The sequence below is a fragment of the Poromitra crassiceps genome (assembly GCF_964638095.1).
Source record: "Poromitra crassiceps genome assembly, chromosome: 4".
NCBI classification, from domain to species: domain Eukaryota; kingdom Metazoa; phylum Chordata; class Actinopteri; order Beryciformes; family Melamphaidae; genus Poromitra; species Poromitra crassiceps.
Genome location: NC_139626.1, coordinates 22985113 through 23056911, shown reverse-complemented (window position 1 = coordinate 23056911; position 71799 = coordinate 22985113). Strand labels below are relative to the sequence as shown.

Genomic DNA, 71799 nt, shown 5'->3' with positions numbered 1-71799 from the left:
GCACATTTACCTGGCCCCTATGAATATCAGTCAGACCAAGCTGGTCCCATACTCCTGTCTGCTGCTGCTGTAGCCCCCTGGCCCCAGGGCAAGGCCCAGCAGAATACCTCTGCATAAGGCCTGGCCCCGGTCCGTCCCCACAGATGCCTCGTGGGCTAAACCCATAATGATGGGTTTCAGGCTCGCAGGGTCATCCCTCCAAAGGCAAGGTTAGCTCATAATTGAAGGACCCCGTGTTTTAGACCTGGATTATTTTAATCCTGTTTCTCTAAACAGGCCTATAGATCAACCGTCTCCTCAACAAGGCATCAGAGTGGGGAGAGTCAGTACTGTCAGGGACAGGCAGTCCCTGAAATCGTCCGGTTCACTGCAATGGCTTTCACTGAGAGATACTGAGCAAGAAGCAAAACAAGTTCAGTAACTGTTACCCTACAAAATATTATTTCGGTACTGTACAATCAAAGTTAAGCCAAAGAAACACTTGTCAACCTGTTTTTGAGTCAGTACGAGGACTTGGGAAGTGAATGCAGAGGAGCTGTCTGCACAGCAGGGCCTTGCAGCTTCATGAGGCCTGGAGGCTGGGCAGTGTGGGGAGAAGTGCAGTTTCAGTCAGTGTGAGTGACAGGAGCTGGAGTGATGAATCACTGCCATAGACTATCTATCACTGCTGGATAAAGTTGCACTCAGCAAGGTGAGAAACGTTGCTTCCATTAGCCATTAAGGAAGATCTCCTCAACTGATAACCGGTAAGCAACTAGAACGAAGCCTGTACCCCTCCCCCACGCCTAGGTGCTTTTAAAATGTTCTATGGAGGTACACCATTCTTTTATACATATATCTGCTGTTCTAGTGACATTTATTTATTTTTTCATTTTAAAGCATACTGTATGTTTACATGGCACTTTGTTGGTTTGTACACTACCAATGTCAAATGAAAAGATGTGTCCAGAACCTAATCATTTTCCCATATAACACTACACAGACAAATATGAGGGGTTATATGAAGAGGGAGACTGTCCGTCTGACCCCACTGAAGAACATGATAGCTCTGCCACAGAGGGTCTGATTACACTCTGGATCTACCCTGAAATTTCACATCTGTTTGTAGCAGTCAGCAGGCATTACAGGGGTAATTTCTTATATTACGGCTCGATCTCTTGAGGAAGTTAAATATTTAAGAGAACAATATGATGACAGCTTCTGGGGAAGCCACGATACGGCGGGGCGGAGGGGGGCACCTATCCTCGCTGAACTTTAAAAGGATTATGTGTACATGTGATAGCTGAGGATAATGTCTATCAATTGGCATGACCTGATTGGGTTTCATCATTCCCCGCCTGAGGCCCATAAAAAGCCTAACGTATGGGCCTGATAACAGCATGGGATCCCTGTCGTGGGCCAACAGCCATATGGATTATTTTATACAGAACAAGTCTCACCTCAGTGCAAACTGCTCGGTTGTTACCAGTATAGAACATGCGAACAATCTGGAGTTATACACCTGTGACCTCTCCCTACTGTGTGTTGTATTCTCCACTTTCTTCTTTTTCCTTCTTCTTTTTTTAAGCTCATTTAGATCTAAATTTAGATTTGGATGTAATATTACGTACGATGTAATATTATAAAAAACAAAAAACAAAAAAACATTCTATTCCTTTCAAATTCAGTTATGGAAGATTGATATTTTCTACCATACAGTTGTTTTTCTTATGTTTTTGTGTGAAGCATCTCAACTTGGAATGCTTCCTCCAGTCTTTGGTGACGGTAGAAAGAGGGCCAGATTGGAGTCTGGGTGAGCACAGGAAGGCCAAGCACTTTAGAGCCCACAAGGCCCGCCAGCTGAGCAACCTGCTGAAAGAGTCAAAGAGATACAAGGATTAACGGACTAGAACGAGTCCCAGTAAATCCACAGCCGGGGTCTGTCTTCACATGGTCCTGTCTGGAAAACCTATCCCCACAACAATGTAACCTATCCCCCGCTCGCTCTATTGCTGGAATATATTTTGACAATGTCTTTGTTCCCACATTAGGGAACTGTAGGCAGATCATTCTTTATCCATGACCTTTGTCATAACAAACCATGGTCGTGGTTTTACACACTGCTGGAGAACTCAGGAAGGAGGCTTCAGCTGGAAAGATGTTTGCAACGAGTTATGGGGCATTCTCGCTCTCTTTAAGGTACCCATCTATTTGTGATCAAGAAAACATACAGTCGTCCAATATGATAAGATCTGCATGCATTTTGCATACAAATAAATATCTGAAAAGTGCTCATTTTGTAAAAATAAAACTAGTTATGTTATTACATTTTTGAATACATGAATTACACTAAAAACTAGAAGGCACCAAATGAAGCACAAACTTCTGCCAATTCTTAGCAATTCCCCAACTTGCAAAGCTGTAGCCTCCTTATCTGTTTGTCTTCTGGGTTCAAATTTCTGACAAACAGCATGTGAATACAATGCTGTTTAGCAGCCCACTTGGATGTCTTACCTTCCCAACAGCTACATGAATTATGGCAGTTATGACTAAAAAAACAATAATGGAAATCTCATACCACCAAAATCTAATCATCTGATTTTTTTTGGACAAGGATGATCTGTCTGCAAAATTTAAGCCCTATCCAATCCATTCATAACTTTTGGAAAAATTTTCCTAACAAACATATAGGGGTGAAAACAGCTTTCTACCAACTTCGTTGGTGGTGGTAATTAAGTGTAGATGATTTATATTTCTCTCAAGTGCAATCATTTCAATAGAGTGAAAGACTTCTCACAAGCTCCCCAATAAATTCACAACCAGTCATCGCCGCTCTGAAATTCCAAACCATGACATTATGAGAACAATATCCAGGGTTCACAGAGCATCAATTTCTATGTGCAGTGCAGCAGAACAAATATCTGAGTAACGGCCAATATGTAATCATTTTAGCTCGCTCCAGGGACCGCTTTAAGCCTCGCACATGATTATGGTACATTTGACCTGTTGACACACACTTAAACCCATGATAGTGCTTGCGAACAAGTTAGAATACTTTTTGTGAAAAATTTAAGAAACCCTAAATGCTAAATTATCTGAGGAAAGTAACCTGGACCACAGTGTACAGAAGTATTACCGTCTTTAGGAAAATAGCCTGTTGCACTCCTGATGCCTTGCAGTGATACCACCCTGCTCGTAACACCTGTGACCTGTCATTGCCTCCTCTTCACAGGCAGGAAGTGGTGACAGATGACAGAGGAAGTAGCTACCCCCGGGGGGGAATCCATTTTACCCCACCGCTGCCTGGACCTTTGGTGGCAAGACGGAAGTGAAGAGATCATTCGCTACTCAGGGGATCTTTAAAAGAGCCACTTCTGGACAACGTGTCAGTCAGTCATTCTAAAGGAAGCTATCTCTCAGTGTGAACATTACGTAAGATGCACGTCCTGTTGTCAGGAGACACATTCCACCTGGAGTACTGTTGTGCTTTCAGAGTTGTCTTGATGCGAGGCTTAGAAGCAGATGTGAAGCGATGTAATAGAAGTTGCAGAAGCAGACAAGCTGGTTGTTGTTGACATCGGGGAGGGAACTGGCTAGAATCGGCCCTATATGCATTGCTTATGACTGTGAGAGTTTCAGGCTAGCATTGTTCTGCTCCAGTCCTGTGTGATGCTGGTGCATCTGCCTCGAGGAATTCCCTGGCACCCCCTTCTGGCCCCTAATGAGACCCCCTACCTCCTCCCTCTATTATGAGGGATGCATACCAATAGAGAGACAGGAGAGGGCAGACAGATCTGTGGAACCCTCCCCGCTCTGAACCATCAGACGCGCCCCTCACAGAGAGTAAAGCAATGGGCCTGATCAAGATTGAACCCAGTTTGCCCCACGTAAGCTGCAGATGATCTATGGCTGAAGGCTCTAAATGAGAGCCTTTCAAAAGGGACAGGCATGCCCCCTCCAAATGCTCCTTTTGTGCCGGCCACTAATCCCGGCCTGCACCTTCAAGGCCCCGGCTCACTTCTGAGGCCGCTGCTATCATCTCGAAAAGAGGGGAGAAAGAAACGCCCCCCTTTTAAATCGCTCTCCTTTTTTTCAGGTAGATGTAAGGCAAGATGATCATCAACCCCTCATGGCTGTAATTACACCACAATTATTGCAATTCATTTCTTAATGAATTGCGATTTAGATTTTGGCTACACTAACGACCATGTTGACATTTTTCAAACGGCGTAAAAATACAGGATGGGTCAAGTTGCATCTTTTTTGGATACATTCTCACATTTTTCAATGATTCTTTCGATTCGAAGCATTGATTTCCCCCCGGAACGCAGTGACTAGGAATAGAGAGGTACCAGCCAGGCACACGGAAATAGACCTGGCTGCGTGGCAGCAGCCCGGGGAAGGCAAAGGGGATGCTCATTTGCCAGACAACTGTTGAAACAAACACCAGCGTATGGCCAGTGCTCCGTGTTGACTCTGGTATATCAACCCCAAACAGGCCTGTGTGTCAACTATAAACACAAGGCATCATGCACCCAGTCTAGTCAACTATAAACACAATGCATCATGCACCCAGTCTATAAACACAAGGCATCATGCACCCAGTCTATAAACACAAGGCATCATGCACCCAGTCTATAAACACAATGCATCATGCACCCAGTCTATAAACACAAGGCATCATGCACCCAGTCTATAAACACAATGCATCATGCACCCAGTCTATAAACACAAGGCATCATGCACCCAGTCTATAAACACAAGGCATCATGCACCCAGTCTATAAACACAATGCATCATGCACCCAGTCTATAAACACAAGGCATCATGCACCCAGTCTATAAACACAAGGCATCATGCACCCAGTCTATAAACACAAGGCATCATGCACCCAGTCTATAAACACAAGGCATCATGCACCCAGTCTATAAACACAATGCATCATGCACCCATTCTATAAACACAAGGCATCATGCACCCAGTCTATAAACACAATGCATGCACCCAGTCTATAAACACAAGGCATCATGCACCCAGTCTATAAACACAAGGCATCATGCACCCAGTCTATAAACACAATGCATCATGCACCCAGTCTATAAACACAAGGCATCATGCACCCAGTCTATAAACACAATGCATGCACCCAGTCTATAAACACAAGGCATCATGCACCCAGTCTATAAACACAAGGCATCATGCACCCAGTCTATAAACACAATGCATCATGCACCCAGTCTATAAACACAATGCATCATGCACCCAGTCTATAAACACAATGCATGCACCCAGTCTATAAACACAAGGCATCATGCACCCAGTCTATAAACACAAGGCATCATGCACCCAGTCTATAAACACAATGCATCATGCACCCAGTCTATAAACACAATGCATCATGCACCCAGTCTATAAACACAATGCATCATGCACCCAGTCTATAAACACAAGGGATCATGCACCCAGTCTATAAACACAAGGGATCATGCACCCAGTCTATAAACACAATGCATCATGCACCCAGTCTATAAACACAAGGCATCATGCACCCAGTCTATAAACACAAGGCATCATGCACCCAGTCTATAAACACAATGCATCATGCACCCAGTCTATAAACACAAGGCATCATGCACCCAGTCTATAAACACAAGGCATCATGCACCCAGTCTATAAACACAAGGCATCATGCACCCAGTCTATAAACACAAGGCATCATGCACCCAGTCTATAAACACAATGCATCATGCACCCAGTCTATAAACACAAGGCATCATGCACCCAGTCTATAAACACAATGCATGCACCCAGTCTATAAACACAAGGCATCATGCACCCAGTCTATAAACACAATGCATGCACCCAGTCTATAAACACAATGCATCATGCACCCAGTCTATAAACACAATGCATCATGCACCCAGTCTATAAACACAATGCATCATGCACCCAGTCTAGGGAAACAGGCCCTCCGCTCACAGTGTGGGTTGTGCATGTTCTGCGCTTGTTAACCAGGCTGCGTTTCGTGATAACAAGTGTCATGACGCTCCAACTCATTGAACACAGTCTTCCCGGTTGCCATGGGATCATGGCATTCCTGCGCTATGACATAATCCAGGATGCATGTGGGTGTGTGCACGCGTGCATGCGTGCGTGTGTGTGTGTGTGTGTGTGTGTGTGTATGTGTGTGTGTGTGTGAGAGAGAGAGAGAGACCTACATCATTGAGAGGCCTACACACCATCTTCAAAAGTGTGTTGACATGCCCCCACTTGACAAAGGGGCCTTTTTTATTCAGCATGAGGGAAAATAGGTTTTGACAAGCCTCAGATAATCGGAGACACACAAAGGCACAATTAAAACAGCAAAGGGGAAGCTCTGAGCCTGTGAAATAGAGACGGCGGCCTGGTTACTGGGCCAATCACAAAACCACGCTGTTGTGTTAATTTACACCGATTTACAGGAGGCAGACAGAGGGTTATACTCTAAAAAAAAAAAGGAAGACGGCGTAAGATTTCCTTAACCTGAGACCCAATAAAAACATTTTGCATCATTTTCAATTACAGAGGAAGACATAATGACCGGTATAATACTCCTTTATGATCATTTGCATATAAACCTGACCTCTTGCGTGGAGAAAAAATAGTTCAGTCTTAATAAGAAACTCACCATTTAGTAAATTATAGGAACCAAGAGCAGAGGTTTTGTGACATCCCCTCCACAAAGTCCCTCTCCCATCTTCGGTTGCTAACCAGACAGTGATTTAAAACGCCTTGTTTTCTCTAACCCCTGCTGTTCTCAGCATGGAGCGGCTTTTCAAACCCTTGTCTTAGGAACAAGATGACAAGAAAATGCTGAATAGGTCTGTGGAGGTGCTTTTAGGTTTCTGTCCCACCACTAGAAAAAAGCTCTTATGCCTTTCTCAATGTCTGCCTGCCATTATTCATCCTTATCAGCCTTTATTTTTTTTACATGGCTCCAATTTTCTTCCATAAATATGTCCACTTAAAGGGGCTTTAAGGTAGCTTCAGTTGTTGGGAGACACACTTTTTTTTTTAAATTTACCTTAACCCACAAGGACCCGACACACTGACAGGGACATCATGACGGATGGGACACCATCTTAATTAGGTGGTGTCAGGCCTTGGCCAGATAGCTTTGTGCGACTGTCAGTACCCCTCCCTATATAAATTGTGTAATTATCCCTTTCATTACCTTGGGCTTTCAGGCTACCTGATAGAATTCAAAGGGAGGTGTCAGTCTATCTCTTATCATTATGCTAATGGATCTTGTGAGCAGCAGTTAAATCACAATAGGGGGGCAGAACAGTAGCCATCAAGCCAGCCTCCCTGTCTAGCGGACGACCCCAGTCAGGGAGCTGTGTGTCTGCAGGGTGATGGGCTACAACAGGCCCACAGGGGATTCCAGCCCCAGTCACCTAGGAGGGGACAGCCACCCTGGGACCAGTCCTGGAGGGCAAGCCCTGACCTCCATCTCCATATGGGTGGGCTGCCCAGACGCCTCCTGAAGAGCCATTTGAATACGATTAGATATTAATGACCTTCACTAATGAGCAGACAGAAGCTGCTTTGTTTGAATCGATCCCGGGCATCTTCTGGTGCATGGTGGGCATGTGTGGTTTGGATCTTGGGAACCCCCCCCCCCCCCCCCCCCACCCTCCCGTACCTGTCCTAAGAAGCAACAGGTAGCCTATAATTGAGCGGTAGTTTGATAAAGGGGGAGTGACAGTAGTGGTTGATTTCCATTATGTTGAATAAGCCAGGCACACTGCCCTATGCGTACATGTCAACACAGGGAGATGCTCGCAGGGCTGACGTGTCCAGCTTGGGGCAGTCACTGAACAACCAGAGGCTTCTGACCAACAGGTTCCACATCCCCTATCAATCTTTTTATCTGCCAAACCATCAGTCAGAAGTACGCCGAAAACCTATATTGACTATTATATTATTATTATTATTATTATTATTATTATTATTATTATTATTATTATTACCTTTATTATTATTATTATTATTATTATTATTATTATATGACTGTGATATATACATATCTCTTTCAATACCCATTTAATTAATATACTCTAAACTAAAGCAAAACTCCTGTCGACTTGTAACAGAATGATGACTCAAGTTGAGCTATGGAGGCTCTGGGCTGGTTCTATTAGATCAGGCCATCTAGCCAATAAATATAATGAGGATGAATCAGAGAGATGTGCTGTTTTTAATGGTGTGTAATGGTATGAGCGCTGACAGCGTAATAGCCCTGGCTCTATTGGCTCCTCTCATTACGTGACTGCAGAGGCCTCGGCTCAACCACTATAGTTAACCCCCCCTAGAGCAATCATCTCAGGCCAATATTACTGGCCAGCCTTTAATGAAGAGAACAATCATCAGTCGTTTAAGTTTAATGAAAACAGCCACCTGCTAAGCAGCATGGGCTGACCTCAGAGACCAGCAACCATCTCAAAAGGATCCTAAGATGAATCATGGCATGCATGAAAAGGCAATGGATGCAGTGATCACATTTGTTTTTAATCCAAAGATATTTGAAAGCGACATGTGTATCCCAAGTTTTCATTCTCAGTGCTGAAAATCAGATTACCCATTCATACTGCATGCTCAAAATGGCAAATATTCTATATTTGAGTATATGATGCTGCTGCCTGCCTTGTGGAAATAGCAGAAGCATTGGGTGTATGTATGCATTGCTGTATGTCATGTAAGAAAGTAGGTGGTGCCAGGTATTTGTGAGATAATGCTGTCATTGTAATGTAAGCGCATGAAGCTGCACTGGCTCTTGTGTGAATGGAGTGATACAGTGTTGTTTCTGATAAAAAGCCAAGCTCATGCCAGAAGCGGGGATGCTGTCAGTTACAGAGAGAACCTGCTCTCTCAGACAAAGCATCCTTCATTAGACTTTTCTGTCCAAGTCCATATCAAATAACTCAACATTTCACCACAAAGCCCTTCCCAGTCACTGACTCAGTCTGAAGTGAGTGGCCCACAAGCCAGCAGAGAGAGTGAAGAACGAAATCCCCAAAGTGGAAGATAGGATTCTGGAGATAAACCAGAAGGTTGTCACTAAGGTGTTTGCACAAGCACTTTACCAGCCTGATAAGCTTTCAGGAAAACTATGGAATTTGATTTTAGTATTTTCCAGGTCTGGAAAAGTATGGTAAAAGGAAGAGAGTATGGACAAATATTTGTTTCCAGACTATTGTCTATTGTGATCTGACTATATTTGCCATTTAAAACTGACTGAGGCTCGAACCCATGACCTCAAAACCGACCGAGGTTCGAAACTATGAGCTCAAAAGTGCTGGGCAGTAATGCAACTCTTGTTAGGGCACGTTTTCTCAGCTTTTCAGTCTTTCATCTGGGCGTCTATTTTCATACTATCAACTGACTGAGGCTCGAACCCTCAACCTCAAAACTGTCATGCAGCTGTCAACCTATGTGAGCCACTAGAGTCTCACATGGTCAAGTCATTTCTCTCAGAGCTTTTCAGTCTTCACTTGAGAGGTTCTTCAAAGTCCAAGCTTTCACTGAGGCTCAACCCCAAAACCTCCAAATTGTGGTGTGGCCATAGGTGTCATTTACAATGGGGACATGTCCGCACCACTTTTCAACACAAAGTGACACCCTTGTGTACTCAGATGTCAAATATGGTCGGACAGAGAATTCTGGAAATCGGAGTCTGGAAAAGTTTGGAATTTTGAAATGGAAATTGTGTAGGAACCCTGAGCTTTGTACACCTGACATTTCAGATACACTAAGTAATGTCATGTAAATTCATATTTCTTTCTCTCCAGTGGCACATGAAAACTCCCTGTCATTCGAGTTGTTCATCTTCTTGTCCCGGTTTTCCTCTGTGAATGTTGAGGTAAGAGCACCTGCAGCTCCGTTTTGGTTGTTGTTTACAGTCAACAGAACTGGAGATCCACGTGGGACAGATCAGGTGTGTTAACTAGTATCCACCTTCCTTTGGTGGATGATTGGCGGATGGGAACCTCTGTTATACTATGCTGGTTACCCTGTGGCTGCCTGGCTGGTACACAGAGACACTGTCAGGGGTTATGGAGTTATATTGACACTGTAATAAAATGTTTATGTAAAATGCATATAAAGATGGCAACACTTTACAATAAGGGTACATTCATTAAGAATACGCATTATCTAACCCTTAATTAACAGACAGTTAACTAATGTGTCTAGTAATCATTTACTAATGGTGTTCAGGTTGGGTTGAGGTATGAAGTCATTGAGGTTAAAGTTAGAGCAAGCTTATGGTCAAGGCTTTTATTTAAGGGTTAATTAAGCATTAACTAACCATTTAGCAGATTAGGTAATGCGCTTATTAAGCATTAACTATGCTTATTAAGCATTAACTAACCGTTAATTATTGTAAAGTGTTACCATAAAGATTAAAAGGTACCAGTGCAAAGTTGTGTTTTATTTATGGCTGTCCTGGTGGCTCAGTAGTCATGATAAGTTTGAATCCAACATGGTTGCATGTCTCTCTCTCTCTCTCTCTCTCTCTCTCTCTCTCTCTCTCTCTCTCTCTCTCACTGTCCCCCTCTCTCCTCTCTCCCATCTTTTCTGTCACGTTCAGATGTATATTTTGTAATGAAACAGAAATGATAAAGAAAAAGTATTCCAAACAGTGAATAATCTCTCTATTCGCTAAGGACTGTCAGTTATATTCCTGTTCATTTCAGATGATGCCCTTTATAATGATGCTCTACCCTGCCTTACAGTACATGCACTCAGATAACATTATTGTTTAGAACCACATCAGTTTTCCCCACCTTTTTATTTGCGGAATTGGGTTTACTCACCTTTTTAGGCCAGACATACTGTAAGTCCTTATGAGGTCAAATCAGAGTACATGGTGCATAGTGTCAGACTGAGAAGCTGGGAAAATGGCATAAATGAATGCTGTCATGAAAATAAATTAGATTTTTCTATAATTGTAGTTATTTGAACACCGACTTACCGTCATGGTTTATCCACCTTTCTATTGACCACGACATCATCCGGTGTCAAGCACAGCCGATCCATTGTCTCTATGATGAATAGAGTTGCCGTGCGCCTGTTTTCCAGCGGGTCCTGGGTGCAGACTGGCTTTGTCATAGGCCCGGGTGCAGACTGGTGTTGTCATAGGCCTGGGTGCAGACTGGTGTTGTCATAGGCCCGGGTGCAGACTGGCTTTGTCATAGGCCTGGGTGCAGACTGGTGTTGTCATAGGCCTGGGTGCAGACTGGCTTTGTCATAGGCCTGGGTGCAGACTGGTGTTGTCATAGGCCTGGGTCAAGACTGGTGTTGGCATAGGCCTGGGTCCAGACTGGTGTTGGCATAGGCCTGGGTCAAGACTGGTGTTGGCATAGGCCTGGGTGCAGACTGGCTTTGTCATAGGCCTGGGTGCAGACTGGCTTTGTCATAGGCCTGGGTGCAGACTGGCTTTGTCATAGGCCTGGGTCAAGACTGGTGTTGTCATAGGCCTGGGCCCAGACTGGTGTTGGCATAGGCCTGGGTGCAGACTGGTGTTGTCATAGGCCTGGGCCCAGACTGGTGTTGGCATAGGCCTATGTGATGGCTAGTTCTTTGAGGCCGTGCCAGCTTCTGAGCACTCACAGCTGATTATTTTTACATCTTACGGCAAGGAGAACTCTCCTCTCAGCGGGCCGTGCTTAAGCACAGCGAAGAAGCATTCCTCTGTTAAAGTCCCTGGAAACCAAAATCCACAAAAACCTTCTAACTATTAAATTTAGTGTCTTATGTGAGTAATTGTGTGCCTCAGAAAAGAGAGAGAATTACTTTCAACCCTAACCCCAAAAATCGACACTTTTCTACAATGTCTGGATTTCCATTTCCTCATTGAAGAGAGCGGAGCGCGCGGTACTAAAATGCATGATCTTATCACGTCATAAGATTTAATCGAATCACACACACGACACGCATGCACGCACGCGCGCACACACACACTGACACACACACAGTAGTGCTGTGCACTCGCAGCGCAGCGGCGAGTGTGTTCGCCGAGCAACGCGCGAACACACACACACACACACACACACACACACACACACACACACACACACACACACACACACACACACACACACACTCCATCTCTCTTTCCTTCTCTCTCTCTCTCCTTCTCTCTCGGAGAGAGAGGTCTCCTCCGAGCAGTCTGCTCCGAGAGAGAGAGAGAGGAAAAGACCTGCTGCAGACGGGACACGCCCACACAGTCCACGGGAGAAAATACACTCTAAAATCTAATCGATTCTCATGACTTTTGCCATGACTGTCAAACCTAAATTGATATACTTTGCGATGTTCATCATCGTTCAAATTTGGCTGGTGGCTTATTAACATAGGTTCCTGTGATGTGATGAACTCAAAATGCTAAATAATAAAAAAATATTTCTGGTTTCCAGGGACTTTAAGTGTTTGTGTCACACTTAAAGGATTAGAAAAGATTTGAAAAGCACAAGGAATAATGTTTGGAATCACCTACCGAATACTTGTAGGCTACTCCTGTAGCTATCCAGCGCAAAGTGATTTATGGGGTGAAATTAGCAACCAGAATCCAGGGAGTGCTAGTCCCAGAGTCCAGGTTTGGGCACTGTGCCAGGGCCTGGCAGGGGTTCATTGTATGGTACAGTATGTGTTGTCCATATGATATTTTACCCTTTAGACAGTATGTACATTTATGTTCCCATATTTCATAGGTTTTGTCAGGGTCATTCTAAATCCCTTCACCTGTATCTCACATTTAAATCTTTACATGTAGGCCTGTCTGAGTCTGAACTGTGAAAGGCGTGCTGGGATAAATCACTGGAAAGATTTCTACCTCGCTGGTTCCCATACATCTCCGATTTTATTGTGTCTCAGGATCCTCTGTCTTGGTGTGGCTTTGGTATGGTGACAGTGGTTTTTAGTTTCTGGTGGATGGAGAGAGAGAACGAGGGCCTCTGCTGGGCAGGTTGTGGCGCTGCATGGTCACTTCACTGCAAATCCATTTTGACAGTGAGAGGGTAAAACATTTGAATTACCCCCCCCCCCCAATGCAGTAACCAATTGTTATGTTACTTCTATTCAATTTCTACCTCTTTTCTGAGAGTAATTGGCAAGAAATGTAGTCTTTGAAACCACTGCACTGATCTCATCGATAACTTGCGTTCAGCCATAAATTTGCCCAGAACATCCTGAGTGAGAGAATTGAAAGTGTCAGTCATGTTCTCCAGTTTCAGCTTTCCCAATGACTGCGGCAGAGGGGAAGATGGACATCACTTAGGGATCCCCAGGGGAAGAAATTCCTCCAAGACTTAGTGTGTTTTTTTTCTTCTCGCTGCTCTTCACAAATGAGTTCCCAAGCCGTTTCCATTAAGAGACTCAGGATAGGCCCTCTGAGCTTCACAGAATGTGTAACCAGCCAAAGGGCAGGGTTTTGTAAGACAAACCTCTGAAGATGTAATCCATATTGTTAAAAGCAGAAAGACTGACCTTTTGGTATTAACTAACTGATGGCTATCTCCACAGCCATGAACTATACATTGGACTCGCATTTATGTCAGGGTTAAAAGAAATGTTTTTGCTGAGAAGTCTATCTGCAAAATTGCTTTGACCTTTGCTAGAGCTTTGAGTCCGACTTGTACACATGGCTGCAGTCAGGTCGGTGATAAATCACTGTGAGAGAAATGAGTGGCACATTTCAAATGTTTACGTGGCCCCCATTCTTCTGCTCAGGATCTGAGGAGTTAGCTGGCAGCACAGAGCGTTCCCCCCCTATGCCTTCTCAGAGGTTGTGTTACTGCGTCCATACATCACCCTGACATGGGTGCACTCTCTGAAACGGCCTGGCTAGACCCTGTCTCGGGATGATGACATATTTGCCATTCCGCTCAGTGAGGTGTGCTATAGTGTCCTATCACTCTCTTATCACTGTCATAGATCCAGGAGCCAGCATCTGTCTGCATCCATCCCCCTTAGTAGCACAGGCATATCTTCATAAAACCATCTCGAACCGAACATCCTCCGTCCAAACGCCCCGGCAGGTTCTAGTCATCGTTTCTGAAAGGGATACGGACAGGACAGTGATGATTCCATTTCCGTGGGGCTGATGAGTTTATAGTCTTTGATAGATGGCCTGTAGCGTCGAGACCCCAACACTCCGGCCCCGACATCGATACTCCCCTGACCCCGCCTGGGAGTCTCCCCCCGGCGGAACTCCCCCTGCTCCTCCTGGGGGTAATGGAGGGAGGAAGAATGCGAAGGGAGGAAGTGAGTTTCCTCCAGGCAGATTGCTGGATGGAGAGGGCTGAGAGACGGCCAGATGACAATAGTGGGGAGGCTGGGGCCTGAGTGTCGCCTCGGGGAGACCTGCACCCGCTTGCGCGTCGACTCCAGCCGCCGCGCTAAGTGCACCAAGCAGAGGCCTTCACAGCGGATTTGGCAAGGTGATCCATTCACCCACCCTACCACCCCCCCCCTCCCCCCACCACCCATCCGCCCCACCTCACCCCACTCAGCCTTCCTCCCTTCGCTGACACCCACCCAACCAGGAGGTGATGACTTGACACAGAGGGGTGAAGACAGGTCTGGGAGCTTATCTCCTCCGTTCCATCTATCTCTTATTTTCTGGTTTTATTATGCATTTCCGAGAGCGTCACGACTGAGAATTAGACTCATTGCAACGCAACCATCAATGGGACATCTTCTCTGTCATGGGCCCGCCTGGCTGGAAGGGGGCCCAGCTTGTGCTAAGCTAGGGGTCAGCTGGTTATGTGGTCTTGACAAATTGTTTCATACACATGCAAATAGGCCTCAAGCACTTCTGATCCCTCCAGCAGACAGACACCATGTCTCCACGTCTATGGTAACCCACACTGAACATTGGCTCCTGTTATGTAGAGAGGCTGTATTGTTCCCTATATGTAGGATTTAGAAAGCTGATATCAAATTCGGTTTTATTCAAAGAACCTCTGTTTTATTAGTGAGACAGACAGGCCGTTGCAGCATTTAGACATCGCATCGCAGGCTGAAATGCCAGAGGAGTGTCAGAAAGCTCCATGATGAATGGAGTCGAATTTTGTAAAGGTATTGGATTGCGCCAACATTCCTTTAAGGTAAACTTCAGGTATTGAGAAGCTGTGGTAATTTGTAGTGTCTCGTGTCACAGCCTTCTTCTTATCCCCATAGCTCAAGGTGTTGATGTTGAAGGGAACGGCTTGACAGATTAAGTTATACTCTTCATGGCAACAGCCCCAAGGTGTTCGCTGCGGTCTATCTCGTAAATTTGCTCTTTTGGACGGGTGTGACACTGATTGACGGCCTCGTGACAGTCCACTGCAAATCCTTTAATCCCTTCATAAAGCTCAATAGAGGGGGGGGGGGGGGGCACTTGATGCACTTTATTCCAGCACCTCTGCCCATCTGGCTTCTGTCGGTGCCGTCAGACGCTCCCAGAGCCCCGACAGGAGCTGATGACATGGGGCGCTGAGAGCTTTTATGGGACATGGTTATTTCGTCATGGAAATCCACTCAGTGTAGTACAGCTGTGGTGGAACGCACATGCAACTGCACTGTGCACTTTAACCTTCATATCAACACCACTCTTTGATATCTGATTTAAATGAGAGTTTCAGTTCTTGCTTATTGCGAAGGTGAATCCTTTGCACAGAAACGCTCTTATTGGCCAACAAGGGTAAGGCAATACTGTCCAAGGAGGAGCAGAATTTATATGTGCCGTCCATGACTGCTGGAATCTCACTAGTTTTATAGGCATATGGATTGGGGAACAGCTTGCAGTCTGTGAGTGAGCGTCTCAGTTACAGTGTGGTGTCTGTGATCTATGGAGTTGTGTCCTGCTCCAGTGACAGTGTGGGCTCCTCCCTCACACGGCAGCCTTTCATCTCAGGGAGACAGAGATGAACCTTAAAACTACCCACACACATATAAACTCATATGTGTCCTAAAAATCAGTAGGTGGGACATTTGTAGTGGTTAATTTAAGTGGTTCATGTTGTGTTTTCTGTATTATTATAAGGGTATCTGGCACACACGAGATATTTTTGTGCTCATAAATACGTTAAATTTGTATCACAAAATGCAGGTGAAGGTTAATTCCCAATAACGGGCTACAATACATTGCACGTTTCAGTCAAGTTTAGGTTTGATTAACCATTGAATACTGCCACCTTGTGCAAAGCTTGAGTAAGTAATTCCATTTGGGGAACTGCCACTCCTATGAGAAATGCATTTTAATGTCAGTCTGTTTGCATTGAGCAAGTTTCACTAAATTTGGACTTTAAATGTATACAATATATACAATAAAATACATTTTGCTTCAATCTAAAAAAATATCATGTTGGCGGATTTTTGATCACAAAAATAATAAGAATTTAAAAAAGTGTCTCACCAGACAATAATTTGATAGGTACACAACACTGACGTTACTCAGCCCCCCCCCCCCCCCCCCTCCACACACACACTTTTTTTTAAACATCCTCAACCGTTTTGTTTCTGTGTTTGGGTCAAATGGCCCCAATATAATCCAACCACAGGCTGTGTCAATAGGTTAACTGTGTGGCCCTGCTCGTTACACCCGGTGATATCTGTCATACCTGCCTATCAGGGCGACATTAATCAACTAGGGCGTCAAGCGGCATGGGGCAGAGAAAGTGCTCCCCCTCCCCTCCATCCATCACACTGGGCGTAAGCCGCCATCCGGCATCATGGGTGCATACCACCGCTACACCACAAATTCTTCATCACATGGACACAGATTGGCCGGCGAGATTCTGCACAGATTGATTAGTTCAGTTTGAGCCAGTCTCCAGGCATTTCATCATGCAGGGCTGTGAGAGAGCAGGTAAGCTGGGGAGACCAGGCTGGATAGCTCTTTCTCGCTGTCTGTCTCAGGCAGGGTAAAGTGGAGAATTGGCTTCAGGTGATTTGGAAGAAGATGTTATCTGCTGTTAACAGAGGAATGACACCATAATGGAGCAGCAGGGGTGCAATTACCTCTTAGCCCTCCTCCTCCTCTCCTTCCCTCCGCCTACACCTCAGCCCTCACCGACAAATTAAGATTAATGACAAAGATAACCTACCTTTCCCATATCACATGGTCAGGTTGAGTGTGAGAGAAGGCCCGCTCCTCGTGAGTGGAGAGATACAGCTCACCTGATACCTGCCCCCTATGCATCCTAACTGTCTTTGAAATTATAAAGCAGTGTCTCGCTGTCAGTGTTGGGGGTAATTCATTACTCATTACAAAAGTAACATATTACATGTAATATATTACTTTTAGCAGTAACCAGTAATATAACCTATTACCAATAGGATTTCAGTAATATCATACCAGTTACTTTGTCAACTAACACATGTTACAAATTTAGTTACTTTGAATAGAGATACAATCATTTCCTACTCAAATTGTGTGTTTTTATGCAAATAACCACTATAGATGACAATAACAAAGGAAAAGGATAACATTTAGAATTTTGGACGGTTTACACTGACTTCAAGACGGTTGAAATAATTTTTCAGGATGGTTAGCAGATGTCATTCTGCTACTGCTGTTATTTTGGTGAAAGTAATGCAGAAGTAGTGTAATAAGTAACGAGTTACTCTACACAGACAGCAATATTGTAAAGTAACGTATTACTTCCAAATGAGAGGAACTAATAATAAAGTAAACAAAGTAACTTGCCCAACACTGCTCGCTGCCTTTACTAAGGCGTGTTGCCAACACAGCAGGGCAGTGGCACTAATGTTCATTATGTCATAGGAAATGCAACACGTGGAAGATACTGAACACACTACAGCATATCATATCATATCATAGCTTGGGAGGGAGGAGGTCAGTCAGTAGAGATAAGGCCATCCAGTGGACCAGTGTGTAGAGACATGATGACGCTCTGGGGGCAGGATTGACTCAGTTGTAAAGGACTTCCAGGTTCACTGAGCTTAAGGCTTTGCCAGAGGAATATGGTGCACTGGAGAATGTAGTGGAAACTCACAGTTTAGGAAACTGCCCTAGAGTCACTAATACAGAACGTTAGGTTGTCCATGTGAAGCTGAGACTCTGGAAGGTGGAAGGAGACCTGACCCTCCTCGCCCCACCAGAGTGGACTTTACCTGGCTGAATGTGTGTCCCCCTGCCCTGCAGCTGGGGGTGTCTGTTTCATGCGGGACCTGGCAGAATAAGGTTTCACAGGTTACAAAAGTCTCCACTTTAATCCTATCACAGAGTGAGTGGCCAAGGCTCAGGGCTCCTGCATAATCCCAGGTGTACCTATTCTGAAGAAGTAAGAGACACAGAAGTGTGGGGAGAGGAAGAGATTAGGGCCCATCTCTGATTATATTCAATCAATGTTTGCACAGCAAACGGCAAAAGAGATCTCTCAATGGCAATCTTGCTATTCCACAGCTCAGTGCACACAGTAACTAGAGGGGAGTGGTTAAAAAAGATAAGTAAATATTTCCTCTGGCAGCTGTCATGCAGGCTGATAATAACAATCAGGGGAATGTGCCACAGCTTAAAATGCACTGCATTCTAAAGTGGATTTGACTTCTTTACAAGGCAGATATGGGATAACACTGAAAGACACAACGCATGAGCTGCCATGCTTTGCGGATCCGTCCTTCGCACGATTATTTATGCAAGTATTCCCTGCAAATAATGATTTTAGGGTTTACAAAATCAGTTCATGTGTAAGTATCACACTACTCTCAGAATTGGATCAGTGGTGACAATCAAGAAGTTTCAGAGACAAATGATTGAAGGGGGACTCTGATGGTTGACGAATGCTGTGCTTATCAATTTCACAGCAGCAGGCTATTTTGTAGGCCTACTGAAACAGGGCCTTCATGTGGCTTCCTCTGGAGAATACAACCTGCTGTAAGACTTCACACAGACTGGGTTTCAATCGGTACCTACTACTAGTAGGTTAGGTTGGTGATCATGGTTCATGGTGGTTATAGGAAATGAATGTAAACTCTCAAATATTAGCCACTCTGGCATATCACACTTGCTTGAGTAGCAGACTGAAATACTGACATTTATTGAAGCAAACTTGCATGGATCTAAGTTAGCAGAAGTTCCTTTTCTCATGAGACATAGCCTATATTGTGTCTCCAGCACCTTAGCCAGGTTTGTCGTGGAGTTACAACTTCACTGAATTTGTTGGAGTCCTGCAGTGCTTTTTTTTCAAATTCATGATAGAAACCATGCATTCTTAGAAATTCAATACATATTCACGGTGAAGAGACTGCCGCATCCTTCTCCACGTCTCTTGAAGTGTGAGACTTAAAGGAAGAGTGGTTCCTTTGAAGGCAGGTAGAAGGCGTTGCGGGGCTGAGAGGTGCTGGAAAGGGCATGTCCAAACAGACTTTAGGCCCTGAGTGATGAGACACGGGAAGCAGTAACAGGACACCTCGCCCCTGCTCCCATGTCAACATAGCCATGTGAATCACAGCTGTGAGAATGTGTCTGAAGGAGAAAATAGAGCTCTGCATCTACCGTACATTATCAACACGCTTTGTTTGGTTATTGTGTGTTTTCTTTTCTTTTTTTTAGATTTCAAATCATCTGAAATGGATCGAGCAGATCTACAAAAAAAGTCTCTATCTCTCATCAAGGCTTTTCCGAGTTGATCCCACATGGAAGTGGATAGGGTTAAGGATGCAATGCATCACCGGAGTTTAAAGGGCTCAACTTAAGCACTGCTCCTATCCTCAGACATGAATTGGCCTAGGTAAGTAAGGTAATCCATGTATGTCTTCCCAGGTCGAAGGCGGTACATTTCCAGTCATGGGAATGCCAGTGGGAGTCTGTGTGTCTGTGTCCTCCTGTGTCACTGCTCGCTGTGAGCCATATCCTGGGGATTTTTCTTTTTTTCTTTTTTTACAATGGATGACAGTGACTTCCCTGTGCATTCTGTCTACCTCTGAGCAACATCAGTCAGCTCATTTGGCAGAAATATCTCAGGAAAATTGTCATCACGATTTAGAGCATCATTTGCTCTAAAAAGAATTGGTTGTTGTTAGTACTGTAAAATAAGTTAAGTTAAGTTCAACTTTATTGTCATTCAAGCTATACACAAGGCACAGCAGAAACGAAATTACGATTGAGTCCAGCTCACAAAAATGCAATTTCAGAAATAGTACTAAAACCAACAACAAAGTTAATAAGTGAAGCGAGAAATGCTCTAGCTATTATTGCACATACTTAAGGGGTTAAAAATCGTGAAATAAACAACTAAAATACACAAATTAATATAAAACATAAAAACTTACCAACGATGGGATAAATGTGTCTGTTCAGATTATTGATTATTGTAGCATACTGTAGGTGTCCTCAAAAACTCCTGTCAGCTATGCATAGATGTAATATAGCTCTATGTGATTAAAATAAAGTAACTGAGTTTGTTTTTCTTCTTCTTTTCTTTTTCAAATGTACTTGTTTTCAAGCCTGGTTGTTGACATGCTTTCATGTTGTTGTTGTTGTTGTTGTTGTTGTTGTTGTTGTTGTTGTTGTTCTTTTTCCTCTTTTCTTTTCTTTTCTTTTCATTGGGGCCTACTTCTGAGACTCAGAGATAGAGGGCAGCAGAGATACATTTATCACCTCTGATTTTCACCTCCAACTGGGTATGACTACAGAGTCCCCTTTTCTGTCTCAGCTTCTCACCTTTTATTGTTGTGGGTTTTTTTCTTCAGATTTTTCACCTAAGTACGATGTACTTGTGAACCACATACGTGATAGCATAATAACTAATAATCAATCTGTCCTCTCTGCCAGAGCGCCCCCCCCCTCCCCCCCTCCTCTCCTACCCCTCTCCGCCACCTCTCCCCCCCACCACCCCTCCTCCTCTCCTCCCCCTCACCCCTCACCTCTCCCCCCCTCCTCCTCTCCTCCCCCACAACCCCTCCCCCCCCACCCCCCATCCTGCTCTCCTCCCCCCCGCCACCTCTCCCCCCCACCCCCTCAGCATTGGGTTAGGGTTAGGATGCTCAGGAAGCAATGCTGAGGAAGGCTTGTGCCGAAACGTACGTCCATTGACTGACTGCTGCTACTGAAGGTATTAAAAAACCAAAAGGATTTATTTTGAGTGCTGGTTTTTCTGTCTTCCTGTATATTGTTTGCGCCTTGCTTGCTTTTGAAACTTTTTTTGAGAGTGCTCACTTGTCGTGACTAGTAGTCACTGACTTTTTTGACACTTCTACAGAGGCACGATTGAAAGCCTGCTGACTGGCTGCTTCACCACCTGGTACGGGAACTGTACCACCATGGACCGCAGGGCGCTAAGAAGAGTGAGGCGCGCGGCCCAGCACGTAACAGGATGTGAGCTACCAGAACTGCAGGAACTGTACAATCAGCGGTGCCTCAGGAGGTCCCTGAAGATCATCAAGGACACATACCACCCCCACAACAGCCTGTTCTCCCTGTTACCCTCAGGGAGGAGATACAGGGTCCCAAAAGCACGAACAAATCGCCTGAGGGACAGTTTCTTCCCGCAGGCCACGAGACTCCTTAACACACACAAATAAACAATCATGTAGTAGCTGCTACCATTACATATGATAATTATGCCTATGTTATTTGCACCTGTGCAAACAGAATGTTTAATTATGTTTTAAGGTGTCTACACTAGAAAAGAAAAGGAAAAGTGTACTGTTATTGCTTGTTGTTCTCTTGTTTTACTGCATCTATATGCCCTGTTTTTGCACTGTTATACTGTTATTTGCACTATGTTGTAACAGAGCCTATAGCACAAGAATTTCACACGTGATACTTGTACTACGGAGTGACAATAAAAATCTTGAATCTTGAATATATTGTAGCGTATCGGGTAATTACGTGTATTGGGGTGTTTCCGTGCTTGGCTAGGAACTGATATGTGTGGGTGTGTTCCTAGGGGGAAGGGGATATATGTGACCAGCGGCCGGGGCGGAGGCCAGTCAGGCTATGTGAGGGAGCTGACCGGGTGGTTGCAGAGCTAGCAGCGAAGCTAGCTGCTAGGAGCTATATGGTGAAGACAAGAATAAAAAGCCTGTACCAACTTCAAGTCTCCAGTTCCTTGGACGAATACCCACTTTGTTACATTGGTGTCAGACAGTAAAGCGGTAACGCCTCTGATTCGGCCGAGAGGGGAGAGGGTGAGAAGGAACGGCAAAAGAGACGGGTGGTGCGGCTTTTTGGCTCTAGATCTAGCGCTAGTAAGTTAGCTACCAGGGGTGCTAACTGCTAACTGCTAGCTGCTAAAACCACGTGCGATGGTGCGCGGAGAATGGCCATCGGTGAACGGAAGGAAAGGAGAGCTGACGGCGGGGATCAGCTCGATGCTGGCGGGCATGGAGGCCCGTGTGTTGAGAGAGGTCGGACGGCTGGTGGAAGAGACTCCTGCCTGGGCAGTAGAGGTGATGCGGGCGCTGCGAGAAGTCATGCAGCGGGTGGACTTGATGAGCGCGGAGGTAATGCAGCGGGGAGAGCGGCCGGAAGAGCCACGGAAGAGACTGTGTTGGACCTGCAGAGAGCCGGGCCACGTGGCGAGGTGGTGCCGAGGCGGTCCCGGGAGACGGACCGGGTATGCGGGACAACGACATGGACAGCAGGGAGCCTGCTGGGCATGTAGCGCGATCGGACATCTAGCCAGAGAGTGTCCAGAGGCTGTCGGAGATCGGGGGGCAGCGGGAGAAGAGAGACGTGCAGGCGGCGGACAGGTGAGACTCTGCTGGACTTGCCAGTCACCGGAGCACTTGGCCAGGGACTGCACTGAGAGTGTGGAGGCCGGAGGTGAGACGCAGGCTGGGAAGAGCGTGAGCAGCCGGGGAGAAGAGAACGTGGTGACGGATAGGAGAACGGTGCTGCAGGGGAACAGCCAGAGGGAAGAGAGGGACATCGTCTGCAGCGTTGTTACAGTTGGGAGAGCGACGCTCGTGTCTCCGAGTGAGCGAGAGGGGTTACCGCCGGGGGAACCGGCCCAGCCTAACCGCTATACACCCCCTAACGTTGCACTGCGGAGAGCCGAGGGGAAGATCGACGCCGGTGGTGTTCGCTCTGCTGTCCTCAACCCTGGAGGAGGGGGACGGAAAAACGAGCGGAGAGCCGAGGGGAAGATCGACGCCGGTGGTGTTCGCTCTGCTGTCCTCAACCCTGGAGGAGGGGGACGGAAAAACGAGCGAGTGCGAGGCCGGGAGGACGACGCCAGGGTCATCTGGAGAGTCGATGGGCGCGAGTGGAGACCGGAGGACGAGGATGTCGATCCGGTGCTCGTTCGTGCATTTGGCTACTGGAACAAACAAAAGGGGGGACCAAAAAGCGTGCTTCAGGTGGGACAGAAGCTGTGAAAGGGGGGATGGAAATGGGGTTTAAATGAAAAATTAAGAAGTTGCTGGGAAAAGAAAAGTTAAGGAAAATGTGGGGACTTGTGTTTAATTGAAATGTGTGAAAAAGAAAGGAAATAATGAAAAACTAGACATTATGGAGTGCCTAATGGGAAACTAGACATTATGGGGGTACCTAATGGAAAACTAGACATTACGGAGTACCTGATGCAAACTGGACATTATGACGGGGGTGTTGGAAAAAAAGAAGGGACTAATTGTGGGGAATTGAAATGTTGTGGGGTTTGTGGGAATTAGATTTTGATGTGGTGATGGGAAAAATGTTGTGTTGGGTGTGTTTTGGTACAGGGGGATGTGTGTGGGTTGTGCATGTCGCGTGGAAGCGACATTAAATTTGTGTGGGGGAAATGTAGCGTATCGGGTAATTACGTGTATTGGGGTGTTTCCGTGCTTGGCTAGGAACTGATATGTGTGGGTGTGTTCCTAGGGGGAAGGGGATATATGTGACCAGCGGCCGGGGCGGAGGCCAGTCAGGCTATGTGAGGGAGCTGACCGGGTGGTTGCAGAGCTAGCAGCGAAGCTAGCTGCTAGGAGCTATATGGTGAAGACAAGAATAAAAAGCCTGTACCAACTTCAAGTCTCCAGTTCCTTGGACGAATACCCACTTTGTTACAATATATAACTTGAAATGACAATAATAGTGTAGAGCAGGGATTTTCCAAGTCTGAGACTGTGGGCCTCCCCTCAGACAAGGCTTGGAAGAAAAATGCCCCCTTCCCCAATCCCAATAGACATTCAAGTCAACAACTGGGCCAAGATAGCCTATTGCTGTTTGACATACATCAGGCTACAAAAGAATAAAAGAAAAGAAAAAGCTCTGTCTGAAGGTTCTGACTCTGGGAAAGTGGAAAAACAATCAAATTCCCCAAAACTACTGTATCTGAACTATCTTTAACCAAATCAAACATATTTAGGCTGATCTCCTTTTGATAATGTCATAACGTATGTAATATGTTCTCACTTCCATTCACTGAGCCTCCCCTGAAACTGCTAGGAGTTCCCTGGGGAGGCCCGCCTCCCACTTTTAAAACCTCTGGACGTATAGAGTTGAAGGTTTGCAGTCATTTTGACAAAACTACAAAAGGAGAAAACAATAGAATTTCATCACAGTTTATTCAAGTTCACAGATTTTATGCAAACTATTGTCTGGGCCATATAATCAGGTCAAAATGTAAGAACGTTTTTGTATATCTATAAAACATGCTGATTGAAGTCATGATGAAATGAAAAATCACTTTTCACCTTGTTACAGTAGCTAATTTTTCACACCATAAAATATACACATAGGATTTAACAATAACAAAACAATATCAAAATTCTGTTACTTTAGTTCCTGGAAAACGTGTGTCTTAAATGGTTACATCATGGTGTACCAGTTAGCGATAAATAAAAGCAGTAAATAATTCCAACCTATGAACAATCACACCCTTCCTTAACTCCCATCAAATAAAACTGCCTAACTTATGACCTATGGCATTGGTTTACACGTCTGAATGATACCTCCCGATAGCCTGTTTGAACAGGAAATACATGAAATGAAGGAAGCAAGCTGCTCTTCAGTGTGACTTTAAGATTTAAGCATGGCTGTCTCATTTGTCCTATGAAAAAATTAAGCACTTGTATCATCTTTCACAAACACAACACTTTTATTGCCCTTATACAAAATAAATAGATATTTTTAGGCTGGTGCTTGCAAAGTCACTAAGATATCAACTAGTTAACGGATAGTTTTTTTTGCCAAATTATTTAATACATTGGCATTTCTGATCAAATTAAACCCCTGAAATGAAATTTAAAAAGTAAAAATAACAATGACGTGGAGAAAAATGTAGGCTATCACGCAACAAATATGTATGATCAAACTTGTTCTCTGGGCACTATTCCTACTATACATACTAAGCCAGCTATAAAGGCATAGCCTACTGTACATACTTTACTGTCAATATAATTTCTATCAGTAATTTCCCACTATGATAAATAGTTTCCGCTCCAGAAACAGTCTTTGAGCATGATGAGTGGCTCATCAATGTCAATGAAAATGGATTCCATTGTAGGCTGCTAATACATCATTATCTCCTTGGGCACATCCTCGGTAGGCCTCTGTTGCTCTTGCCTGTGTGTGTAGGCTGCTTGCTCGTACATGTAGATCAAGCCAATGGCCAGGAGAGAGAGTACTAAGTAGGGGATCAGGAGGTAGTATCCTACCTGCATCTCAGACCACTTGTTCCTCAGTTCCACATCATTCGCCCCAGGGAAACTCTTCACTACTTCCTCTGCCATGTTGGTCACGTTGGCATTCACCACAATTAAGATGAGGACCACAAAAGACAGAGACGCTGTTGAAGAAAGCGTGCCATTAGTGAGTTGAGTCAAAGTTTATAGCCCTAATTCACAAGCATGTCACAGATGACTTTACAGTGTCTAGCTATAGCTAAGCACAATCAATAAACACAATTGAACAACTTATATAAAGCATATAAAAACAAGCAGAGATGAGAGGGAGGGTATGAGAGTGGAGGGAGGAGAGAGAGAAGAGGGATCAGGGAGAGAAGAGAGAGAGATGAGAGAGAAGAAGAGAGAGGGAACAGAACAGAACAAGATGTGCACAAAGAACAGGACTAAATATCTCATCCTCCATATCAGTTTTGCCATTGATCCATTTCTGGCAATGTGTGGTGGCCTGCAAAAACCCTTCACGTGGTGAAAATTTGACATTTTCATTTGTTGATATTTCCAGAAATCTGAAACTTTCCCCATATACAACGTTTTGAATGACTGACAGCTCTCTCAGGTCAATCACAATGTGTAGCAGCAACATGTGAAGGGTTCTCCCAGACCACCACACATATGAGTCTCAAATGCTAAATTTCCTCAGGTTTGTGTCACTACCAGATCATGGTCCTCCTCACCACTGAGCGAGCTGCAGGCGTAGACGCCAACAGGCCCCATGTAGGTCTCGTAAGGGTTGCTGACACTGTTGTAGAGGGCGATGAGGATGCTGCCAGCTGAGAACAGCAGACACAGGACAAGCAGGCCCACAGCCAGACCATGAAGGATCACAGGAGCTCCTCCAGCCTTTCCCAGCTGATCAAACACTACAGCAGCAGCACATGCACACATCAAGGCATCGTTAACCATGTGAAACTTATAGGGAACTCATACGATACCTTACAATTTGGGGACCGGCTAATACCAAGTATGAGAAGTATATGAGAAATATGATTGAGAAGTATAAGAAATGGCTATCAGATATTTTAAAATTTTTGCAAACAGACAATCTTAGATGTTGTCCTGTCAAGTCTGGTCAGGTATAAAATTCACACCTTTCTGCGATAATGTGCACAAACAGTATGGAACTACATCCTGTTTCATTTGAAGGATACAATTCAGAATCAGATCATAAGTTACCTTCAAAATCGTTGGAACCCCCAAAACTGGGACAAGAGACTCTATTAGAATTCCCTTCAAAAAGCTCCAGTGTGACCACAGCAGTGCCGTTGAAGAGCTCAGATCCGCTGGGAGCGCACTCCATGGTAGTCTTAACCCACTGTGTCGACATGGCATACCCCAACACCGCCACAGAACAGGAAGTCGCCAGTGCACTGGACATGAAGAGGAGAGTCTTCTTTCTGGATGGCATTATCTCGGTATTCCAGTCGAACTAGTTGAATGTAAATCTCAGCTTCCCTTCTCTAAAGATCTCATGAAGCCACAGAGCCAGATGAGGGAGCCGTCTGATGCTCTAAAGATTCCCTGAAGTGGTTCCCTTCCTGGGAGGAGTAAAATGCAGACTGCTGGTAATAAAACCTCTTGATTATGAGTGTGACCTTTGGTTAGAGAGGGAGAGAAAGCTGTTTGTCATAGTGGTGACACTATTTTGTCCAAACAGCAACATGGTAGGGAACAGGACAATGCCAAAAGAGAAGCCTGTCTGTCAGCCTGAGAAAATGTATCGTCTAGTCTCAACTACGATTTATTTCATTTCTCTTTTTTATTTCTGTTATATAAGTAGGCCTATGTTGTAATCGATTAATGACCATTCCTGACAGTGTTCAACTCTGATTTGACATTAGCCTGTCAGTCAACCTGCTGCAACTAAATAAAGGACACAAGACATGTAAAAGACACCACAGAGATTTGAATAGTCTTCTGTGTTCAGTGTCTCCCTCCTCCAGTGGGGGAGCACTTTGTTTGGAAAGGAAGTAGGTTCACAGCCTTCGATCCAAAGTCCTGTTCCTAATAGGGCCGGGTCATAAAACATAAAGCAGATTAATTATTTACTTTTCCCACTAGAGTAGGTTTACTGGAAGAGATATGATCGCCAGATCTCTCATGTGTGTCATAGATGAAGCACTAAGTCCACAATACAGACGTGTGTTGGTAATCATAAAAGATATTGAACAGAAACAGAAATATCGCAAATGAAATATAATTGTATATGTCACAGATTAAAGGTGCTCCACGTAGCATTTTAACATCAATCAATTATTACCATATTCATTTTTTGAGACCGTTACTATGAACACATGAGATCATCATCGATGAGACAGCCTCTCCTGGCCTTACACTGCATTATATTACATTATGTCATGATGTGCCACCGGCTCATATTTTCCAGGAAAGCTGCTGGATTGTTTTATGGCACAACAGGAAGAGGGATCTGTTCTTCCAGCATAAATGGAGTTTCTTGCAATGGCAGATGTCAAAATGAATGAGAGGCCTCTTGAAAAATCACTTTGAGCCTGTTCATTCCTCTTCAGTATCTCTTCAAAACAAACACACATGGAGTGAGGCCAGGGATGGGGAGAAGTAGTCATTCAGGAAGCAACAGGCTTTATGGGAAATGTGGTCTTAATTTTGAGATAGCTCTCTTAGTCTTACTATATTATGCTTCTGAGTTGATGCCTTTACAAAGCTATTCCACCTGTCCTGTGCCTCTAGTGTGCACATTTTGTGGTTCCCTAACTTTACAGTTCCTCTACTACAATCATAGACTGTATAGACTACAATACAATAAAGAAGAGCAATGAAGACCGCACACTTCTGTCTTGCAGTTAAACAATATTTAATTGGACTACACATACTACTACCTTCTTTAAGCCCATGGCACACCAATCAAACATCTACAACAAACATGGACAAACACAGATGTTTGTTCGGTGTGCCATGGCTGTCTGTCCTTGTTTGGAGATGTTTGGTCAGATTCAATGTTCAATCCTTGTTTGTCCATGTTTGCCAATGGCACACCAATCAAACATTCTCCAACAACTGTGGCAGTTGTTGGAGAATGTTTGATTGGTGTGTCATTGGCTTTAGGGTGTAGAGAGTCAAACTGTCAGAGGCTTCACAGACACCTGTGTGCAATCAAAAGTCAACAGGTGGAATGGTTCTCCAATCAGGAGCCACAGAAAACATATCAGTCCAATTGGTGGATTACATCAAATAGAAATCAAGTCATACAATCTTAAAAATTGTAATTTTCAGTTAAAATTGATGGCGGTGCCTGTGGCGGCGGTGTGTGTCTGTCACGATTGTGATGTCATCAGTGATGTCACTCGAGCAAATGTGATGTAGTATGAGCTGATGGTGCACAGTTGCATGATGGTGGGTGGGCGGTGTCTGTCTGTCAGACACGATTTTGGGAGCTTGCGGGGCGGGTGATTTCCATAACTGCAGCCATGGCGCATCATCTCCAGAGTCTCCACCCTAGGACGATTCCTAGTCTCTTTTATTTAGTTAAAATTAACTAAGTGGGCTCTGTCTGTGGTGGTGTCAGGCATGATTTGTGGCGAAGTGATGTCATCAGTGAAGTGATGTCATCAGTGATGTCACTTGAGCAATTGTGATGTCATCACCAGTGATGTCACCTGAGCAATTGTGATGTCATCAGTGATGTAATAAATCCTTCTTCTTCTGTGGGACATGGGTGATTTAAGGGGAAAAGGTAGTTTCTCCAGAACCATCACCTAATAATTCAAAAGCACTGAAGAAACAGTAAAAAAGTCAAACAGACATGAAGTAGTATTAGACCTCGAAATGGTCGGAGATCTCATGCCAGATGCCAGATGGTGCAAGTGTGTTTAAACAAGTGATCCCAAATGCCTCTCTTTGGAGAAGCAAATGCCTCTCTTTGGAGAAGCATTTTATCAAGATAATAGAGGCACCTTCTCTATGCCAATGTACTTTAAAGCAGCAACCGGATGATTTGCCCCGGGAATTTGAGGTTGAGGGGAATTCTATGATTGACCTAAGGATACAGCCATGGATCAATTCACTTTTTCTTCTGATGAAAAAGATGTGATCATCACAGAATCCCCTCTGGAAAGGGACCACATTCCATTTAAAGGAAAAGGCTATTTTCTCCCACCTATAAACAGGAATAACTCCATTGAAACCTATTGTATGCTCGTTGAACAGGACATTGACAACTTTTGAAGGACAAACACAAAATAAAATCGTTTGATAATCTGAATAAAGAACAGAGGCAGGCAAGCTCTTCATGAACTAAGAACTGATTACTCCATTATTATAAAACCTTGTGCGTTGTTGTGCCAAACTTTGCAAGCAGTACACTTCTGAATAGGGCTAGAGGTAACCTACATGTTGTAATACAGCGTGCGGCCAGGCGGTGGCTCCCTCTCTTCACCGGAGAGGAGAGCACAGAGCAGACTCGGGGAGGGGAGCAGCTCTGCCTGACAGTAGTGATGTTATGTTGGGGCAAACACAACTGCTCCTTCCCGGTGCGGCGGCGGAGCAACACTGAAGCATCGCCTCGCCACAAGACAAGCTGCGCTCACGCTGGATTTAACGTTTGAATCATCAAGGTGAGTGATACGTGCATTTTTATCACGCCAGCGGTTTGCATTTTGACACAAAAAGACGTTAGTAAACGAGCGCAAAACGTCAATTTTCAGTCATTTTCTCCAATTGCACAACATCGTGTTACCTGTCCGTTACGCACAGCGGCACGCGCGGTCGAATACCAGGAATACTTCACCGGAACGTTAATTTCACGAGCACATTCCGGTTTAATAAGGCTGCAAATGTGTTTCTTGTTTAAACGTTATGGCAAAAATAGTGGGAGCCGTACCTCTCCCTCTCTGTCTGACAACCTGAGACGACTTCTGTCAACCCACGGTGAGTGAATGTGGGTTAATGGGACAAGCAGTTGGAGTTTATTCACCGCTGTCCATATTTATTTTTCTGTGCCAGTTGTTCTTATACGCTATCTATTGTCTTTATCTTTTGGGTTTATTTCTATCATGGATAATATCCTACCATATTCTCAATGAACTGCTTGTCTTGGGCTGCTGTTGAGCCAGTTCCAACATGTCAGTGGGAAGAGGCAACATTGGTAGCCTACTTCATGGCATGGATGGATCATGCTAGGGCTTGTTATTTCGTACTGTCACAACATGTTCAGCTCTCATTTATTGTTTGCTGATAAGTGGTCATGTTAGCTGCCAAGTAATTCAACAATTCTCGTTTTGCTTTTATTGTGATCATTATTTGACATTTTATTAGTCCCTGTTGGAAAATTCAATGCTGTGACCTCTCCACAGGGAGCTAGGTCAGAGGTCAGGGAGGGATTCAGTGGTCTTGCTCAAGGACACCTCGGCAGGGTGGGGTCTTGAAGCCTGGGTCCTGGGTGTTTAGGGGCGGGCTCCCTACACACTACATTTCCCTCTTGCCAAGGCCTTTTATATGCCACATGTGACATCTTTTTGTAATCAGACCATGGAACTTCAAAGCCACAAACAAGAGCTACACTCTCTGTACTCTCTGTCAATAAACAAGAGACAGACTCTGACAGCCTTTACTCCTGCTTGGCTTTTAAGGTAGAGATTATACTGAAACAAAATGTGTGCATATTCTCTATAAAACTGACATATTTTCCATTTTTACACCTTGATTCTTGGGGGACCTTTGTCATTAGTGTGTGGCACAGATTCGGGGGGTTGGGGGGGGGGGGGTGGGCACAAGAGATGAGGCATCTTATTTCTAGGTTTGTGTGTTTGTTCGACGATTGCATTAAGGTCCCCACTCAGAGGATCAGAGAGGCGTGGCAGGAGGAACTTGGTGTTGATCTGTCTGAAATCATATGGGACAGGAGTCTGTCTGTGGTCCAGCTCTGCTCAGTTAACAGCAGCAGACATCAACTGATCCAATTTAAAGTTGCTCACCGTCTTCATTAGTCCAAGCCTATGCTTGGAGTTACACAAGATATCCTTCTGTCTCACCACTATGTGATAGGTGTCGGGTGTCGGAAGGCACACTGTCCCATGCTTTTTGGTTTTGCCCTTCACTATCAGGATTCTGGGCTAAAATATTTGACTGGTACTCTAAGGCCTACAAAATAACCCTCCAACTGGAGGCGGAACTCGCCATCTTTGGCTGCTCTGAGTCCTCTTTGCTCCTCCCAACGGCCGTGCAGCAATCTCTGACACAGGGGATGACTGTTGCCAAGAAACTAATTCTGAAGGAATGGAAGTCCTCCTCTCCACCTTCTTTTCAGCTGTGGCTGACAGACATGGTCTCAATTATACATATGGAGAGACTCAGGTTCCAGAGGACCAATCTTTTGTTATCTGGGACCCGTTCCTGATCCATTTTAATCAGGCTAAAAACGATAATTGACTCTTTTGGATCCCTTGCACAGTATTTTTTGTTTTGTTTTTGTAAGCACACAAGCATTTGTCTTTTCTTCTTTTTTTCTGTTCTTGTTTTGTTTTTTTATGTTCTGAAAACATCAAATAAAATATTGAAAAAATAAAAGAATATAGCCAAAAAGACTGGCGTATTCAACACTGTGCCTTACAATTTTGTCAGATCTAGTCAGGATTGGGAAATGGTAGATTGGAATGCATGTTCACTGTTCCATGTTATTTGAGCGTGGGTGTGTGCTGTACAAAATGAACAGATGTGGCGATTAATGAAATCCACAGCGAGGTGGAGAGCGAGGACTTGTGCATACCTGGAGTTTCTTGCAGCTTGCCGGGTATAAACCTCAAGTGTGCAGCCCCGAGATGATTCTCCAACTCGCCCACCATCCAGTCACTCCCATTGACTGTATAGAAGGCCACTCCCGAATCCCCAAGTCTTGGAAACACAGATTCTAACTTTGTGCTGCTGCAACCACATTTGACACTCTGCTTGAAGGTTTCTCAGATACGCAGAGAAGGAACTACTTGGTACAAAGGCATGACAATTAAGGGGTGAGGCTAGGACTGCCACAGAACTTTGTCAGATATGTGCCAGCAGAAACAACTGTAGCCATCTTTTGTGAAAGGCTCATGAATAAGATGGGAAATTGACATAAGATATCTGTCTTTTGATCAAAATAAAAAAAAAACGCTAGAAACCATCCATTTTAAACAATAAAAATTATATATACAAGAAACCATCCATTTGTATTGAACCTGTTATGGTTCTGCTTGCCGTAGTGGAAGCTTGCTAAAGCACATCATAGCCATGTTGTTGCAACTGTAGGCTTGTTTGTGCTTGCGGCTCGTGCCACAGAATGCAAACACTGCAGTCCGCCTTTGGATTTTGGCGTCATGTTTGAGTGATTTAGTGATGATAAAACGTATTATTACAAATCACGCCGAGGAGATCGCTCATTCTAAGCCGTCACTTTACCAGGCAAGTGGACTACACATTCATATTAAGAGCACCAATTTGCCGCAGCCGGCCTGGGGGAGGAGCTACGAGCATAAGTTCATATTTAGACGTGTCATTTTGTTCTAACAGAAAAATGGCAGAAAATAGAGGGATGAAGCGAGATGGAAAGCGATAGCAGAGAATCTACGACAACAAAACCAGGAAAAGCAAAGACGGAGCATGTGAGCAGTACGTGTGTTGCTTCCTGCCTGGAGGACTTTGCTGGGACCAGGAAAGCCCCTTAGCTTAGCCTCCATTCACAGAGACGTGGGACCTCAGTGAGCGGGGGGAGAGGGTGTGTCACCATGTGAGGAGGCCCACGACCGAGAGCTATTAAACACATAGGGGACAGTTCACACAGCTGTGCAAACTGTTACCTGTCTCTCTCTCTCTCTCTCTCTCTCGCACACACGCACGCACACACGGACACACACACACACACGCACGCACGCGCACACACACACACACACACACACACACACACACACACACACACACACACACACACACAATGGTCTGTGTTACACCCACCTGAGCCTGCGGTCACGGAGCCGGACAGCTACAGTGTTTGAATTGTACATACATGCATTGTAAAGTATGGTGCCACTGTATTAGTGCTGGGCGATATGCACCGAAAATCGTAGGCTATCTCAGTATCAAATTGAAGCTGTGCTGGTTGTTTGCTTTACCCTTGCGCTTGCTTACGGTCAGCTGTGTTTAAGACTGAGCTAGGTCACTGCAGCGTGGAAACAGCTGGACAGAGATCAAGGCGGTCCCTTTGCAGTTGCGTCAGACAACCATCTGTTTGAAGGAGTCATTGTATACGCTATGTTGCTCCTCCAAAGTAACCGTTTGCCCGAGCGCAGGAGACAAGAGACAGAGGGATTATTTTGTGAGCCCCTTACTACTACTGGTTGCTTAATGTTGGTGATCTAGGAATTGTACGTTTATTCCAGACTCTTTTGTGAATAGGGGATGAGGAAGAACGGCGTGTTGTAGTTAAGAGAATGTAGCCTTAGGGAAAGACTGATTCCAAATGATGTCACTGCACAACAGCTGCCCAGTAGTAAGTAATATGGGTGTATTTCCCCCTCCGGGCAACACATACTTTCTCTATTGTGTTGCTGTCAGTTGTTACATGAGCGCATTACAAAGTACACCATCACAGAGCTGAAGACACGTTCTGAGAGATTGAGTCACAGCCCTACTTTATGAGTCTCCAAAGAAGAAGAGGTGAAAAGCATTGTTGTGAAGGGTTTAAAAATAACATCTGTATGTTTTGTCTGTGTTTAGCCTGTAGCAATGGTTGGGGGGGGGGGGGGGCGTAGCAGACGGCAACAACTTACGGGGCACTTGCAGTCATGACGTAATAATCATGTACTCACATACTTCACATACTGAACTCTCTGGCGTGTTCGCAGATGTGATTTTAACATAAAGACACTTATTGCATTGAGCTATGATTTTTTTTTGTATGCCAGCGACTTTCAGCCCAACTTGGCGACCTGCTCAGGGACTAAGCAGGGTGGACCTGCTCAGGGACTAAGCAGGGTGGACCTGCTCAGGGACTAAGCAGGGTGGAGCCCAAACGAGATGAACTCCCCGCCGGGCTACGTGCCCTGATTTAGCTGAAGTAAAAGTCAACATTTCAAGCTATGGCAAGTCAAAACCGGTTTCAATTCACTTTTTAATCTGAATGAATGGCTAGATAAATAGATATTAGGTTTCCCGTGGACAACAATGGGCAACCTACAGTACACGGTGAAAGCAGTTAGTATGTAATAACCCTTTGACAACCAGGAAGAAATATGTCAGCTATTGTGGAGTTCCTTGATGGCTGTTTGTTTGATGTTCATGGTAAATGAGATGCGCTCCTATGTGAATGCCAAGAAGACGCCCACACATTCCTAGAGAGCAGGATCTTTATAATATATGCAGACATTGTTCTGGATTTACAGTAAAAGATGTGAAGCTAAGACATATCTATATCTATATATATATATATATATATATATATATATATATATATATATATATATATATATATATATATACTGAGTCTATATGCTTATGACATTTCTGACATTTCTAAAGAGATTTAAGCATTTCTCCTTTAACTGCAATCACATTTATATTCCTCTAACAGTGGTTCGCAAAGTGGGGTTCCAGGGGGTCCCCAGCAGAAAGGGGAATCATTTATTTTCACTGTAATACCATCCACAAGTAACACCATGACAGAATGCAGGACTATTCTGGTCATGGGTTTCATACACCTTCTGTAATAAAACATCTAAAAGCAAAAATATTTTCAGATGGGGGACCCTGGGACATCTTATCAAATGGGGCGTCTGTGGTCTCACTTCTGCCAGTTTAGGGGTCCTTGATGTGAAAAGGTGTGAGAAGAACCACTGCTCTAAAATACAAATACAAAAATGAACACAACTGGCTCATAATTGAGTCCAATAGCAGCAGTATTGTGGCTGTGATCCTACGTCACTCGCATGCGGATGGGGCATATTGTAAGAGTGATTATCTCCCTTCACTTCCGCAGGACCATCAACTATGGAGCTTGGCTGGAGATGCATCAAGGTTACTGTCTGTCTTTATGGCTTATTTAATGGGCCTCTGCTGCCCCTCTGCATCTAGTGTCAGATAGATTGTTGTGCTATACGACAGATCAGCACTTGGCCTTTCTATGGGGCCTCAACATGAGCTGCAGTAGGCTTTGTTTTGTCTTTACAGATGTTCATGTAGGATCATATTCTTCAAACAGTCTTACATGAAATGCAGTCGGATTATGAAGTTGGCTTATAAAGTTGGCTTATAAAGTTGGTAGTGTTTTTTGCAGGCTCTTAAGCTCCCGCAGTCCTTCATAACTCATTGAAATACCAGTTGATCCTTCTTCTTAGAAAGATGAGAGGGGAAAGCCGGGTGTGAGTGGGAGAGAGAGAGAGACAGACAGACAGACAGACAGACAGAAAGAGACTGATGTAAAGTGTGTTTGTGTTTTTGTTTGTGTGTGTGTGTGTGTGTGTGTGAGAGAGAGAGAGAGAGTGTGTGAGAGAGCGAGAGAGAGACTGAGACAGAGACAGAGACAAATAATGGTTTGGTTGTGTCACTACAGAGGTTGATGACATGGAGGAGCACGGCGCTTAATGAATAATGGATGCCATACTAAAGCTGCCCATTCATTTCCTATTCATTCTTTCATGGCCGCTACACAGAGAGATGTGTATGATTGTTACAGCCCCTTCAATCATATTTTCTTTGTGTTTTTTAGCACTATGATGTGGTTTGCCGGCGCTTGAATAACTGAATAACATTTTTTACACTAGCACTGAAATGCAGAGTACAATTAATTGAAATGGTTTTAGTATTTCTCGTTTTCGTTGGAGGTTTTCAGTCATTATGCTGACGAGCTATAAAATAGAGCACAACAATTTAAACACGCCGACAGTTAGATTTGTTTGGTCCATTCTTATGAGGATGAGCTGAGTTGAGAGGAAAACACTGTCACGCGTGTTCATTTTAACAGTCTCATGAATCTGAGGTGATGGAATTGTCAGTCTATTGCCAATCCACTTTGAACCTCCTTTTGAAATCGGTACTGTTGAGGCTTGTTCAATTCATCGTGCTGATGAGATCAAGGCTAAGGTCCGTCGTCAGCGACAAGCGTTGATTCACTGGACGCGTTGGCGTTTTTTGTGTTGAGCTGAAAAGGATGTGATGTGACGAGCGAGGTCAGATCGTTTTCAATAAACGCATCTTTTAACTTTTGACTCGGGGCTTCTTTGTATAGTGTTTAGCCGCTGTTGACTGTGATAAAAGCCTCTAAATGAATGCAGTCAGATGCCGCAGTGAGCGCACAGCTAGGGGTGAGCTGACATGCCCTGCATCCTGATGGCCTCCAGCAAGCTCCAGAAAGCACTAATGCATGGGATGATAATCAAGGCTTGTCGTGGATAATATGAACGGCCAAGGTTACAAGCAGTCTGGATCTCACTGTGTCTTAAGAGGCAGTCTGGATCTCACTGTGTCTTTTTTTTTTTAAATATATTTTATTTAACTTTTTCAGAACATAAAGAAAACAAAACAAGAACAGGAAAAAAGAAAAGAAAAGAAAAAACATATATACATACATTCAACATTACAATGCTACAAAATGTCAAAATGTGCTTACAAAACAATTAAAAATATATCTATATATCTATATATATATACTGTGCAAAGGATCCAAAAGAAACTCAAATACCACTTTTAGCCTGATCAAAATAGGTCAGGAACGGGTCCCAAATAACGAAAAATTTCCTTAAAGAATTTGACTTCTGGAACCGAAGTCTCTCCATGCGTATAACTGAGATCATGTCTGTCAGCCACAGCTGAAAAGAAGGTGGAGAGGAGGACTTCCCTTCCTTCAAAATTAGTTTCTTGGCAACTGTCATTCCCTGTGTCAGAGATTGCTGGACGGCCGTTGGGAAGAGCAAAGAGGACTCCGAGCAGCCGAAGATGGCGAGTTCCGCCTCCAGTTGGAGGGCTATTTTGTAGGCCTTAGAGTACCAGTCAAATATTTTGGCCCAGAATCCTGATATTGAAGGGCAAAACCAAAAAGCATGGCACAGTGTGCCCTCCGACACCCGACACCTATCACATAGTGGTGAGACCGAAGGATATATCTTGTGTAACCTATGCTTGGAGTAATGAAGACGGTGAGCAACTTTAAATTGGATAAGTTGATCTCACTGTGTCTTAAGAGACAGTCTGGATCTCACTGTGTCTTAAGAGACAGTCTGGATCTCACTGTGTCTTAAGAGACAGTCTGGATCTCACTGTTTCTTAAGAGGCAAGACGAGGAAAGATGAGCCAAAGGAACCTTGAAAATGCCTCATCCCATTGAATTCCTGTCACAGTGGTCAAGGATGTAATTTCTGTTTGCTTTGTGTGATGCTATGGCACAACTCTACCAGCAGGGGTGTGGCCAACCCGAGGCTCTCGCGCCACATGCGGCTCTTTGCTCATTCTTATGCAGCTCTTCAATTCACATCAAATTGTGTGTGTGTGTGTGTTTTTTTAACACACTGCCTGTTACATGCTTATGTACAGTACTGCTTAAAGGAACACTCCACCTATTTTCAACCAGCTTTGTATCATTACAAAATCAGTAGTACATCAGAAAATTAGAAACAGTTTTGCAGCCATTCATTTAGTTTGACAGTTATTGAGAGTTGATTTGAGTTAAGTTGTGGACCAGTGATGTAATTTGTGCATGGATGAAATCACTGGTCCACAACTTCACTCAAATTAACTCTCAATATCTGCCAAACTAAATGAATGCCTGCGAGATTTTGGGGGTCGGCAAAACTCCGATGGTGAAATAAGTTTGCTTGTCACACAATAAATCACACTCGTTTGACTTAAGAGTATGTTATCCTTCACATTCGCTCATGGGCTGCAGTGCAGAGTAGTATCCGGGCAGCGTCAAGCCAGCATAATAAACACAGCCGATTTCCCCCCTCCCCTCTCTGCTCGAGAGAGGCCAGTCCTTCAGTCCTCCGCACTTCGCAGCAGCACGACACAGGACAGACACAGCGAGAATGGCAGCGGCTTGCAAGCCGCCCAATGCTTGTATGTATGTAGAGAAAGCAAATGCACGAAGCGAAATGTGGAAGTAGTTTGCTTTGATGTGCGCGAATGATTAGATGATGCACGCTGGAAGTGAACGTTAAGCAACGTGTGTACACCTCACCCATGAGAGAAGGACCGGCAAATGACTGGACCTGTTTCACACTTGTGTCCCTTATCGCGGCATACCACTCTTCTGACTGGCTCGAAACTGGTGAAAAGTCCGCGATGACGGGGTCGCGCTTATACAGGAAAACAACTTTCACACTCCAAGGCATTAGACCGCTTTCCGGTCATTTAACGGTAAAAAGCGCATGTGTGAAAACGGCTACTGAGACGTGAACCACGGTCTCTGATGTGAAAGCCAAGTGTTTTACACCTCCTAGTACAAACAGTGGATGAGAACAGCCTGATACATGATGTGGCTCTTTGCAGTACCACAGCAATTTTGTTTGGCGGTGTGAACCTGGTGTGAACCAAGGTTCACACCAGGTGGTATTCAGAAGCAGCGCTGAAGCAGGTCACACCAGAACCACTCTCCTTTCCTCAGCGCCTTGCTCGGAGCTGCCTTCCCCCCACTCACAACGTGCATTGACTTCATGCCTGGCAACGTGGCTTCAGCGTGGCGTGCGGCTGGTGTGAACGGTCTCGCCTGTTAACAAGGACGCCGAAATGAAACTGCGTAGCTTCAGCTTGGGATTGGCGTATGGTGTAAACGAGGGCTGAATCTCTGACTGGTTGGCCACCCCTGAGCTACAGTACTGTATGTGCCAAAAAGAGAAAAGCACTGATACGCATGTAGACCCACACCAGCAGGGCACACGCTCATCTCCCCACCCCCTTCTAAACCATGCATTTTGTTATATGATGTCAATGTATGCGCATAGATGGTGGCTTTCTTGGCTTTCAATAGACTGTAAAATTGTAAGAATGAATAGCTTTTTAATGTAACAGACAAAAAGATCATCACTAGGGAGTTATGGTTTCTACATACGGGGACCACAATGGAAATAAGTCCTGGACTTTATTGTGTTTAATTCCTCTGACAATGTGATACTGATGGTGTGGCCAGTGAGGCCTTGATCTATTTGTATTTTAACAACTGTCAAATAACAATCAATCAATCAATCAATGTACTCCCTAAAGTGACCGCTGATCTATAAAGACTCGTCCTTGTTAGGATGGTCAGCAAAAAATAATGCTGTTGGCTGGTTTTGGTCCACTTTTTTCCTAGAGGAAATTCATGACTTTGAGTGATTATGCATACACTCTCTCCATCTGCACCATAGTAGTTGTCCGAGATGCCATTTTAGAATTGAGAGTAAAATCTTAATTTTGGTTCACATCTCATAAGGCCTTGCCATTTGGTACACAACATTGTCATGCTATTCAAACAATTGGATGGCCTACTGCCCTGTTCATAGTGGTATTATTATTATTATTTTAATTTATTAATTTAATTTATTATTCTATTAAGATTATTTTTGGGGCATTTTTGCCTTTATTAGACAGGACAGTAGGCAGACAGGAAAGGTGGGGAGAGCGAGGGGATGACATGCGACTCGGATTCGAACCCGCGTTGGCCGCACGAAGGACCGAGCCTCCATGGTATGCGTGCAGGTGTTATTTGTCATCATGGAAAACACCACATAATAGGGATTTCACACTACACTTAGCCGGGGTTAAGTCAGTCTCTTAGCCTGGGGCTATTTTAGCCCTACTCTCTTAGCCTGGGGCTTAGATAGCCCCGGGCTAAGAGCATGTAGTGTGAAAAGCCCTTATGATCACAGGAAACAGTATCGGTGAGTATGCCTCCTAGGGAAGATTGGATTGATTCCATTTAAGGAAATGCACCCCACATCAGTACAAGACTGCAGGAACATGCCATTGTCACACTGACCTTCAGCACTGGAGAACTACAGGCATCATGTTCACTCTGCAGCAGAGGCAACAAGGCTTCATACTTATATCCTGTATGTTGCTAACCACCACGGCAGTTGGTTATACAATATGTCCCCACTGGGAAAGCACACTGTTGACAATAACACACTCCTCCTAAATATTGCCAAAGCCTTCATTGGCTCAGCTGGTGACGATGTAAAATTCCACATCATTACCGTAATTTTTAATTGTTTATTTGTTGATCATAATTAGAGTCTGTTTTGAGATGCCAGCAGAGATGCAAACAAAGTGTTGTAATTAAAGTGTTCTCATAAAAGTGAGTAACTGGATGACCATGCCCGGTGCCGTTCTGGCACGACACGAAGGTCCAAATCCTATGCTCAGGATCCTGCCGCTTGGCCAAATTCACACACCACATCTTCATTCATTCAGTTTGTTCGCGATACGGGACATTCACTACAAAGTCACCTATCAATCGCCAAACATGCCAATGATATCCCAAACTGGACTCTGCCATGTGTTTGATACCTCTTAGCATTTTGACTAGTCATAATGTAATAAAATATATCTCAAATTAGCAGAGACCTCCACCCTTCATTGCCCCCCCGCCCCTAATATTTTACACACAATTCCACCACTGCACATGTGCAGGATGTACTGCAGAGAAACATGTAACGGAGCTGATGATGTTTTCCTCTGGAGCTGCTGTTGTGAGCTATCCCTTATTCCCTTTTTCTCTCACCACTCCACCACGCACCACAACAACACTGTGAGATATAGCGCTACGCTAGCTGCATTATGGTAATGGTAATCGAGCAATATGTGCTAACAACCGAGTGGTTCCTCTAATATCCACCCACCCGTCCTCTGGGCCTCCCCGTGGGATGGCGCCTCATGCAGTGAGACAGTTGTGTGTGTCAGCTAACGAGGAGCAGGGATCACAAGCAGCAGGAGTGTTTCCTCTGCTGCTGGCTGCCTCCTGGAGGAGCAGAAGTGGAGGGAAGGAAGGGGAGAGGTTAGAGATGGTCCTCATCATAATAATGATGTGTCTCGGGGCTGAATATCGCCCGGTGGGTGGCTCTTCTCACAGATGTCTGCATAACCGCTGGTGAACTACTGACTGTTTAAACCCTCCTCCTCCCCTGCTTTCATTCTCACAGCATCTGGAGTGCCGACAGAAGACAAACATACATTAGGGGATATGCATTTTTAACACTGGGAAACTGCCTCCCCTCTGCCTCCTGCGTGTACCGTATCTTTGCACAATGACTAACTTGTTATCGTGCTGGAGATTACACGGTTGCTTTAAGAAAGCAACTGCACTTAATAGCCTCGTTTGAGTTTCGTGCTCTTTATAAATCGCACCACTTCCTGTGCTGCTGACATGTTTTTGCCGTTTATTGACTGAGCAGAGCTTATTGAAAGAAGGTGGGTGAAACGGTTGATACAGTATGCCATTGACTGTAGTAGTGTGTATACTGCATTAGTTGATTGGCTGTACTGCACTGAATGAGGTTCCCTAAGGCAGGAGGATGCCGCATCGTAAATGTGGCAGTTGGCTGTAATTAGTTCCACATTCCCCTGTTGACTTTTCATAAGGCCGATCTCTGTGGACGGTACATATTTAGGCTTCTTATCAAAACTGGCGGGCGGCGGGGTGTGACACATGAGAGACTGAGAAATAGACCCTCTGTTTCTCCTGAATGATGGGGGGGGGGGGGGGGGGGGGTCTTGGAGAGGAGCTCAGATAGGAGACAGGAAAGGAAGTGTGATGACCAGATCTGCCCTCCCTGGAGAGAGGAAACGCCTTGCTCTCTCTGAACACGCTCAGTCATTTACAGGCTTTCATCACTGCTCGGGATGAAGCAGTGCTGGTGGGAGCCAGCCAGTTAATGCTAGCTCATGTACACACAGCTATCTTCAGTCAACAGTCAGTGTGAGCTTTTGCCTTCAAAGCCGGACCTGCTTTGCGTTGCTGTGCTATTTATTGGCTGTGTGATATTTGATATCAGGGTTCAGTGTTGTCCTCTGCAGTGTTCTAAGCCAAATCCGACAGGCAGCAGACACAGGCTATAGCACTCGGAGCCACTGGTGATGCCCGTTCGACTTGGCCCATCTACAACAGGAAATAAAAGGCTTTGTGCCACACTGCCACCACCACCAATTCATTACTGTATTATCACATCCAGCAGCTGGCCCACAGCAGGGGAGTAGTTAGCCGCTTAGTTAGCCAGGGAGATGCCTTTCAGCCTCATGGTAAAAAACTCATTAGCGCAGACTAGTCGCAGTGTGTTTTCATCAAGCGCCGCTCCAGCCGCACACTGTTTCTCATGTGTTGCTGCACCAGTGAGCAGTTGGTCCTACGGTGCCGTGGACTTTTGTCCTGCAAACAGCCAGAACTCCCGCGGCTCCTCTTGATTGTTTTCATTAGTCTGGCAGTGGTAGCCTGATCCTCCTGGCTGCTGCGATGGCTGTCATTTTCCATCAGCTCCAATAATATGGGAGAGGTGAAGCTAAGGGTTGTTTTGATAGTTTCCCCACCCTTGTTGTTGTTGCTGACTACCATATCGGCATGGAGTCTGCTATGAAGTCCTACATGCTCCAGGGCCACACATATCGCACTGCATTCCAGCGCCTGTAATTGGTTATTGTCAAAATACAGAGGGTTGGGCTAAATCTGAAATCTGGGAAGAGGGAGAGAAAGTAGGGGGTGGGTGTACATTTCATTTCAAAGTCACCATGCACCACCACCACCACCACCACCGCTACTGGAGGAGATGAAACACAGGGAACCGCAGTATGGGTACTTGTGCCAAAATACATTTAAATACATTTAACACGTCTTTCATTTGCATGTGTCCAAATAGGCTTCTCTCAGAGGCTGCTGGGGTGAAGGTGGCAGGCCTGGGGTGGTAGCTTCTGAGACGTCTTCTTCTTTAGGGACGCATGTTTCCCACAGACGACATGGAGCCTTCCCAGAGACGTCTGTGTTGTTGAATTTGAGTTGTGAACTTATTTGTTACATTACATTCCATTTACATTACGTCATTTGGCAGACGCTTTTATCCAAAGCGACTTACAGTAACACATTTTTGTCAGCAATAGAGCAATCAACTATGCAACACAGTCTATGACAACTACAACTTCTGTAAGGAATAGTGGTACAAGTTTAGTTTAGGTTAGTTTAGATTTTAGGTTAGTTAGGGTAGGGTTAGGGTTTTTTTTTTTTTTTTTTGAGAGAGAGAAAGAAGTTAGTTCAAGAAGGGCCCAGATAGAGCCTGAAAAGGTGAGTCTTTAGTCTTTTCCGAAAGATCGGCAGTGATTTGGCCGTCGTGACCGAAGGTGGAAGCTCGTTCCACCATTGAGGTGCCAGGGACGAGAAGAGTCGCGAACGGGATGATGTTTGGTAAACCCATGTAAACTGAGTCTACTACGCACTTTTGATTGGTGGATGGTGGAACAGAGTTTGCCAACCTTTTTAAACAGCCATACATCTTTATGATGTACACATTAGTATCACACTGATGTAAGTTACATGAACATGCTGGGGAAACTGATTGAACTGAACGGAAAAATGATCATTACATGTACACCACCACTTTTTCTAATCCATTTTGCTTTTAGCCTTTTCTAAAACTTGCTGACTCAGAGACTAGCCTGGAATTCTCCAATGCTCTCTCACTTGTGTATGCGCTGTGTTGTGTGTTAAAGAACACCTTCTTGCTCACACAGGGGTGAATATATTGACGTGGCCATCGTGTGAGATCTTATTAAGAAGCTGTGTGATGAGTAGGTTGGCCGGGACATTTCTCTGTAGCTTGTAATCTAGAATAGCCTTATCTGGACACATTGGAAGTCATTAGAGAATGCCTCCCATTCATGGCAGTGTGCACTGTCCAAATCGACCTGTCACAAAACCTGCTGAGCTGGGCTTTTTTCTGTTCAAGATCAGCAAAAAGAATGAGCAGCAAGAAATCTGTGCTTTGCATTGAAACAGCTGGCGTCCATCGGTATCTTGATTTTAATTGGATTCAGATGCAGTACTGTAAGTCACAGACTTCCTCATTTCATCATCCTTTTCCCCCCACTTCCAGGTATAATTTTTAAGAAAAAATCTTGCAAATGCTGTAAACCTTTTATGTAGTTATGAATTGGTAAAATATTAAATAGTGCTAAATAGTCTGCCAGAATATTGGTATCTCTGAACGGCAGTCTCTCTGTTTTTGCATTTCAAAATTGCTTCCCTGTGACCTTGTGAATAGAAATAGATTATTAAACAAGGCGTTAAAATCATTATTCTGGAACAGTACATGGGTTGATTATCGGGAGCAGACTCCGCTTTTGACCTTTGGAGGCTGACTAGATTTTAAATGATTTTCTGTCATCGCTCTACTGTGCAATAGATAGTGCTCTGCGAAAAGAAGTGGCTTTCCAAAAACAAAACAAAAAAGCAAGAAAGAAACAAACAATTTGTAATTGTTTTGTCCAGCTAAATTTTCACACATTAAAAACTTTGGTTGTGTCGATGGAACTGGATTTGAACTGTTTCATACTGTCATCCTTTCAATTGACTTGTATTACATCTTGTTAATCCAATAAATAAATCATTATGATGGCAATAGAGCTCAATAGTCACGTGACATTTCTTGCCCCGGAAGTGAGTTTCCCATTCATTTTCTCTATAGACATTTCAAAAAACCTTATATAATGAGTTTTAAGGCTGGAACCAAACCACCCCGTGACCTACTGAATCATGAGTGACCATAAAACATTTCTCTTTGAGCAAAAATAACATAAAGACTAGGGGGGGGGGGGGGAATGGGGTTCGAAAATTCATTTCCCCCCGATGTTATTTTTTATATTTGGTCCAACTGAAATGTTTTATGGTCACTCATGATTCAGTACGTCATGGGTTGGCTTGGTTACAGCCTTAAAACTCGTTATATAAGGATTTTTCGAAACGTCTATGGAGAAAATGAATGGGAAACTCACTTCCGGGCCAAAAGATGCCACGTGACTGTTCAGCTCTATAGGGGTGACATTTCAACAGTTGGTGCCTACAGGCCACAGATTCAGAATGAGAAAAAAGGCTCTGTCCTAATGGCAATGATTCCACACAGTAAGGGTGTGATGTGATTATTGGCTTGGCTATGGCAGTCAATGGGAGTGTCAGTGCTGCCTGTAGCACTGCTGTACAGTATATGGTTTTATGCTTTATCCCTATATTACAAAGGCAGCATCTAATTATGTTAATCACAACCAGCCATGCCAACCGCTGTAATAACTTAAAATGTTCCCCTCTAAATTGATTCATTTTAATAGGCCTGGAATTTAATTATCTGAGGTGTCTTGTGAAATCACTTTATTGGAGGGAGAGTTTTACATGAAGAATAATGGGCTTGCCTTGTGCTTATTTACTCCTTGGTCTTAAAGTGTAATTAAACCATCTATCTGGATCAGGTATAAAGTTAGTGATGTCGTAAATTCTGTAAAAGCTTATGTGAGCTGCAGATTTACAAATCCAGGGTACAGTTACACTTATTAAAAACACGTATTGCTTAGAAATGATAATGGAAGTGTGTCAGAGAAGAGAATAGCTGCTCAGGAGAAATGGAGTGAATTCTAACAGCCTCTCTCTCAGTCACGTCAGCTGATTGGCAGATCCACTGATGTCATTTGTTTTTGTGGGGCAAGGACGGGTCACGCTGGCTGCTCTGTACTCTCTCTCTCTCTCTCTCTCTCTCTCTCTCTCTCTCTCTCTCTCTCTCTCTCTCCCCTCCTCTGTCTTTGGATTTTCCTGTCTTCATTCCACGTTTATATTTACCGCCCCTCATCCTCTCCCTCTCACTGCTTTTGGATATTCGTCCCTTTCGATTTTCCTCATTCATTCATTCCTTTGAAACCGAGATAATGCGTAATGTGTTTTGTTCCGAATCAATTTGACACAAGATTATTATTATGTGGTCTATTTCTCTAATCTCATAAGACGAAGGTTAATGCTGAAATAATACAATTCCCAGCTGTGATGAATTGATCTCTTTTAGATTCCTGTTCAAATTTCTATTTGGAAGGAAATTGGTTCAGAATAACACTGGTACTGCAAATGCGGTTTTTAAATGATGTGTTGTTATGTTTGAAAAATACTATAATAGAAAATAGCTACTTGTCTATGCATAGAGCGAGTATTGACGCTCATTTTTAAAAGAGACTTTTCAACCAGGATGTTTATTGGGTCCCCAGCGCTCAAGTCAAACTGTTTCTCTTGTGGGTAATGGTATTAGATGTGCAATCAAAGCTGTAGCCTCATTCACTGTCACTGAAGACGAAGCAGGAGCTGATTGGAGGGTCCTGTGACGGTGCAGGAGCTGATTGGAGGGTCCTGTGACGGTGCAGGAGCTGATTGGATGGTCCTGTGATGGTGCAGGAGCTTCTGTGACTGAGTGTTTCTCGATAACGCGCCCTGGGGTCGTCTAAGCTGCTCTGAGATAGAGAGAGGCCGTCATATATTCTGAGCTCAGACTAGAGAGATGCTGCTTGTTGTAGGCTTTTCTCATTAATACATCATCACAATGAAATAAATTGTGACAATCACATTGTATTTCTACTATGACTGTTTCCAAACAAACAGTACTGTATTATCTGCCTCATGCTTACATTTGGGGTCATTCCAGAGCTCTCAGACTCAATTTGATGCAAAATCTTAGAAATCCTTTGGGCAACTAATAAATTATGCATCAAAAGCATGAGAGAAAGGACATTTTGAAATACACTCATACAAGAGCTCACAAAGGCCATAGGGGCTAGGCAGCCATCACAATTCATTTGGCAATGACATGTCTAGAATTCACAAATTGCTGGGTGCCATTGTTTGTCACAGTAAAGTTCCCTCCATGACTGCATGGTATCCTACAGATTTCTCTTAATACCACAATAATGTTTTGAAGTATGTATCAGTATAGTATCATCAGTCATTATGTCATAGAGTTGAATGTATTTTCACTACTGGCCCACATTGTGATGCAATGCCTTTGTACATCTTAGCTGTGAGAAAAATCACTGGTTCCACCTCTAATAGGCTAATTGGAGTTGGTGATAATGTCATAATCTACCAAATCCTGGAATTCCTGGTTGATTTTGTGTTTTTATTTATTTATTTATTTGCACATATTTAAAAAACAGAAACAGCAAAAAGGAAAACAACAAAAGCATGTGCCAATAGAGACAGGAAACCCTAAGTGGGCTTATTCTGGGTCTCTACCTCAGAAATGAAACCAAATAATAATCCACAAACAAAGCATACAACAAATAAACAATCACAGGAGAAAAGAAACAAGCAAACAATAAATAAGAAAAAGAACAGAACAGTAAAAAAAGAAGATAAGGAAAACAAAAGAGTGACCAAAATGAGTAAGTAGACAGTAGGCAGTTAAAAAGGAAGTGTGGTGTATGTGTAATGTATGTGGGCTATGTGTGAGTCATCAGGGAGATTTTGAGTTTGATAATACTTGATTGGTGATATTATGAGTGTGCCATAGTATAGCTCCTCTGTAGCGTATTGAAAATAGGTTATTATTACTAGTGTGACAGTAGGGGGGGATGAAGGTGTAATTATGTATGTATGTATGTTTTGTTGAAGTATAACCTACTCCAGGGATGGGCAACTTTGATGATAGAGAGGGCCACAAAAAATGTCCTCGCTACCAGTGGGCCAGATTGTGACCGTGCACTTCCACCAGTAGCCTACTGTAACATCATCACCTGAAGGTGTTCATTCCCATTTACTTTGATTTGGCGCTATACAATATTTATTTCTAGTGAATACCGTGAAGTTCGATTTTTTTTTAAATATATTTGACAGTTTGTTAAACTGAAACCATTTTGCATCCCCATGCCCTTGTTTGCTTGTTTGCTTTTCTATAGGCTTGCCGGGCTGCTTTTAGTTACGTTGCGTTACTGTCACTTCTGGGGAGCAAAAATCTTCATTGTGTTTCTACTTTCCTGTGTCTGGAATAGCAGTAATCCCAGGCCATAGAGCAGCCAGCCAGGATTTCCATAATCCAGAATAAGTATTAATGACAGTCTAATCCACACATTTCTGACCCTTGGGAAAGGCTGACGTGGCCTGTCTGTCTGTTGTTATTTCCTTGTGTAATGTCACTTACTGTGACTGATTCTACAAATTAAGGGGTTGCTTATGGCTTATATCATGAAGCAATACCCCATTCAGATGCTGCTGTGTAGCCAAATTGCTGCCTTTCTCTGATAGCAGCCCAGACAATGCATTGCTGCTGTCATGTTGCTGGATTTGTCTGATATACCCAACAAACATCATTTTGAATTCAGCGCAACAAGCGAGCACGAGGGCAGCTCAGCCAGCTTGATCACTGTGCAGGCAGCTCAGCCGGCTCGATCACTGTGCAGGCAGCTTTTGTGTGTGTTTCTTTTGGATGAGTGTTTGTTTTCCTCATTTCCACAGAACATTCTTGCCTGAGCGCAGTGTGGCTGACGAACACAATAATTGCATGCCTGCGCTGAGCCTGAGCCCGGCGTGCCGAAGGAGCACGGAAGTGTGCTTGCTCACCCTTGCATGACATGCAGGGAGAGCAAATGGCATGAATGGAAAATGGTGATCCTTCCCACCAAAGGGGGGGGGGGTGCTCTTTTTGCCCTTTGCCTGTCACAGTGAATGCAGAGATAGAGGAGTCGATGTGTGTGAAATCCGTCACAGGGCTGCTAGCTTGGCACAATGACCCCAGCCCTCCCACCTCCCCGTTCTTCTCCACCAGCAGAAACCTCCTTATCTCCGCTCCTCAGAGCCGCGCAGTGGCGCGCACGTGGGCCTTTTGTTTACAGCTCTTTCCAATGATCCACACCAGTAATCCCCGTGACAGGTAGCATGACTCTCTGACAGATCCCCCCCCCACACCCCCCACACCCCCTCAGCATTGGCCGTGACAGATAGCAGCTGGGCTAGAGCCTGCATACTGATGGAAACTGCTCACTTTGGCTCGTCATGCGGACAGTGAATAGACAAGTACGGTAATAGACAGAAAAAGAGACAAAAAAGACAACAGGTATATCAGTTGAATACGGTGATATTTACACTGAGGGTGAGGCTGAGGGTGTTTCGGATCACTAATGGAGGAGATGAACAACACAATCACAAAGTGCTTTAGTTTACCATTTACAACATCATCATGGTGAACTGTGATGTGCTAAACACTGTGAAATGTCATTAAATGACACTGGTTCGCTGATTATGTTATGACAGCTCTTAGATTGCATTGGCTAGCTTTATTAATCCCTTGTTTATTAGAACAGTTTTATTGCCTTTTAAATTCATTATTTGAGTATTCTGCTTTTATTTCAATTCAAACCATTTTTTCAATGCAAATAAATCTGCTTTGTCAATGTGGCCTGAAGCCTTGGCTGGATATGAGCATAATAACTCGCCATCCATCATAGGAGCAGCTAGATGATGTGCTGAGTGGCCATTTTCCTATTACCTGTCTCAGACAGAGCACCACAGCAGGGCTTCTCTCAGCTCTTGAAACCAAGATTTCCCTCTGGATCACTGTAACCCTGCTGGGAAGTAGATTAATTGAAATAGGGAATACAATTTTCATCCATAATCTCAGCCCTCTGGATAATAAGAGATCCAAGCAGAAATCCTACGTTTCATATTTGTGACAGCGATGATGTTATACCAGGAAACAAAACTCAGTGGGATTTTATGACTTCTCTCAGGCCTGTTTGCGTAATGTGCAGCAAGAGATGAAATTCCATGGTAACTTTCACTTTTAGAAATATCGGAATTGCGGTCGGTTGGTCGGCCGCCCGCCCGCCCTGCAAATCTGATCCTTTTGACCTCTGGTGTGCAGCTAATGGGCCTGAGAAGGTTTCAGGTGACATGTCAGAGGAGCATGCAGCGCAGTATTTACTGCATGTTTACATGACGACATCCTGGAGGGGGGTGGGGGGGTTTCAGTTGCCCACTGTCTGATGGCTAGATTACAGTATTTACTCACACGCACGGCTCTGGATCTCTGGCCGTAGATCAGCTCAAGTGATGCCTTTAAGGATGTAAAGAGGTTCAAGAACTTGAGTTGAGGCGCAGTTGGTCACTGCTCTGGAGTGTAGTGGATGTAACACTGTGAATCATTCATATCCTGTTGATTTTAAGTTTACAGGGCGTTCTTCCTATGAGCTCTCACTTCCTGTCCCGGGCATGCCTTCTTATGGGCAGCAGTTCAGTTCACTTTGCTGATGTAAGTTAGCCGTAAGATTGCAACATGCCGTTTATATCGGATACAATCCTTTTTTAACATATATATTTTTTTCATATTTTTCTCCCTCCCTTTTCTCTCTTGTACTTGGTCAATTGCCCCTGCTGTTGGATGTTCTCCCCGTGTTTGCGTGGGTTTCCTCCGGGTGCTCCAGTTTCCTCCCACAGTCTAAAGACATGCTGTGTTTGTGTAGTATCATAATGTAAGCTAGTGAATGTATATGTAGTATGTACTGTATATGATGTATATGGAATGTGAACAGGGCACTCCTGAAAAAGAGAACGTTGCTCTCAGTGAGGCTCCCCTGTATAAAGGTTAATTAAATTATATTAAAATGACGCCATCCCCTCTGCTCTGCTGATCTGGGGAGAGTTGTAGAGTAGACTAGCACACGTCATGCTTCCTCCGATACATGTGCAGTCATCACCAGCCACTTCTTTTCGCCTGACAGCGAGGAGTTTCACCGGCAGGACGTAGCGCTTGGCAAGATCACGTTATTCGCCCCAGTTCCTCTCCCCCCTCAAACAGGCGTCCCGACCAACTGGAGCAGGCAGTGGCACTAGTGCAGAGACCAGGACATATAGCCCTTAAAGGAGAATTTCGGTTTTTTTTAACCTGGATCCATCTCCTGGCATTAATTATGATTTGGCCACTCACCAGGCGATCTCCGCGGCGTTTCTGGCCGTCCTAGCGTTGTTTTGACATCAGTAGCGTCCAAGTCAGTTGTAAAATGGAGCTGACTTGGGGCCAAGTGTGAGCCTGTCTTTCCTGCATCTAAATAGCTATTTTTATTCCCGTTTTCGCCAAATATCGTCAGAATCTGATCCCTCAAGAAGCACCACAGTGATATTTCGCCAAAGGCTGTTTCCTGGAGTCCCACAGGGATCAAATTACCTCAAACGTGATCTCGGTCACCAAGTCTCGTGAAGTCCCGCGATACTTTCCTGCCGACTGACCAAGTACAGGAGGACGCTTTGCGGTGGTGGTTTTAGCGCAACCTATGTGGGGTTTGGCGTAACCTATGTGGGATTCGAAATAACGAAGGTTATGCCAAACCCCACATAGGTTGCGCTAAAACCACCACCGCAAAGCGTCCTCCTGTACTTGGTCAGTCGGCAGGAAAGTATCGCGGGACTTCACGAGACTTGGTGACCGAGATCACGTTTGAGGTCATTTGATCCCTGTGGGACTCCAGGAAACAGCCTTTGGCAAAATATCACTGTGGTGCTTCTTGAGGGATCAGATTCTGACGATATTTGGCGAAAACGGGAATAAAAATAGCTATTTAGATGCAGGAAAGACAGGCTCACACTTGGCCCCAAGTCAGCTCCATTTTACAACTGACTTGGACGCTATTGATGTCAAAACAACGCTAGGACGGCCAGAAACGCCGCGGAGATCGCCTGGTGAGTGGCCAAATCATAATTAATGCCAGGAGATGGATCCAGGTTAAAAAAAACCGAAATTCTCCTTTAATCCGGCTTCCCACCCGCAGACACGGCCAAGTGTGCCTCTATGGAAGCCGGAGATAATACGTGGGCTCGAACCTGTGACCCTCGTGTTGTAGGCAGGGAATCTACCGGTCTAATACAATCTTAAGGCTGCACAGAGTGGAGGGTTAACCCACCTAAATTCAGTTCCTTACCTTTTGATTTGCAGGATCATGTTTACACAGCTTTTTAACAAAAGTCTTTCCTACGTGGAATTCATGGTTTACTATGAAGATCTTTTTGAAACAAACACATAAATGAATGCTTTTCTGAAAATACAACTCAGATTTGTTCATATTGGTGGTTTATTTCCCACTATAATACCCCTGCTCCTAAGTCAGGGATCCAGCTGCTCCTATGATGTCATTTTTCAGTGTTTATTACAGAATGAGTCATCATAGAAAAATAATACTTGGCTCACACACACACACACACACACACACACACACACACACACACACACACACACACACACACACACCCACATACACACACACACACACACACACGCACGCACACACCCGCGCGCAATAAATGCTCTAGATCATAGTTCACACCCCTGCAATTTGGTTTGGCATTTCCTCCTACTCTAATGTACTGTACTGAGCAAGTATTGAGCAACGCAAGACATCTGTGTGTAGACTGTTAGTGTAGTCTTGTCGCTCTTAGGAAGTGGGTCGCCGGAGCTGTTCCAAGTTTCAACTCTTCTTCTAGCTCTCACAATCCGGCTAATTTTACACCCCCCGTGTGTTTGGCTGCAAACAGTTCTCTCACAGGATATGATCTCAACTGTTTCTCTTCCTGCTTGTGGACACTGTGTCTTCTGAGTCAGCTTCATGACGAAGATCTGAAGCCGAGAGCAAGACAACTCCTCCTGACCAGTTACACAATGGTCATAGATTTAATACAGCCTACTACTACTACAGGATGAGATTAAACACCGGTGTTTCTTTCGGAGGCAAGTTCACGTTGCTCATGCATTGGCTCTCTGTTGATGTATGTGTTCATTATCCTATAGACAGTGTGACCTTTCAGTAACAATGATCTGTCGGGAATAAAGAAACTCATCCCTCAAAGGAGCAGCAGTGTTGCGCATTACTCCGTAGTCCGTTATGATTTCTCACGCTGGTGCCTGGTTTTTGGCAGTTCTCCGCGAAAGAAGTGGGGGGCGTGTGTCCATGGCTCTCTCTCTCTCTGCGACGTGCAAAACATCTCCGTTCCCAGACAAGGTTGTGCAGACAGACAAGACATGTAGCCTTGGGCTGCAGCCAGGCAGTGCTCACACAGAGAACAGAGTCCACAGGGCTTTCCTCCTCTCTCGATATGTGTGGGTGTACATGTTTCTATGGATGAGTGCGCACACGCACACGACGTCATTCTATTGTGCGTAAATATGAGAGAGTACAACTGCGTGATTTTGCGACTGTTTGTGTGTCGAGGACCGGTGCGTTTGTTTTCTCTCCCCTTTATCCTGGAATACCTCTACTCCTCTAGTGTAAGGCAGTCATGCATATTTACTGAGCAGGGTTCAATGAGTTTAAGTGTTGAAGGGAAACCTCGGCGCGGGAGTTGTTAAACCCTAACCCCCCGTTCTGTCTGAGCTGCTGCCGCCTGGGCGAGGTGGTGGGGAAGGTCGCGAGAGGAGCAGGGAGGGGACAGACCCACCGAGGGGACGTGAGAGGGAAAGCAGCATATAATGTGTGTGCAGTCTGCTGTTATAATAAATATAAATAATATACGATACGATACGATACGATATACTTTATTGTCAGTTCACACTGAAATTTGTCTTGCAAGACAGCGGCAGTCCCATGCACAAACACATGACAAAGAGAACAAAACCAAAAAATACAAAGATACATACACACATACAGCACACAGAGAGCACTGGTCACTGCTCCACTGACCCTCGGCCATGTTCTTGATTAAGCCTCAGGATCGACTGATGTATAAAGGACTTTCTTAGTCTGACCTTCTTGAAAGTTGGAACTAGGTATCTCCTGCCAGAGGGCAGGAGTTCATATTCTTCATGTAACACATGATTAGTGTTTGAGGCAATATTTCTGGCTAACCTCAGTACACTGTTGACATATGTAGACTCAAATAGACTATGCAGTGGTTTACCTACAATTTTTGAACAAATATTCATCTGTCTAAGTAGTTGTGATTTTAAGGTAACAGACAGGCATCCATACCAGGTGGTACTGCAGTACTGTAAAACACTCATAATCACTGAGGTAAAAAATAATAGAAGAATCTGTTTACTAGCACCAAAAGATCTTAATCGGCGAAGAAAGTATAGTCTTTGCTTCGTTTTTTTACACAGAGAGTCTACGTGGTCTTTCCATGACAGCAGGTGGTCTATTGTTACTCCTAGGTATGTGAAGGAGCATACCTGCTTGATCTGTTCATTATGGATAGTAACAGAGGTGCTGTGTGTGTCAGGTGGAGACCCAAAAACAATCTCTGCTGTCTTTTTTGCATTGATTAAGAGAGCGTTGTTGTCGCTCCACTCCACCACCTTATTTACTCTATGTTGGTGCAGTCCAGGGTCGCTAGAGCTATCAAGCAGAGAGATCAAAACTGTATCATCAGAGTACTTTAGAATATATTGGTCTGGTGTGGTACGACACTCAGATAAACATTCCACAGTGCGACAGTCGTCGGTGTAGAAAGTGAAAAGAAAAGCTGAGCTTACGCTGCCCTGGGGAGCACCAACATTAGTAGTTATTGCTGATGAGAGGGTTCGGTTCACCTTCACCATTTGTGTCCTGTTGGTAAGAAAAGAGGCATACCAGTGGATTAAGTATGGATTCAGTTCCAGCTGTACCATTTTTAATATCAAAATGTCTGGCTGTATTGTATTGAAAGCTGATGAGTAATCCAAGAAAAGCGTTCTTGCATAATTATTTTTAGATTTATCTAAGTGTTTAGTGATGACATGTGCCAGCGTGACAACCGCATCCTCTGTACCACATCCTTTCTTATATGCAAATTGGCATGGGTCGATTTTGTCCTTGGTTGTACTTACTAAAAACTGTAGCAGTATTCTTTCAAGTGACTTCATAATCACTGAAGTGAGTGCAATGGGTCTATAGTCCTTATGTTCTTTTGGTCGTTGAGTTTTGGGTAGTGGTTTTATGTGTGAGGTTTTCCATGACAGAGGGACAGTGTGATTATCTACAGAGGCTTGGAATATCGGCTGCCACACTGGCGCTAACTCAGTAGCAAAGTTCTTCAGGATATAGGCACTACATTCATCTGGCCCGGTGGCCTTCCTAGTGTTGTTAGTACACTGAAACACCTTTCTGACGTCCTCTTCAGTTATTATAATTCTGTCAGAGGGAGCAGGTGTTACAGCCCTCAGTGTTTCAGTGCACTTGTTTGAATTATCTGGGGATTCAAATCTAGCAAAGAAAACATTCAGGTCATTGGCGAAGTCAAGTTCATTATCCGTTACAATAGGTTTAGTGGGGGATGACATTCCTGTCATTGATTTCATAGTATCCCACGCCTTTTTGTGATTGTTTGCTTTAAACGCATCTTCTAACTGCTGTCTATATACTTCTTTTGCTTCCCTTAATTTATTTCTCAATTTCTTGTCTGCTAAATTCAACTGTGATGTTGAAGGCCTCTGGCCAGCTCTAAGTCATGTCTGCCCAGACTGATCCTCACCCCCCCAAAGGCTAATCGATAGAGCTGGCCAGCTAGCACGTAGCCCTTGTTGACACAAGGTGTTTCTCACACTACCAGGGTCATTGTGTTTGGCCTTAGGAAGGTTTTCTCTCCTATTTGTGTGTTGTTGTTGTTGTTGTTGTTGTTGTTGTTTGACTTTTTCCACTGTGCACAGGTCCCTGATTGTATTGTATCGATTGAGGAGAGCCACAGGTTTGCATTGAATTATGGTTCTCATTTATCCACAGAGTGAATAAATAACAACACCTATCTCATACACCATCTGTCTGTGAACGATCTAGTCCTGTTTGGCCTTTTAGGACATTTCCAGAGATTTGATTATAGCGGTGATTGCCAAGTTTGGGAGAGCCGCTATTTGATATGATCACGTTTGGACCCTGCTTGCTTTGGCTGTTTGCCAACTCACTCACCAGCGCTCGACGGGCCTGGGTGCCATGTGGTGCCATGTGGCCTGGGTGCCAAGACACATGGTCGGGTTGAGGAAGGGAGGAGGACAGAGGAGGGACTAAACCAAATCACATTGCCTATTCTGTCCTCTTGCTGTGGAACATTAAGCTGACAATGTGTGGACAGCTCACCAGGGACTATAGGCTCTATTCACATCCAATCAGAGTGGCATAAAGAAAGTACAGACGCGTGCGTTTGTTTCCTGCCGTGCCATTAATTCATTATCATTTCTGCCGCAGCAGTTTTCACCCCCAGACTGATTGTTTCCCTCTCAGGTTTGCCTGTAAACACCATTCATCACAATGAGCCTCGCCGCTTCTCTCACTGTTACACCTCTCTGACACTGACTCGTCTCACTGTTACACCTCTCTGACACTGACTCGTCTCACTGTTACACCTCTCTGACACTGACTCGTCTCACTGTTACACCTCTCTGACACTGACTCGTCTCACTGTTACACCTCTCTGACACTGACTCGTCTCACTGTTACACCTCTCTGACACTGACTCGTCTCACTGTTACACCTCTCTGACACTGACTCGTCTCACTGTTACACCTCTCTGACACTGACTCGTCTCACTATTACACCTCTCTGACACTGACTCGTCTCACTGTTACACCTCTCTGACACTGACTCGTCTCACTGTTACACCTCTCTGACACTGACTCGTCTCACTATTACACCTCTCTGACACTGACTCGTCTCACTGTTACACCTCTCTGACACTGACTCGTCTCACTATTACACCTCTCTGACACTGACTCGTCTCACTGTTACACCTCTCTGACACTGACTCGTCTCACTATTACACCTCTCTGACACTGACTCGTCTCACTGTTACACCTCTCTGACACTGACTCGTCTCACTATTACACCTCTCTGACACTGACTCGTCTCACTGTTACACCTCTCTGACACTGACTCGTCTCACTGTTACACCTCTCTGACACTGACTCGTCTCACTGTTACACCTCTCTGACACTGACTCGTCTCACTGTTACACCTCTCTGACACTGACTCGTCTCACTGTTACACCTCTCTGACACTGACTCGTCTCACTGTTACACCTCTCTGACACTGACTCGTCTCACTGTTACACCTCTCTGACACTGACTCGTCTCACTGTTACACCTCTCTGACACTGACTCGTCTCACTGTTACACCTCTCTGACACTGACTCGTCTCACTGTTACACCTCTCTGACACTGACTCGTCTCACTGTTACACCTCTGACTCGTCTCACTGTTACACCTCTCTGACACTGACTCGTCCCACTGTTACACCTCTCTGACACTGACTCGTCTCACTGTTACACCTCTCTGACACTGACTCGTCCCACTGTTACACCTCTCTGACACTGACTCGTCTCACTGTTACACCTCTCTGACACTGACTCATCTCACTGTTACACCTCTCTGACACTGACTCGTCTGACTGTTACACCTCTCTGACACTGACTCGTCTCACTGTTACACCTCTCTGACACTGACTCGTCTGACTGTTACACCTCTCTGACACTGACTCGTCTCACTGTTACACCTCTCTGACACTGACTCGTCTCACTGTTACACCTCTCTGACACTGACTCGTCTCACTGTTACACCTCTCTGACACTGACTCGTCTCACTGTTACACCTCTCTGACACTGACTCGTCTGACTGTTACACCTCTCTGACACTGACTCGTCTCACTGTTACACCTCTCTGACACTGACTCGTCTCACTGTTACACCTCTCTGACACTGACTCGTCTCACTGTTACACCTCTCACACTGACTCGTCTCACTGTTACACCTCTCTGACACTGACTCGTCTCACTATTACACCTCTCTGACACTGACTCGTCTCACTGTTACACCTCTCTGACACTGACTCATCTCACTATTATACCTCTCTGACACTGACTCGTCTCACTGTTACACCTCTCTGACACTGACTCGTCTCACTGTTACACCTCTCTGACACTGACTCATCTCACTATTATACCTCTCTGACACTGACTCATCTCACTGTTACACCTCTCTGACACTGACTCATCTCACTGTTACACCTCTCTGACACTGACTCGTCTCACTGTTACACCTCTCTGACACTGACTCATCTCACTATTATACCTCTCTGACACTGACTCATCTCACTATTACACCTCTCTGACACTGACTCATCTCACTGTTACACCTCTCTGACACTGACTCATCTCACTGTTACACCTCTCTGACACTGACTCATCTCACTGTTACACCTCTCTGACACTGACTCATCTCACTGTTACACCTCTCTGACACTGACTCATCTCACTGTTACACCTCTCTGACACTGACTCATCTCACTGTTACACCTCTCTGACACTGACTCATCTCACTGTTACACCTCTCTGACACTGACTCATCTCACTGTTACACCTCTCTGACACTGACTCATCTCACTGTTACACCTCTCTGACACTGACTCGTCTCACTGTTACACCTCTCTGACACTGACTCATCTCACTGTTACACCTCTCTGACACTGACTCGTCTCACTGTTACACCTCTCTGACACTGACTTGGTGATGCAGGTGCTAGACTACTGCTGCTGCTGATTCAAGCTTTATCATGACACATTGAACATGGCCTCATTGTTTTTCGTGAGCCAAGCTTACGTGTTATTGGGCAGATCACGCAGCATTCGGAAGATACGCCGTAGAGTAACTAATGCGGGCGCCGGGGCATGACTGAGAATGAATGTGTCTATATTACAGTAATGCTTTATGAGGGGATCGTCTATGTTTGGCACAGGGTGGCAGGTCACTGAGGACCTCTGTGAAGGGAAGACACTGCTCTGCTGGGCTGATGCTGGGGGCAGATAGCTGCTCACATGGCCCCTCAGTGAGTGAAGTGACATCGCTCTCTCTCCCCGGCTGTGTGTGTGTGTGTGTGTGTGTGTGTGTGTGTGTGTGTGTGTGTGTGTGTGTGTGTGTGTGTGTGTGTGTGTGGGGGGGGGGGGGGGGGGCAGCGGTTGCCCTCGGAGCTTATCTCAATAAACGGATTTGTGTCGGTGCACTCAGAGATCTCAGTATGATGCTGTAATCTGATTGACCACAACCCCTGAGAGGTGGATGAGTATGGAATCAATAAAGTGCCATATGTATTTTGAGCTTGAGAAACATTGTTTGTAAACTTTGAACTTGAACTTTGAACTTGTATGTCTGTAAATAAAACTTGTACCTGTAAAAATATCTTGTCCATCTGAGAGAAAGTTTTGTGCATCTGCAACCCATTTTTGTATCGGCAACCCATTTTTGTATCTGTAGACATATCTTGTGCATCTGGGAATAAGTTTTGTACACACGGATAGAATTTGTGCGTCTTCAAAAATATTTTTTACAAGTACAAAAATTTCCTACGTTCGTGTGCGACCTTGAATGCAGCACTTGCAAATTTCCTACGTTCGTGTGCGACCCTGAAAGCACCACGGACAAATTCATATTGCGAGCTTGGATGTCTGTTTACAAGTACAGATTTTCTTTACGAGTACGAATTCTGCCACCCAACCATGTCAACTTGGGGCCATAAATCTGAGCGGACTGGCCAATCAGGTTAGACCCAGTCCCCTCCCACTGAATATCGGATCGTATCGAATAAAACAATTGACAATTGACCAGAAACTTCTTCCGCCTTACAGACAAACAGAGCAGTGTAGTTTGGTAGTTTGGAAAGAATACGAGCTTCAGGTAAGTGGCCACTTTAAGTAAATCGACATAAAATATAAGTTTTGTTGGTTTTATGAGACATTTCATAGCATGTTACGATAGACATGATCCCCATGTTAGTACACAGGCTCTCCCAGTGAGCTAACTGACGCTAGCTAGGTTAGCTAATGTTAGCTAGCTGCTTCATTCAATTTCCCCAAATAAACTAAATCGCTATTTAACCCGCTAGCGTAAGGGGTAATTTGACTAACGTTACAGCTCACGTAAGCTATAAAGACCGTGTCCAGTCTTAGTACAGTTAAGTTAGTAGCTGGCTAACGTATCAGGGCTAGCTAGCGTTAGCTTTCATTGCTACCAATGTTCCAGCACAGGCTGAAGCCACGACCGGGGCTATCAAAAGTATGTCAATGAATCATTAGCCTACATTTTATTATTTAACGCTATATAGCGTTACTGTAGGTCTGCTGTTGTACTGGGTCAGGCGATTGGCTGGTATTAGTAGCGTTATGAGTGAGGTACTTCACACAGCCTCACAAACTAGCTTCACGAACTAACGTTAAATCAAGTACAAAGGGCACGTTTGTATAATAGTAATAGTAATAGTAATAATAGAATAACAGTCATTATATTGAACGTGACATGACGGCCTATGTGACGTTATTGTAAGACCCTGGAGCTTTAGCTATCGGATAGCTATGAACGTTACTACTCCAATCAATCAATCAAATTTATATGAATATGGCGTTACTGTAGGGCTACTGTTGTACTGGGTCAGAGATTGGCTGGTATTAGTAGCGTTATGAGTGATGATTCATCGCTTTAACGTGTTTAGTGTTAGCATGACATTATTGCTGAGAATGTCTATGCTTAGTGAGCGTTTTGAGGTATAAAGCTGTCTTGAGTTGCAGTTGTGTTTCCTTGGTATCGTCCTTTCAATATCTGTCTGTCAGTTTCATTGCGTCTTTGTCAGTCAGGTTGTTTACGTAGCGTTACCGAGGTTAGCCGTATGATATGTGAATAGGTGGCAACTTCCATGACATGTATTTTTAATGTACCTGACTAGCTAGCTGATTAACTGGACAGTGATTGTTTATCTGTCCAGAGATGTGTAACGTTATGGCTGGACTTGGAATGGAGGCTAGCTGTCTGGAGTAGTAATACATACTACTGGACAAAATGAATACATCTGTAAGCAAGCTTATAGAAGTTGACTGCAGCAAGCTGTATTGATTGAGCATCTAAACATCAGTCAGAGGCAACAAAGGTGTCACACCCAAACCATGTGCCAGGACATCAGCCTGTGTTGCATTGCTGTAATCAGAATTATTATGTGCTTGGAAACCATTGTACATGCTATGTACACAATACTATTTCAATACTATTTTCTTTTTCTATGTCTTGCAATTGAACATGACTGTTTTAAACAACCTGCCCAGTGTTGCCAAAGCTAAACTGGTGTCTGGTATCAGATATTGATTTACAAGCTCTAAATACATTCAAAATGTCAACATTTATCAGCAAGTAGTTGGTATGATCTCCGGGCAATCGTTGATTTATATGTCTTGCTCTTATAAAATAGCTGCTGTGACTGACCTTTTCTCTAATAACCTGGGACTTTTTCATCCATTTGCTCTCCGTCTTTCCCTCTTCCTCTCTCTCTTTCTCTCTTTGCCTACCAGCCCAGGTTATCCTGTTGATTCTACCCTCAATCTTGTCGTGCTCTTCCCAGCAATGGTAATTGAGAATTTGATACTCTGTCATTATACACCGATAAAGCATGAATTCATGGGCCAGAGTTCACCACCAAGGGGCTGAGGGGGAAGTCCACAACAACTAATGAAACCCAGCAATTCTCATTAATCCTGGTGTGAGCATGGCTACCTGTACCATCAACCCTGTCAAATGTCAAATCCTTCCTTTCCAAACAAAATCTGTTTTCATGATGGGAGGACCTTTGTTTAATCTGCCATCAGCTTCTAGATTTATTTAGGGTTTGATTAGCCTCAATGCCTGATATACTGTATTAGCAGTAATATGTCTCCCAAAGGATGCATTCCAGAAAGCAGGTTAAATGACTACACAGATTTTTGCAGTGTTGGGCAAGCAACTTTGAAAATGTAGTAAGCTAAGCTGCCAGCTACTCTACATTAAAATATAGCTTCACTACTTTGAAGCTATCCCCAGTAAAATGTAGTCGGAATGAGATGTTTGGAGCGGGGGAGTCTGGTGCAGCGCACAGGTCCTAGACCTGGTGAGACGAGGGAGGAGCCCGGCCGGGTGGCAACCCACAGAGCCCGGTCCCTCTACGTACCAGAGCCCTTCCCCCCCCCGGTCCCGGCAGAGTAGTTCCGGAGCAGCGGATTGAGTGGCCCTGACCGCGTGACCACCTTCAACCCTTCCTAGAGGGCTGACCGTGGGTAGCTACTGGGACGTAAGTTGGGGCTTGGCCAGCCCCGGCTGGGTCACCTGGGCGAGGGTGTATGATGTTGCGAGACCCGAAACATCCAATGACCCCAGGGTACATCACTGAGGATACGTCCCAGTTGCATCCATGCAATGTTTTTTCATTATATAGCACGCTCAGCTACAGGCTCCATGCCAAAATAAAAGTAGCTTGCTACTTTACATTGTGTGTGTGTGTGTGTGTGTGTGTGTGTGTGTGTGTGTGTGTGAGGGAAAACACTTTGAATTCAACCTATTTCTAGATTTATTAGTGTTGGGCAAGCTACTTTGACAATATGGTGAGCTAAGCTACCAGCTACTCTACATTAAAAATAAGCTTCACTACATTTAAGCTATCCCCAGAGAAATGTAGCACGCTAGCAACAAATAGCTTCACTATTTGTTGCTAGCTACTGCCCAACACTGGAATTTTCCCAACCCATAGTTTAGACTAGAGAAATCTGGGATTTTAGATTCCAAGAAGTTCGATTAGATGAACTCCAGGTCAGTTACCATGGTAAGTTACACTCTGAAGCTACCCCGCTCGGTAGCAGCCTCACTTGAACTAACCTCAAGTAATTGGTCGGAAAACCTGTCAGCCTGCAGCTTTTTACTTGGGAGACAGGTCATATTATTCACAGTCACATGATCCAGTGACTGACTGAATATGGTTGAGAATTAAATTTGCAATATCAAATAATGGTTTGCTTTTTACTTCACTAGGACAACGGAGAAATTGTGTGTGCGCCTCCCTCGACCACCGACCCCCCAGGCACTTCTGCTGAATCTCAGGTGGGTTATCAGAAAATGCTTATTTCTATAAACAGAATCTGTATCAGCTGTGCAGCACTACCAACTTCTTGCTGTACAGGAAAGTGCATTGCGTTGTTTCTCTGTTGCAGCCCCATTATGCAACTTTTTCTTTACGTTAATATAATGCCTTTTAAATCATTTTGATGGAACACACGCTGACTTCTAATAGATAGACTGGGATTTCTATCATTCCCACTCTGCACCCTGAATGCCTGTTCCCCACAGCATGTAAACTTTAGGGCTTTTCTACTGACACCTTTGGCCACAACAAGTCATGCCGTTCCGCGCTGATTTCGGTTTCCATTATATCTTTGTATGTGCCAAGTCGTCCTTGGCCACGATCGAGATGGACCCGCCTCTAAGAAAGCTGCACACCCGACTGCCCAACCGCAGTGTTCATGAGTGTTCTCTCATCTGTTTCGGTTTGTACTTTCGGATATCTGCTTTATTTCATTCCCTCATCTCTCAGAGCCGTGTCATGTTACTGCTGAGCTGATGAAAGCATTTCTTAACCCCTTTGTACTAAAAATATTATATTTGCACTACCAAACTAACGGAGGGCATTTATTAGAAAGGGCTTTAAAGGAAATGCAATGTTTATCCACCATTCCACCCGTGACTTATGATACTTTCGATTAGGCTTTGGTCGGTACTAAGGTATTACGGTATACCATGTATTTAAAAATACTGACAGTATGATTTTCAATACATCAAAACCATATTCTATTTTGTTCAGGCAAAATAGTTGCAACTGTCCTTGCCTGTGCTCAGCTTAGCCTAAATTATTTTCAATCATTTTTTATTTTTTTTCGCCATTTGTAGGCTACCTTACTAATAGGCAAGCATATATGTGTTACAAGCAACACTATATTGTGTGAGACCCAGGCTTGCCCATAACAGTGTCCATTCCATTAGACATTCGTTCAATTGTCAGTCTCCATTGAGGACATTTAAATACTTTTCTGAAAAATAGAAGTTGCAACTTTTTCACTCATGGACCTGAATTTATATACCGTATATAACAGAATAATTATTTGGAGGTAGAAAAGAAACACTTTGCACAATTGGCTGGTTACTCCAAGGTTACTTAAGTTACTTACTACAAGGCTGATACCTGAATGAGAAGAGTAGCATGTAGGTGAGGGTGCAGTTTCCCCAAATAGTGGGGCTTTAATGTTGATGTCCCACCACAAGCTGTGACTTTGGGTTGTGACTTGTGATTTAACTTGTGTTTTAACGTCTCATTTCCACTTGTGCAATTGTAAATCAATTTGATTCACACATGTTTTGCTTGTTTGGTGTAGGCTAGGTTGCTGTAGTGTTTGTGTTTTTATAGCACTTGATAGCATCCTGGACTGTGTATATGTATTCAACGTATTTTCCAATAAGGCCTGATGCTTTTATATAAAGCATATTTCATGATCTCTTTGACAGGTGATGGTGGGAAGTCTTGTGTTAAACAGACTGCGCTCTAGATTGGAGCAGGCCTGTCAGCGACAGCCCTTGGACGTGGACTATGTTGAGTTTATCTGCCGGAGTGAAATGACTCTAATAAACTCACTCTCTGCTCGCTTAGACTTCCCACAGGAGGTAAGTTCACTGCTCTTTCTTCCATGTGCCTTGATATCTCAGCAACCTCGCTGACATGGACACAAAGTGGCATTGTCAGACAATCGAATGCACATTCCCAAGCAAGAGTATGTTGAATTAAAAGGCAGAAGTCACTATACTTATTCTAACCATTTGAAAGCGGTGCTATTCCTTAACTGCCCTTGTATGTAAATGGAACTCGTTCTTCTTTATTCATTTCATGGATTATGTCTGGGGCATATTTTCACCTTTATCGAATAATAACAATTAAATGTATTTTGTATAGCTGCTTTTCAATGACTCAAAGACGCTGACAATCTCGAGTCCACAGTAAACAGAAAAAAACAAACATACAAATAACACAACTAATCGGGTGGAGGGGAGTTGAGGGGGCGTGACATGGGCGGAAGATGTGGTTAAGGGTAGGGTAGGTTGTACGCTTGGGAGAACAGGTAGGTCTTGAGTCGGGATTTGAAAGTGGAGAGTGAGGGTGAGTCTCTGACAGGCTTGTGAAGAGAGTTCCAAAGTCGTGGTGCTGCTCTCGAGAATGCTCGATCTCCAAAGCTGTGGAATTTGTATGGAGGAACAGTGAGCGAAACAGTGGATGAGGATCGGAGGGTTTGGGTGGGGCGATGGGAGAGGAGGAGGTTAGTCAGATAAGGGGGGCGCCAGGCTGTGGTGGGCTTTGAAGGTGATGCGTTGTTTGATGAGGAGCTATGGAGAGAGTGGAGAACTGTAGGTGTCTTTTTTTGGCCTTTATTACGTAGGAAAGTTGTAGACAGGAGAGAGGGGGGATGACAGGCGGCAGAGGGCCATAACTTCATCCACTCTACAACTGCAGAAGATTGTTTCTTTTTTTGGTGTAACATTGTACTGACAGTAGTCAGTGTCAGAGGGTGTTATATTAACACATTGACTGCCAGCCATTTTTTTTTTGCTGTAGGTAGCTTTTGCCAAGCCGTTTTTTGAGGATTCTGGCTCATTTTACAAGAGCCGAGGATTCTTTTCTGCTTGGAGTTTGTCAACACAAAGTTCACAAAAGTACTAATAGAATGTGTGCTTTCTCTGTCTAAAAGAGTTAGTTTGTAGAGTTAGTAGTTATGTAGATATTAGCCGTTGAGTACAGCATGGTTTTAGCGTCTGAGAGTGAAAGCTGAGATAATCGCAGTTTTGTGAAATTCAATCAAACAGGCAGAACAGTCACTTTAACCATTTATTTTTGACATCAGTGAGAGATCAGACATCTAAACAATATAGTTCCGAACGCCCTCTCCTTCAACTCCTCCCTCCGTGGGCGTGTCTAGTGGCTTTCAGCCTGCGTTTGTCACAAGCGAGTGCTCTGCTGCTGCTGCTGCTGCTGCGAGTTTGAGCAGCCTCCCTCCCTGGCAGCGAGTTTGAGCAGCCTCCCTCCCTGGCAGCAAGTGTGGATAGGTCTCACTCGTCTCTTGGGTTTGAGAGCCCCGATGAAGCCCCGTGCGACTCTAGGCTTTATGCTGCCCACCCAGTCCATTTCTGGAACCCCCCACCGCAGCAGCGCGAAAGCGTCCCCGCCTACAGTATGAGAATGAGGCTCGTTCGTTTCTGACTGTAAAATCGCCAAGCCATTTCCTTGAGAATGGAGGAAGCAGCCGCCTTGGTTGACTTTCTCTCTGTCGGGAGAGGACCGTCGCCACCTAGCTGGTCGGTAAAATAGATTATACACATTCAATACTTCCAATATCTCCATAGGAGACGCGGGGAACATTGATCCACGTAGCACCGTCAAAAAAAAGAAAATCGATTTTTTTGACGTATTAATACGTCAATGGCAGTCAACCGTTGGATTATTTTTGACGTATTAATACGTCAATGGCAGTGAACGTGTTAATCACTATTATCATTTTAAACTTTGCAGCCCTAAGCCGAAATAGATAAAATAACAATCCTGTTGTTTGAAATATGAATACAATTGTTTTATGCTCTAAAATTATCTTACTCTGCTTTGACAATTGAGGCCTGTGAATGAATGAATGAATGACTATGTTGACTTTTAGTGACAAATATAAACTTTATTTAAGGTACTTGAAGGCCTTTCCCAGCTGGTCACCCTCATCGACAATGAAATCAATGGGAGAAGAACAGCACAGCAAAGCTGGTTGTTTCCAAAGAATACCTCCGGGACCTGATCCAGACAGACCTGCCTGTCCACTGTCCAAACCTGCTTGGGAAACTTGTGCAGTTCTGGGTGGGCTGGAATGTGCTTCCCAGTGCCGACTCCGCAGGATGGCTTCGCATACCCAAAGTCTTCAACCTGCTTCAACCTGCTTAAACTCCCAGAACGTTACAAAGACTACGAAAGATTTGAAGAGGAAATCCTTGCCGCTATCGCGAGTGTTGATGTTGACCCGGGTTATGGACTGTCGTAAGGAGATGCATATATGTTCTTGTTTAATTGTTAATGAGTTTATTTCTGCAATAACTGCATTTATGGTTCCGTTTTAACGTTTGGTGAGGCATGCTTGATCAGAGATACTCAAGTCATTTTTTGCAAGTCTAAGTCAAGTCTCAAGTCTTTGAGCTCAAGTCCAAGTCAAGTCTCAAGTCTTTGAGGGGCAAGTCCAAGTCAAGTCTCTCAAAAAAAAAACATTCAAAAAATATTTTCTTTAAATCTGAATTTTTTGGACGTTTTAGTCCGAGTGAAATGTTATGTAGTCTCTCCTGTTGTCATTGTCCATTTCTGTTCTTATTTGTAGGATTTGAATCATGGGTGGTATTTTACACCAGTGGTATGGGGGTCCGGGGACCCCCTGGCACTTGCCTGGGGTTCCGCGAAAAGTTTTCAAGAAAATAAAAATGAAAGCTTTTTTTTGCAAAATCTTCATAGTTCAATGAAAATATTTTATCCTTTGAATCTAAAATGGTTCATGGATTACATTCTAATCTAACAAACCTATCAATTTAAAAGTAAAGCACGTTACCGTGGAAACAATAAAGCTTAGCCCAAAATCACAAATCAGAATGAGGGGGTCCCCGGTATATGTTCCATCTTGTAAGTGGTCTTTGGCTGAAAAACATTTTGACCACTAGATGGTAGTATGTACCTAGTCTTCTATGAGGTAATGCTGATCTCAGGTGTCAAGCTCACAGGTGAATGGGAATTTTAACATAGGTCTTAGCCTAAGTGTAGAGAATAATTGTCAAGCCACTCTGTTAAACAGCAAATCATGTGGATCACTTCACGATCATGTTAATTGCATCAAGGAAATCTATTTCTGTCTGCAACATCATTCTACAATAAATGAAAACCTCAAAGATACATCATTGTTTGGACATTCACTCACTAACTGGGTAGACTGGCTACACACTGGGTCAATAACATTCATTTTCACATTATGCAAGTGAGCACCAATATGAAAATTTTGGCCAATACCGATAACCAACATTAACATTGCCGTTATGGCTGATAACAGATATTTACCTATGTCGATATGATCTGTATAAAAGCAAGTTTTGATGATAATCATATTTTGTACATACTGAAACACATGTAAACACTGAATTTGAAAAACAAGAAGAATCCCTACAGACTGTAGGAAAAAAGCAATAGTCAAATAAATAGTGCAGTGTTCATAAGAGCGACATACCAGAGGTGACTGATATCTGACATCACTACAGTAGGGACTTAGCAACAGCTTGATAATGACATTTTTTTTTTCAAGATTTATTTTATTTTTCGTACAGTTGCTCATTCGTTGACAATATTACAGATCCATAAACATCTCTGCTTGAGCACACGCACATTGCGTAAAATAAAACAAGACAAAATAAACAAATAAATCCCAACCGCATCCCTCCCCCCACCCATCTCCCTTGTATGTTGATAATGACATTATGTGAGACATTCAGTCGACAGATATTTATACAGTAGGCTACATCAGATTCCTCAACAGTGCCTGGAAGGTGTTAACACATGCCGTGACAAACATCTCACTTGCAGAGCTCCATCTAGGTCTCCTGAGCAATATTCTCATGGCATTATATGCCACTTCAAGTCTGTGCATGCTTGACCTCCGACTCCTATAATCTGACCACAGGTGAGCAGTGTAGAGTGGTGTGCAGTATGCTCTAAACAGAGACACCTTCACTCCATCTGTACACATGTTAAACTTCATCTGACAATTGCTCTGAAATAAAATGACCTAGATATTTAACATTATCACAAACAGTAAGGTTATTATCAGACAATTTAAAAACAGGAAATGTCAAGCATTTGTCCTCTTTGGTCCTGCAAATTAAGACAACACTTACTGGCATTGTATTTGATATCATGTACCAAACCATATTCAGTACATATTGTGAGGAGCTGCTGGAGACCAGCACTACTTGGGCTCAGAACAACAAGATCATCTGTGTACATTAAATGGTTCACTAGGGTATTACCAATAAGGCACCCAGTGTTACAACCATTCAGTTGCTTGGACAAATCATCAACATACAGATTAAAAAGAACTGGGAAGGGATAAGATTCCACCTTGACGGACCCCATTACTAACCCCAAAAAGGGTTGATATGTTGCTCCATTTAACTTGCATAGTCTGATGGGCATACCAAAAGGCCAGAATCCTAACAATATAGCTGGGCAAACCTCTTTGACATAGCATGAGTTTTTTTTATGGTTGACGGTCAAAGGCTTTAGAAGCATCAATAAAACATAAAAGAAATTAGAGGTTTTGCCATCTGTATTTGTTTACAATTTCCTTTAAGGCATACAGGTCAGTGTGCCATTTGCTTTAAAACCAAACTGCTTGTCTGTGGAGTAGATTAACTCCTTAACTCTGTCCAGCAGAATTCTCTCCAGGACTTTTGACAGTATATATTATATTAAGTTGATATCTGAAGCAACTTGTTGTTAATGTTTTATTTGTTTATTTAATGTTGACTTTCAACTGAAAATATTATTTTACTCATCAGCAATGGTGCATTTTGTATAGTCTAGACTAGCCATCTTGTCTCAGTTGTTGAGATCAAATAATCATTATCCCCTAGGCATCCAGGAAGTTAGTGAAACTATACAGTAAGCATTCCTGCATAACCCAAGAGTCTGTTGGGTTGGCCTGCATTCATGGGAACCAGTCTGTGAGCGGCCACACTCCAGTCAACTTTCTGGAGCTGTCGCTTTCTTTTTCTGAAAGACATCTGGAAAACACTTATGGCTAAACAATAACAAATTGGCAAACACATATTTTTAAACATCCTTATCATCTCATGAGTGCAAATGATCACCAAAGATGAAACTACAACATTTAAAAGGCTTTAATTGGTAAACAATGTTTAATAGTTTTTATCCACAATTACAATCACAAGGACAAACAATGTCCCCCCCACCCCAAAAAACATTTTTCAATAGTAAATTGCTATGTATACAGATGTAGTGTTCATAGTGTAAATGTTTTGATTATATTTTAGGAATAAATGTATATATTACTTTACACTTCATAGAACTTGTCTTGATCCCGCAATACATTGCACTGCCGGGATTGCCCACCAAATTACTGTTCTCAATCTTCCCTTGTTTATTAAAGCAGCATGATCACAAATATCAAATGTTTGATGCACCCAATACATACTGTTGTACTATACTTTAAGATTCTACTATTCTACTACTATTCACTGTTTTTCAAGCATGCAGCGTGCTGCACTCGAGCAGCCAGGCATGAAGTGGGTAAGGTGTGAGCAAGGTGTGAGCGGGACAGGGCAGCACCGGGCAAAACAGAGCGAGGCGTGGACAAAACACAGTGTTTCTGGTGTGAGTTTCAATGACTAGAAGTTAGCCCAATAGAATGTAGTGCATATACTTGGTAATAGCTTTCACTCTCTCCTGTTATCTCCCCATCTACATATATTTGTGGTGTTCAGCTGCGTCGAGGAGCTGCACACCAGCTGTGATCTTCATCCACATAGGCTGATGCGGTGAGCACTCCACTGGCTGATATCCCGATCAGCCCCGGGACTGAGACTGGTGGAGATGTTACGGGAGGAGAGATGAGGGAGAGATGCCTGAAGGATCTATAAGGGCAGAAATTAAATATAAACAGTTTGTTTTGAACCCACAGCATATTACTAAACAGAAAGCTTAGTGATGGGAGTCACTACCTATTGAATATTGGCCATGCATGCTGTGGAAATGATCCACAATGCCCCAAACATATCTCACAAGGGCAAAAAAAAGCCCTTAAAAGTGTATTTTTCCTACCCTGCTCCACAACATAACATTATGTAATACAACATTGTTATACAACATTATAACATTTAAATTCCCAAAATATTCAAGACCTGTAAATTATTAGATTCATTTTTAATGCGTTTCCAGACTTTCCACACCTGTGTAGGTACCCTGTGAACACAGGCCAAGATCAAGTAATGTAGCTGAAGAATAATTTGCGGGTAGATCATCATGATTAGATATAATTTTAGTATTCATTAATGCTGTCAAGTAAAAAAAAAAAGTTTGTTTCATATCAATATTAATTTCAGCTGAATTATTATTTTCCAAGGACAGGAAAAATGTGTAACAAAACAAGAGCTTCAACATAATATTGCCTGTGTACTTGTATTGCCTTATTACCGACTCTGGTAGAGTGGCTTGTTGTTTCTGTCCTGCTGTCCTCTGTGTCTTCTGCTGTCAGATGTGACTCCTGGCCAGTGCCAGACAGGGTTGTATCTGGTTGAGGATGGCTGTAACACATGAGAAAATGATTTAACAGTTTGCTCTTA

The 71799-nt window shown here is 44.0% G+C and overlaps 1 protein-coding gene and 1 long non-coding RNA gene across 2 annotated transcripts; one reads left to right on the top strand and one right to left on the bottom strand.

Moving 5' to 3' along the window:
* Nucleotides 1-25467: 25467 nt before the first annotated feature.
* On the bottom strand, nucleotides 25468-27049 carry clrn3 (clarin 3; the record flags this gene model as incomplete). The annotated part of the gene is made up of 3 exons (XM_083635826.1): nucleotides 25468-25745; nucleotides 26319-26504; nucleotides 26818-27049. The coding sequence occupies 3 exons, from the start codon at nucleotides 27047-27049 to the stop codon at nucleotides 25468-25470; spliced, it is 696 nt and encodes a 231-aa protein (XP_083491952.1).
* Nucleotides 27050-60117: 33068 nt separating this feature from the next.
* Nucleotides 60118-68276, top strand: LOC310774623. Its single transcript, XR_014552607.1, has 5 exons — nucleotides 60118-60222; nucleotides 61881-61935; nucleotides 63367-63435; nucleotides 64891-65046; nucleotides 67104-68276. It is a non-coding gene; the product is annotated as an uncharacterized lncRNA (long non-coding RNA).
* Nucleotides 68277-71799: the final 3523 nt, after the last annotated feature.